Source organism: Sceloporus occidentalis, unplaced genomic scaffold (assembly GCF_023333645.1).
Source record: "Sceloporus occidentalis isolate IW3139 unplaced genomic scaffold, rSceOcc1.0.p SCAF_242, whole genome shotgun sequence".
Taxonomy (NCBI): domain Eukaryota; kingdom Metazoa; phylum Chordata; class Lepidosauria; order Squamata; family Phrynosomatidae; genus Sceloporus; species Sceloporus occidentalis.
The window spans coordinates 304621-374764 of NW_028317222.1; the positions used below are offsets into that span (position 1 = coordinate 304621).

Sequence of the window (70144 nt, forward strand, 5' to 3'; positions counted from 1 at the left end):
CTCCAGAGACTGAACCCGGAACCTCTCCGGAAACTGAACCCAGAACCTCTCTGGGAACTGAACCCGGATCGTCTCCGGAGACTGAACCTGGAACCTCTCCAGAGACTGAACCCGGAACCTCTCCGGAAACTGAACCCAGAACCTCTCTGGGAACTGAACCCGGATCGTCTCCGGAGACTGAACCTGGAACCTCTCCAGAGACTGAACCCGGAACCTCTCCGGAAACTGAACCCAGAACCTCTCTGGGAACTGAACCCGGATCCTCTCCGGAGACTGAACCCGGAACCTCTCCGGAAACTGAACCCAGAACCTCTCTATAGACTGAACCCGGAACCTCTCTATAGACTGAACCCGGAACCTCTCCATACACTGAACCCGGAACCTCTCCATACACTGAACCCGGAACCTCTCTATAGACTGAACCCGGCATCTCTCCATAAACTGAACCCAGAACCTCTCTATAGACTGAACCCGGAACCTCTCCATACACTGAACCCGGAACCTCTCTATAGACTGAACCCGGAACCTCTCTATAGACTGAACCCGGAACCTCTCTATAGACTGAACCCGGAACCTCTCCATAAACTGAACCCGGAACCTCTCTATAGACTGAACCCGGAACCTCTCCATACACTGAACCCGGAACCTCTCCATACACTGAACCCGGAACCTCTCTATAGACTGAACCCGGAACCTCTCTATAGACTGAACCCGGAACCTCTCCATACACTGAACCTGGAACCTCTCTATAGACTGAACCTGGCATCTCTCCATAAACTGAACCCAGAACCTCTCTATAGACTGAACCCGGAACCTCTCTATAGACTGAACCCGGAACCTCTCTATAGACTGAACCTGGAACCTCTCTATAGACTGGACCCGGCATCTCTCCATAAACTGAACCCAGAATCTCTCTATAGACTGAACCTGGAACCTCTCTATAGACTGAACCCAGAACCTCTCTATAGACTGAACCTGGAACCTCTCTATAGACTGGACCCGGCATCTCTCCATAAACTGAACCCAGAATCTCTCTATAGACTGAACCTGGAACCTCTCTATAGACTGAACCCAGAACCTCTCTATAGACTGAACCCGGAACCTCTCTATAGACCGAACACGACATCTTGTAATGGACTAAACATGGCTGCTGTTTTTGGACCGAACCCGGCAGCTCTTTTTGGACTGCAGCTAGCCGTGCGTTGAATGCTGGACGCTGCAGCTCCCCATGGAATGAGTTCCGAAATCAGCAGGGTGTCAGCAGCCGAGGGGTCTCCCCGCTTGGGGTCCGGTGATTAAATCCCCATATGTGGAGTATAAGCCCCGGCTCGGATAACTGCCCCCCCCCCACTGCTCCTTCAAGCAGGACTTGGATCTCTCCCCGGCACAATTTGCCCGCACATCTGTTTAACATTATTCCTCCCCCTCTGCTTCACACTCTGTGGCCGCACTACCGCTCATGTGCTCCTCACTCACCCCTTCCCCCTCTGCCTGTACACACATATAACATATAACACAGGTCCGTACACACGCATGCCGCATCTACACATACATTGCTTACCTGTGACAGGCCAGACCCCTTTCCCCAGCAGCTCACGCACTCCATGCGCACACTCGACCACGCGCACACACTCATCCACGCACACTCATCCACGCGCACAGTCACACACACACCCCCACTAACAGTCCCAGCCGTTCGCACGCAGTCTCTCCGACACATCATGGGCTGCACGCGCTTCCTCGTCCTCTGTCTGTATTTGGGGGTCTCCTGGGGGCAAAACCCTGACCCCCAAACTAACTACACCAGGTAAGTGTCTTAAGAGTGTGCGTGAGCTTTACATGTATGTCATAAGACTCATATGTGTACGCGTGTGATCTGCAGCCCCGTGTATGCCTGTGTATAGATCAAAGGGTCTCGCAAACTACCTACGGAAGGAGAGGTTTGATCCGTCTGTCTGTCCATCACCGGCCCCAGACACTTTAATTACTAGTTAACAAATAATTGCAGTTTTCCGCCGCTCGAGTTGAATGGGTTAATTTTAGTTAATTATCAGTCTTATTAGTTGTTGCTCCCCAGCGGTGGACGTCCGACGCCGCATCCAGGGGCAAATAGCGCCCCCCCCCCGGGTACATTTTTCACTCTGTTTATTCCGCCCCAATGTATTAGGACCCCCCCTTGTGTTTATCCCATGGGGGCAGTCATGTTAACTTCCAGTTCTCGGGATCTGCAGGATTATTCCTCCCCATTACGTTACTTCTCCCCGATTGCTAAATTGCTGATTGTTGTTGATTGGTTTAGGGGAGGAAATTAATCGGATGATGCTGGATTTGCCACAGGCTGCCACCAGTCCCTGATAACCCATTCCGGTAAAACGCCCTGTACCAAGGATAAAATATAATGTGTCCGAGCCGCGGGTCTCCGGGGACGTTTCATCTTAATGTATCCCCCTGAGTGACAATGACAGTTTGGAACGCGGTCTTATCACCACAGCAACCAGATTGGACAATACCATTAGTTGCTATGGTGATGTTTGCACCAGAATTATTATTTTTTACATGCTGTAGCTCCCAATGATCTCAGCGCTGTACCCGCAGGGCACTCTCACTGTGTACACGCGGGGGTCTCTGCGTCTCTTCCAGCTTTACTGTTAAAGGGTTAATGGGAATCGTTTGATTTGATTGGCTGCGGGCCACACGCCGGCCCTGACATTACGCTCTGCCACTGAGTAAATGTTTACATACACTTTGTTCCTTCACATCTCTGGCCCCCGTGGCATCCGATTGCCCAATTCTGCCCCCCCACTTACATTTACCCCTCAATCACCCAATAAACCCCCCTCTTCCCCGGATCTGATGTTTCCTAAACCTCCCCGGCACAGGAGGGACACGTCATACCCCTAAAACCAGACTACACGTTAGAGCGTCAGCTCTGCGATCTCAACTCTCTATATACTGTATCCTCTCTCTCTGTATATTAGAGCGTCAGCTCCGGGGGTTACTCGCCCTCCTCTCTATCTACTGTATCCTCTCTCTCTGTATATTAGAGCGTCAGCTCTGCGGGTTACTCCCCCTCCTCTCTATATACTGTATCCTCTCTCGGTATATTAGAGCGTCAGCTCTGTGGCCAAGACAGGCGTACGGCCCCCGAGTCTAAGACGAGTCCTGGAACGCCGGGCAGGTTAGACGGGGCAGATATCTGGGTTTCTGCGGGGTAAAAAAAACTCTGACTTGCAGAAGACAGAGAATCTCGTTGTTGTGTTATTTAGTAAATATGGCCCCTGTTACCGTGCCAACAACCCTCAGATGTGGAAGTGAAAACGTGCCGGGGGGGCCCGGGGCCTGTATGAAAAGCCCTGTGTGGAGGGGACACAGCCCACAGTGTGCCGATTACTTATCCACGGAAGCCGAGGGGCTCTCTGCGGAAAGACGGGGGGTCCCGGAGGGAGACGAGGGGGCAACTAACAGGGGGGGGGTTACACCAAGAGGCGCAGGAATGAGATGCCCATAGGGGGGGCGGTCAGAAGCAACGGATAAGACAAGGAGAGGTCAGGGCCCGAGGGGGTAAGCGGGGGATACGAGGGGGTGAGGGGGGGTACGAGGGGGGTGAGCGGGGCAGTAATGACTACTAGCTTTCGGGGTCTCGCTGCCTCGGGGTCTGCGTATAACATACAGGACGGGGAATTATACGGACAACCAAACCAAAACATGCCAAGAAAAAAGCAACAACAGATGTCTCATACCTACCAAGTGTCCCCGTTTCGTTTGGCCAGTCCCTCTTTCGTCCTCAGATGCCCCTCTTTTCCGATAGGTTTGATGGGTATGAGCGTCATATTCCTATCCCATGCGGGTGTACTAGCCTCTACCTCACCTGCTGGAAGGCCGTTCCGCTTCTTCCTCACCCACTCGGAGAAGAAAGATCTTGATGACGGGATTGTTTATTAACCGTTTGTTGACTGTTTGTGGTATTGCAGGCCGGTCTTTCACTGCGGAGGAGACATCGTGGGGGATTCGGGGTACATCGCCAGCGAGGGCTTCCCCAACTTCTACCCCCACAGCCAAAAATGTGTGTGGAACATAACGGTAAATACACAGCAACGACGCGTGGACGGTGGGGAGCGAGGAGGGATGAAGGGAGTGTCCACGTCGGGGGCAAGAAGGGATCGTACCCGGGAAATTACCCCGGTATATGTATTTACCCCAGTCTCGGGGCAGATTCTGGGGTCACACAGTCCGGAGACGACTCCTTTGTATTCTCCTCTGATTTAATGACATCCGAGGATCCTGATTGGCTCTTTTCTCCCTGCTACATCACAGCTGGAATCCCTGCTTGAATACAGGTGACTCCGTTCAGAATATCTTTACCTCCTGACCAGTCACGGTTTCCATAACGACCGTTATTAGAGCCATTCGGTTCCCAGCGTCAGCGAGTCACTGCGGTGGGGTCTGTGTGACGGGGTATTAAAGGGTTAATACTTGGGGGTCTTCCGGGACTGTGACGATGATCGTATTCTATGTTGTGCCAGGTCCCCGAGGGCCACGTCGTGGTGCTTACATTCCGCCTGCTTGACATCGAAGCTGACCCAGGCTGTCGCTATGACTACCTCAGCGTGTATAACGGGCTGAGCCGGGGCTCGCAGCAGCTGGCACGCGTGTGCGGGACGTTCCGCCCGGGGGCCCTCGTGTCCACGGGGCCCAATATGATGCTGGAGATGGTAACAGACGAGGAGAACGCCGGCCGTGGATTCCTGGTTTGGTACAGCGCGGCGTCCGCACAGGTCTCCGGTAAGACGCAGGGCACTGGGAGTCTGCCCCCCACGGGGTGAGGCGGGGCGCTGGGAGTCTGCCCCCTACAGGGTGACATTGGGAGTCTGCCCCCTGCGGGTGACATTGGGAGTCTGCCCCCTGCGGGTGACGGGGGGCGCTGGGAGTCTGCCCCCGCTGGGTGATACAGGGTAATGCGGGGTGACGTTGGGAGTCTGCCCCCGCGGGGTGATACGGGGTAATGCGGGGTGACGTTGGGAGTCTGCCCCCGCGGGGTGATACGGGGTAATGCGGGGTGACGTTGGGAGTCTGCCCCCGTGGGGTGATGCGGGGTGACGTTGGGAGTCTGCCCCCGCGGGGTGATACGGGGTAATGCGGGGTGACGTTGGGAGTCTGCCCCCGTGGGGTGATGCGGGGTGACGTTGGGAGTCTGCCCCCGCGGGGTGATACGGGGTAATGCGGGGTGACGTTGGGAGTCTGCCCCCGTGGGGTGATGCGGGGTGACGTTGGGAGTCTGCCCCCGCGGGGTGATACGGGGTGATGCGGGGTGACGTTGGGAGTCTGCCCCCGCTGGGTGATGCGGGGTGACGTTGGGAGTCTGCCCCCGCGGGGTATTAGCAGGCGGGGCAGTGAACGGCGTCTGTGTGTTGCAGACAGTCAGCGCTGCGGGGGGACACTGGAGAAGCCGCAGGGATCGTTCAGTTCCCCCAACTGGCCGGAGAACAACTACCCGAGCGGCATCAGCTGTTCCTGGCACATCATAGCCCCCCAGGAGAAGGTAAGGGGCGGAATAATCTCTTACCCCACCAGAGGGGGGCCCTATCGTTACAGGAATACCCCGTGTGTGTGTGTGTGTGTGTGTGTGTGTGTGTGAGACGCCCTGTTGCCCCGGTAACCGGCGTGCGCTTTGCCCCGGTAGGTGATCGAGTTGTCGTTCGGTAAGTTTGACGTGGAGGGCGACGGTTACTGCCGGTACGACTACCTGGCCGTGTTCAACGGAGGACAGACGGACAGCAACCATCTCATCGGAAAATACTGCGGGGACTCCCCCCCCAAGTGAGTGCGGCCAACCCTACTGCCCCGCCCGCGATATATCTATATATATATATATATAACAGATTGTACAGCGCTGCAGTATATGACGGCGATATATATAATAACAGATTGTACAGCGCTGTGGTATATGACGGCTATTGTACAGCGCTGCAGTATATGACGGCGATATATATAATAACAGATTGTACAGCGCTGCGGTATATGACGGCTATATATGTAATAACAGATTGTACAGTGCTGCAGTATATGACGGCGATATATATAATAACAGATTGTACAGCGCTGCGGTATATGACGCCGATATATGTAATAACAGATTGTACAGTGCTGCAGTATATGACGGCGATATATATAATAACAGATTGTACAGCGCTGCGGTATATGACGGCTATATATATAATAACAGATTGTACAGCGCTGCGGTATATGGCAGCGATATATATAATAACAGATTGTACAGCGCTGCACTATATGACGGCTATATATATAATAACAGATTGTACAGCGCTGCGGTATATGGCGGCGATATATATAATAACAGATTGTACAGCGCTGCACTATATGACGGCTATATATATATATAACAACAGATTGTACAGCGCTGCGGTATATGGCAGCGATATATATAATAACAGATTGTACAGCGCTGCGGTATATGGCGGCGATATATGTAACAACAGATTGTACAGCGCTGCGGTATATGGCGGCGATATATATATAATAACAGATTGTACAGCGCTGCGGTATATGGTGGCGATATATGTGTAATATCGTTATGTCTCGTTGGTAGGGCGATATACTCGGACTCTAACGAGATGCTGGTGCAGTTCGTGTCGGATCCCAGCGTGACGGGGGACGGATTCGAAGTCACCTACAGGATGAAGGACGCGTCTGAGGTGCCCAAAGTGCCCCCAGGAACCAAGCCCACCTCTGTCAGCGTTCCCGACTCCAAGCGCCCGCTGGGTACCCAGCAGCCCCCGAAACCAAAACTCACCCCGAAACCAAAACTCACCCAGAACTCCACCCCCAAGCCCACCACGAAAGCCACGGCCGCGCCGGCTACAGAAGCCATGGCCAAGCCCACCCGCAAACCCAAGCCAACCAGAGCGGCCACGACAGCCGCCCCCAAAGCAACAGGTACCGGGGGCCACGAGGGCCAAATCAAAGGAAGAGGGGCTCCCGGGGGTCAGCGTGCAGGCTCCGCCTTTCTCACCACCCGAATGTCGTTTTAGGCTCCGGATCCCGCGGGAAATGCCCCGAGAAATGCCGCAAGACGGGGACGCTGAGCAGCCATTACTGCGCCAACCAGTTCGGTGAGCGGCTGCCGGGCGCCACGGCAACCAGTCGTCACATTCCACCCTGGAGCAGCTTAACGAGCAGCCGTCTAATGAATATCCCACCCCCCCACTAATTATTTTCATCCACTAATTATTTCTACTCGCTAATTATTCCCGCCCACGTGCTAATTATACCCACCCACCCACTTATTATTCACATGGTGCAGTGAGACCCCAAGCGGGCACAGACGGGGTCATTGCCATCACCATGGTTACAGTCGGGGGGTAAATGTAAAAGTGACTTTGGGGCAAAGCTTTAAATTTGATCATTCTCAAGAAAGGGGTCTTATCGCCATAGCAACCCATAGAATGGTCCGATTAGCAGGTTGCTATGGCGATAACAATTATGCTTTGTACAGAAAGCTTAGCGAGGCATCCCGCAGAGCTTACAATCTAAAGTGCTTGGGGGGGCGATCTCTCCGCAGTGCTGGCGGGAACCGTGAAGTCCCTGGTGAAAGGAGACGTGGAAAAAACACTGGTGGCCACCGTGGGCATCATCCACACCTACAAAACCGGAGACCTCAGCATCCAGCAGGCCGGCAAGAGCATGAGCGTCCGGGTCATCAACGAGTGCCCCCGCTGCCCCATCCTCAAGAGAGGCGAGTGTACCCCCACCCCCGAGTATCTGTACCCGCCCCCACCCCCGCGCTGAGTATCTATACCCGCCCCCCCCGGTCTGAGTATCTATACACGCCCCCGAGCTGAGTATCTACACCCGCCCCCCGCGCTGAGTATCTATACCCGCCCCCCCGCGCTGAGTATCTATACCCGCCCCCGCGCTGTATAATGATACCGAGTATCTATATGCTGTTGCCGATATGCTGTGGCATATAGTGATGCTGAGTATATTTACCTCTAGGCCAGAATTACCTGTTCATGGGGGAGGTGGATGAGGAGGGAAGAGGCCGCATCGGCCCGGAGAGTTTTGTCATCGCTTACAAGGCAGCCCAACATCAGATTCTTTCAAACATCGCCAAGAAGCCCTGCTAAAGAACCCGGCTCCCCGCCCGGCTCCGCGGGGCCCCGTGCCTGGTCATGTGATGTCCTCGGGGCCCCGTGCCTGGTCATGTGACGTCCTCGGGCTGGAAGTCCCTCGTGAAATCCGTATTTAATCGCAGGAGAGAATAATTTGTTTCTGTAATATTTCCTCTCCTTTCTCTCACGTCCTGTAAACCGCCCTCCAGGGGCGAGACGTTTACTGCGGTGCAGGAGGCAGAAGAGTTGCACTCCCCACCCCTTTACCGCCATTCCCCACCCCTTTACCACCACTCCCCACCCCGCTACCGCCATTCCCCACCCCTTTACCACCATTCCCCACCCCTTTACCGCCATTACCAACATCTTAACCGCCATCCCCACCCCTTTACTGCCATTCCCCACCCTTTTATCGCCATCCCCACCCCTTTACCGCCTTCCCCATCCCGTCCCTGCCCCACTTCCTGTCCGTTTCCTCTTTTTTTATGTAATAAATATTTTGACCCCCCGCCTGTGTCTCCTCTTTGGATTGGACGGTGGTGTGACCTTGGATTGGACGGTGGCGTGATTGGCATACCTAATAACTCTCTGGGTCTGACCTGAAGTCTCTGGGTGAAGCTCTGCTTCCCCGGGTCTCTGAGCTCTTTCATCAGGATGTGGGAGCCATGTTTAGCCACGCCTCTTCCTGCCCTACTCCCCTCCCACACAAGGTTACCCGGATCTGGCAGATGGGCACAGGCAGCCCAGTACAGGGCATTATGGGAAGTTTTGTGGAGTTACGAGTCCCCTCCCAGATCCCGCCCATGCAGAGGCAACCTAAAGTCTGTACAGAAGCTCGCAAGGACCAAAACCCCTCGGGAGAGCAGTACCCGGCTCAGCCCCCCCTCACTGGTCTCCAAGACCCGACCATGCCATCTCCCGCCCACTGGCTGCGTTACATACCCCCAGCAAGTGGGTCCTGGCCCTGGTGTGTAGGGGCAAAATCAGCCAGCACCCCCCCAGACGTGTCTCTGTGCCAGACCGGTCCTCTATGACTCGCTTTAGCATTACCAGCCTGCCCTCTGGCCACGTTACCGGGGCTACCGGGGTAGATATCATTTAAATTACTGCCCCTGTATAACCGGGCTGTAACCGAGTAAGTGATCCGGATCTGCCCTCTCTGACATGGCAACAGGAGAAGCAGACCAATGAGGAATGAGACGCGTGAATTACATTTCATCCTATTATTCGAGACCCATATGTGTTTTAGGGGTGTGGTTAGAGGCGTGACTGGGCTATTTGTGGGCGAATGGGGCATTTAGAAGAAGAATAATGGATTTTACCTTGGCAGGTATAGTATAGTTCTCGGCTAGGAAATGTATTGGCCGAATTTCTTTCTGTGTGACGTAACATCCTGCCCCGGGGTAAATAAATACCCCTCCGCTCAGTACCTCAAGGGCGGCAGCTGCGTGACGGGATACGAGAGAAAAAAAAATTGCGTTCGACGAATGACTGGCAACACAGACAGCCAATCAGCGATCAAAGGGAGCGTGTACCCATTCCCCTTGTTGCTCTGTGTATGACAGCTCATACGCGAAACCTTGGCAAATCGGGTTAAGGAAGAGGCGCGCCTCCTAAGAAAATCCCACTTTCATTGGTTAATTCTCGCCGAATCAGCATACAAGCTACCTGACGGACGCGAGCTCCGACCAATCAGATCGTGTATGCAGCGGGTATGTCAGGGAAGCAGCTGCTGATGATGGCGGAAGCTGCAGGTAAGGGGTCCGGGCCGCTGGCCGGGCGAGATGGGGTTACAAAGTGAGGCCTCGCTCCCCCAGTTACCCACCCCTGCTGCAGGGCAACACGATATATCGCGACTGCACCAAGCTATGATGTCACGGCTGGTCACATGAACCCTGGCGGTGACGTGGAGGGGTGTGTGATTGCACCTTAGGTTTCTGGCGTCACTGATGATGTCACTTTCCTCAGAATTAAGCGATTAGCAGGTTTGTTCATGGTGTGTGGGTACCATGTCACCTGTATAAAGGTGGCCCCCAGGGGCCAACCCGCAGCACCGCACTGTGCAGTGATGTCATTTATGGCGCCAATGTTACAACCCTAGGGCCGTTCAACCCTCGGGGTAACGCTGTACATTCTGCCCCCGGATATCGGGGTAAAGCTGTACATTCTGCCCCGGGTATCGAGGTAACGCTGTACATTCTGCCCCCGGATATCGGGGTAACGCTGTACATTCTGCCCCCGGATATCGGGGTAACGCTGTACATTCTGCCCCCGGGTATCGGGGTAACGCTGTACATTCTGCTCCCGGATATCGGGGTAACGCTGTACATTCTGCCCCCGGATATCGGGGTAACGCTGTACATTCTGCCCCCGGGTATCAGGGTAACGCTGTACATTCTGCCCCCGGGTATCGGGGTAACGCTGTACATTCACATTCTGCCCCCGGGTATCGGGGTAACGCTGTACATTCTGCCCCCGGGTATCGGGGTAAGGCTGTACATTCTGCCCCCGGGTATCGGGGTAACGCTGTACATTCACATTCTGCCCCCGGGTATCGGGGTAACGCTGTACATTCTGCCCCCGGGTATCGGGGTAACGCTGTACATTCACATTCTGCCCCCGGGTATCGGGGTAACGCTGTACATTCTGCCCCCGGGTATCGGGGTAACACTGTACATTCTGCCCCTGGGTATCGGGGTAACGCTGTACTTTCTGTCTCTGTGGCTCTCGCAGGCTTCTAGATGTGGCCGGTGAAGGCTGTGCCCGTCATGCCCGCTGATGCCCCCCGCACGTAGCGGTCATGCAGAGGGGGGTCCCCGGCCGGGCGGAGGATGAGAAGAGAGGCAGCGCGGGGCTCCCCCTGCCCTCCGCCTCCCGCTCCCCGCTCCCCGTCTTCGTCTTTCCTCCCGCGTTGGACTTCTTTGCCGACGACCAGAGCAGCCACAAGCAGGTCCTCACCATCTACAACCCGTTCCCGCGTGTGCTGCGGTACAAAGGTAAGCCGTGTCCAAACCGGCCCCCAGGGGCCACGACGAGCCAGCCGCAGGGCCAGGACTTCCAAGCGGTAAGAGACTGGGGTGCAGACGGCCCCGCCGAAGGGTACTAAGTGGTGTTTAGTAGACATGCCTTTTTTCCCCCCTCTCTTCCAGTCCTTTCCACGGCCCCCTCCCGTTACGTGGTAACCGATGCCGACGGCGCCGTCCGACCAAACTCCTGCATCGACATGTGAGTCCCGGCCCCCGGTCCGGTCCGCTTTCCCCGCCCACTTCCACCCTCATCCCCTATTATTGTGTCCCCTCCCCCCACAGAGTCATTCGGCACAGGGATGCCCACCCTCGCCACTGCGGGACCACCGATAAGTTCCGGGTGGAGGTCTGGGAGGAGGGTGCAGGCCGGGGCCCCGCCGGGAGGAAGGATATCGCTGCCGCTCTGCACCGCACCAAACCGCAAGCACGAGAAAGGGGAGCACGGGATCCGGGGCTCTGGTGTCCGCCCTCGCGCATGTTCCCCACGCGGCAGGGTAAGGGAGGCGCTTGACCCGACTGTACACTTCGTATGGGTGTAGAGATATTTGGCGCTGTACATATACTCGTTGTCACCGCACAGGGTTCCCGCGGTCGCTCTCTCCGGGCCTCTTCGGCCTCTACGTCCTGGTCGGTCTGGCGTCCCTGCTGGTTCTCATGCTCCCGTTACACGGAGACCCGCGGAGCGTGCTACACGAGAACCTCCACGTGTCTGTCGTGCAGAAGCTGGTGGCGGCCTACGTGTTGGGTAAGGCTCACCGTGACGCGGAAAATTTCCAATTTGTCCATAAACGATGAGGGCCCCCAAAGAATCAAAAACAAATCTAAGCTTCGCACACACACGCACTCTCACGCACTCTCGATGTCTCCCCCCCTTCTCTGTCTCTTTCTTGTTCTCATATTTCCCTTTTCTGCTCCCTCCCCCGAGGAGCCGCTCCGGCCTCACAGAGCACTTTTGCCTCAGGGCCGAGCCTCGGCGCACACAGCGGGAACAACCCCCGCCCGATGCGAAGCGCTCCGGGAGGCCGCACCGGGATCTCCCGGGGAGAAAGAAGGTGCGGAGAACAAGAAGCGGAGCTGAGAAGGAAAAGAGACATGGGGGACGGGGGGAGCGAAAGAGAGCGACGGCGTGAGTGTGACCCGGAAGTGCAGGAAACCAGATTGACTAGAAACACGCTATAGTCCGATAAGTAAACCTGATTAGATTGTTTACGCTGAAGGTTAAATTGTAGATATGGCAACATCCTATCAGTGACTGCTTTTGGGTCACATGACAAGCATTCCCTGAATAATTATAAGAAAAAAAAGTCCATCGTGTATTTATTTTGTGTATTGAATGGCAGACAGAGGGTTAATTAGCGAAGGGTCAGCCCCCAGAGTTGGTCTTTTCCGGTGCAAATAAGTAGCAGGTGCATAGCCAACCCAGTGTGCCAGAGCTCATTCCTCCCCTTTCTGCCCCGCACCCGCTCATTCCTCCCCACTCTGCCCCGCACCCGCTCATTCCTCCCCTCTCTGCCCCGCACCCGCTCATTCCTCCCCACTCTGCCCCGCACACGCTCATTCCTCCCCACTCTGCCCCGCACCCGCTCATTCCTCCCCTCTCTGCCCCGCACCCGCTCATTCCTCCCCACTCTGCCCCGCACCCGCTCATTCCTCCCCTCTCTGCCCCGCACACGCTCATTCCTCCCCTCTCTGCCCCGCACACGCTCATTCCTCCCCTCTCTGCCCCGCTCATTCCGTCCCCCTCATCCCGCCTTTCTATGCCCCGCACTCGCTCATTCTGCCCCTCTTTCCTGCACAGGTCTCCTCACCATGGTGTTCCTGCAGGGGTGACAGGAGAGCGGCCCCCTCCCCCACACTTCAGCCAGGTCACGTGAGGCCGTCTTCAGACATGCGTGTTCATGGAACAGGCTGGATGACTCTATATGATATTGTAGCGTGTATCTATGACACATGTATTCCTGTGTATATGGACACGCGACGTACTCATCTCCACGTATTATACATACATGGTAGCTCCGAGGGCGAGCGTGAGTATGAGTATGAGTACGGACGCTCCCGCAGAACGGGCTAAATGTTAAAAATATCGTAAAGCATTGAATTTTGTAAAAATAAAATATACCGGACCAGCGATGCCTGCGGGTGCTTTATAACAGGAACGGGGCCGATTCGGGGCCCCGGCCGTGGGGGTGGGTAGGTGTGTGCCCCCCCCCCCGGCAGTGTGTGGCCCCCAGCACAGTATAATAAGCATGTACATTTTGTCGTGTGAACAGGTGACAGAGGACAGTCCATGCAGTCAGACATGATTTATTGCATCATTGGGGCAGATGAACACGGCACTCAGTATACAGCCCCCTCCCCCGTTCCGTCACGCGCAGGCCTCAGGAACCCTGGGGTCCGGGGCAGAAGACCATTAACACACATTAAAACAAACATGGCCGTCCGCCAGACACAGAATGAAAAGAGAGTTTGAGTGTCCGCGAGGGCCGGCGGCAGAAGCTGTCGGGCAGTAAAGTGCGGCCGTAGTGTTTAGAAGAGGCGGAGCTCGGGGTGGCTCCAGGGGGCCAATAATCCATAAACAATGTCCGGCGGGGGTCCTGGTTCCGAGGGACACCTCAACACCAACGTCTCCTCTCCGGGCGGCAAAACTTCATTTTGGAAGCCGCTTTACGGCCGGGGGCGCTCGGCCCAAAACCACCCCACGTAGCAGCAGACAGGCAATCAGAGTGGGGGAAGGGCCACAATAACAACCCCCCCCCCCAAACATCTGCCTGGCCGGGGCAACCCCAAAACCACTACCGACCATCTATGTCTGTGTGTGCCACATATATGTTCCCCCCCTACATATACATACATCGATATCACGCACACAGACTGACATATATACGTGCATGTCTATATATAATCCCATATACATATACACACATATGTACACACATCACATACGTGTTCCTTACATAGTGTCACGGAGGCTGTCGGAGGGACGCTCGGCCCTCCATCCGCAAAGCAGCACAGAGGCGTCTGATTGGCCGAGGCCCTCATCGTGCACGGTGAAGAAAAAAAAAAAAATAATAATAATAATAATAATAATCCGCTGCTTTCATAGAAACAAAGATCTCCGAATCTCCACCGGGCTGCAGTAACAAGAGACGGATCCAAGGCCAAGTTCTTCAGCGGGGGTCAGTAGCGGGGGGGGAGGGGGGTCAGCAGGACCTAATGACTTAAAACACCGGAAGTTTCTCTAAAAATCGGTAAAAACCCTGAAAATCAATGTTTCTATAAAAGCAGCGATGGGTTCTGAGGCGCGGCCTCCCAGCAGGGGCGGGCATTGGCTCGATTAAGGCCGCAAAGCGAGTGGTTTAACGAGTCGGACGCCCCCTGGGATAGCAGCTTTTTAAGGATCATCGTCTGAGCCCCAAAAGTTAATAAAATTAAAAACCCACTCAAAACAAGAAAAATGTAAAAAAAAAAAAAAAAAAAAAAAAGAACACTTCCCGGATTATACTTCTGTGCGTCGCGCTAAAAACATTCCCCCGCCTCTCACCGCGTCGTCTACTTCCTAGTCCACGCTCGTTGGAGATCACCTCGCTTGTCTCCGATCCGGCCGCTCCTCTCCTTCGTTTCCCTTTCTCTGACCATCCGCGACATACTTTCGTAGCCGTTCTCCGCTCACACGGGGGTCTCCTCGTCGCGCAGGTCTGGGGCCGAGTTCTGCCTGCGCATCCTGGGGGGTGCTGTGTACGGGTGGTATTTGTAGAGCCTGTCCTGCTGGGACGATGGCTGCCGCGGCTGCCGGCCCCCTCTGTTTTCGCCCTCCCTCTCCTGACCTCCCTTTCCGTTTTGGTGGAATTCCTCCCCGTTTGGTCGATTCTGGCGCTGCGGGGGCCGCCTGCCTCTGTTCGATCCGCCATCCAGCGAGTTCCTCCGGTGCGGCTGATGCTCGCCGTCTGCTTGCCATTTCGGTCGCCGTCCGTTCCGCTTCTCGTTTTCTTCCTCCCCACCGGCCCTCTTCTCGTCGGGCCAACCTCCGCAGGGCACGTCCTCCACCACAAACGTGGCCCCCGGCGCCCACGAGAAACGGTGCTGGGGGTTGCTCTTGAACGGGAAGCGGAGCTTGCAATCGAGCGGGGGGATAAACTTGCCGGTGCCCGGGGGCCGGCGGAGCGCGCGCATGATCTGCTGGTGCTGCATGCTCTGCAGCCGGCTCTGCTCCTGCTTCACCCAGCGCATTCTCCCGCGCCGAAAAGACGGGTCCTCGTCCATCAGCTTGGTGACGCGGTGCTCCCGGGGGGACCGGTCGGGGGAGCCGTCGCTGCGGGACTCGGGGTCGTCGTTGGAACCCCACGCCGGGTACGGCGGGCCATCCGCACCGTCCTCTGCCCACTCGTCCTGACGGAAAGGAAGGAAAAGAAACTCGGTTAGGAGGCATCGCCCGCGCTTCTGCTTAAAGACCCCCTGATGCGCTCCCCGTCCTCACCTGCGTGACGGGCATCACTCTCTCCATCTTCACCATGCGGTCTCTCAGGGCCCGGATCTCCTCGTCCTTCATGTTGTTCTGCAGCTTCACCTCCTGCAGGATGTCGGTCAGCTTGTCTATGTGCGCCTTCAGATCCTGCACCCCGCCGCCGCCGCCAGCCCCGCCTCTCTTGTCGCCGTCGTCCTCTCCCACCCCGACCGTGTCCCACACGTCGCGGGCGACCGCCTTCCACCACTCCTTCTCGTTGGCGTCCCTCTTGCCGTAGGTGCGACAGAGCTCCTTCATCTTGATGACCGCCATGGCCTCGATCTCCTGCTTGCTGTGCTTGAAGTCGCCGAGGGCCACCTCGTAGCAGATCTCCTTCACCGCCTGCATCTTCAGGTCCGCCAGGGTGAGCCAGCGCGGGTCCTTGGCCAGCCGCCTCCGCTGGGGTATCTGGTAGACCCGGATGGGCTCGCGCTTCTTGCCGCTGCTGGGGAGGCCGCAGCGCCGGACTATGCTCTGCACGCGGCCCGCGGGGACCTTCTCCCTCAGCGAGGCGATGAGTCTCCAGCTCTCCTCGCAGGAGCGCTTGTCCGAGTCGTCGCCGCTGTCCGAGTCGCCGTACTGCGTGACACACAAGACGGAGGGGGTCACTAAAGGGTTAAAGGTCACCTTCTTTCATCATCAGATAGATTATAAAATTTTTTTATAAATTGATGTTTTGATAATTTGTTAGCGATGGGTTTAGTATGGCGCCGTCAGATGCCGTAGCGTCGTACAAAGGGATCGCCAGCCTTCAGGAAAAACATTGAGAGGCTTTGCTATAAACTGGTGTGTAAGATTATGAGGCACGGGACACATGACTGACTGGAAGCCCCGCCCACAAGCCCAAGAAGTAATTTACATGTATAGCGGTCTGAGCGGCCCCATCCGGCCCCCGTCTGCTGTAAAGACTCTGTAGGTCTCGTCTTAGATTCAGGAGCCGGATGTCTATCCCATGCATGTTTAATCCCCTCACTGTATTACCCTCTACCGCTTCTGCTGGGAGGCTCTTCCACTTCCCCACCCCGGATACGTACCAGTCTCTGCTGCTCCAGGCTGAGGTCGGCCTCTTCTTTCTCTCTCTTGTACTGACATTCCAGATCCTGCAGCCTAATAATGCAGCCAGGGAATAAAGGGGTATCAGTGGGGGGCCGGACGCCTCGGTTGTACCCCAGTGTGCGGGTGCAGCACGGGTTTAGTAGATCGGGACCCCGTTAACCCTCTCACCGCTTCTCCATCTCCAGTTTGATGTCTATCCCCTGCTTTTCCAGCAGCTCCCGCTGAGCGAAGTTCCAGTCGACCGCCTCTGCCTGGCTCTCCAGCGCCGCGCTGCTCTTCTCCCGCTCCAGACGCGCCTGTTCAGGGTGGTTAAACCGGAACACGTGGTTCTTCCCCATGACGATCCTATTACCTGCAAAGGGGGCCACAAAAATACAGCGGGGGCTTACTACGAGGGGGCACCACACGCAAGCCCAGAACCTGCCGGCAGATCGGCCCCATTCGGCCCCCCCATCTAGTCTGCTGTAAAGACTCAATACACTTACATTACATTATAGCCCACGTACCGGATTTTAGCACCAAGCTCTGCGTCACCAGCTTCCCGTTGACGTAGGTCTCTGCCTCCTCGCAGGGCTCCAGGGTGACGATCACTGCGGATAAATGAGGAGAGGGTGAGTGGGCGAGGTGACAGCACCTGCCCCCCCCCCCAGGGGGCGCCACCTTGAGCTACGCACCTTCTCCGCTGGCACTGGTGTTGCAGTGAAACATGCAGTGCTGCTCTTTGATGAACTGCCCGCTTAGTTTAATGTCCACGTCCACCCGGCCCACCCTGGAGAAGAGAGAGGGTATGTTGAGCAGAGGGGGAGAGAGAGAGGGGGGGGGGGAGTGGGAGAGAGAGAGGGGGGGGAGTGGGAGAGAGAAAGAGAGAGAGAGAAAGAGAGGGGGGGAGAGAGAAAGAGAGGGGGGGGGAAAGAGAGGGGGGGAGAGAAAGAGAGGGGGGGGAGAGAAAGAGAGGGGGGAGAGAAAGAGAGGGGGGAGAGAAAGAGAGGGGGGGGGGAGAAAGAGGGGGAGAGAGAGAGGGGGAGAGAGAGAGGGGGAGAGAGAGAGGGGGAGAGAGAGAGGGGGAGAGAGAGAGGGGGAGAGAGAGAGGGGGAGAGAGGATACGTTGAGCAGCGAGAGAGAGAGGGGGTACGTTGAGCAGCGAGAGAGAAGAGGAGAGAGGGAGAAGGAAGGAGGACAGAAGGAGGAGTGTGAGTGGCAGCCGCATTACCGCGTCACTCCTTCCTTGATATGGTACAGCAGGCACTCGGACATCAGCGGATCCTCATTCAGATTCACCAGGTGAGGGATCTGAAAAAGTACGGGAAAAAGAATGAAGCCCCTCCCCATCCAGGCCACCGCCCACATGTCCCGCCAACCCCTCCCCGTTACCTTCTTTGGGGAGAAGACCCCCACCGTCCCTCCGTCTTCCCTTACAGCAACTCCCATCTCCGCCAGCAAAGCTTCCCTGCAACACAGTAACAGTTACCCTGCCGCTCCCCTCCTTTCTGCCCCCGCGGCCCCTCCCTGCGGCCCCCTCCCCCACCTCTCCATCCTCATGGCTTCCGTCTTGCGTAGTTTCTCCTCCCAGGTCTCGTTCAGCTCTGCGATAATCTTCTCCGTCTCCTGCAGCCGCTCCATGGCCTCCTCGGTGCAGATCTCCTCCTCGTCCTCCCCGAAGGCCTCGCTCTGCCCGTTCACGGTGGGGGCCGCGGGGGATTCGGGGGGTCCGGTGAGCGGCAGAGGGGAGAGTGGCGCGGGGGGGTGCCGGGGAGCAGCCGCGACGTCATCTAAAGCGATATCTGGGAGGGAGGGAAGGGGCAGAACAGAATGAAGACAGCCCTATTACCCGCTACTCACCAACACCCAGCTTCTTACCCCTCCAGGTTCCACCGCTTTGCCCAGGTCTGTTACCCTCTGGTTGTACCCTAGCTGCCCCAGCCTGTTACCCCCACGAGGCCCTAGCTGCACAGGAATCGCCCTGGCCTGTTACCCCACCACTCACCCGCCAGGCCGCAGCCTGATACCCCACGAGGCCCTGGCTGTACAGTAACTGCCCCGCCCCGTTACCCCGCCACTCACCGGCCCGTTACCCCGCCACTCACCCGCCAGGCCCCGGCCCGTTACCCCGCCACTCACCCGCCAGGCCCCGGCCCGTTACCCCGCCACTCACCCGCCAGGCCCTGGCTGCACAGTAACTGCCTCAGCCTGGCCACCTCCTCCTTGAGCTCGCGGATGAGCCGCGCGTTGGGGTCCTCGTTGATGACGGCGTTGCACTTGATCTGCTTGGCGCGGTCGGCGTACCTCAGGGTGCTCAGAGTCTCCTCGTAGTTGACGTCGGCCGGGCTGAGCGCCGCGATCATAGCCGTGCGGGAGTTTCCGCCTGACAGAGAGAAACAACCGCGTCAGAATCACTACTACATTAAAGAGGGTGGTGGATAAGTGGAGCAGCCTCCCAGCAGAGGTGGTAGAGGGTAATACAGTGAGGGTATTAAAACATGGATGGGATAGACCGACGACTGGTTAAGGGTTGAGACTTAATCAACTCCCAAAGAGTTCAAATGGAGGGATATGCAGATATAACATCTGCCCCGAGGAAAGAGCAGCAGTCCCTGCGCGGAAAGCTACACCCCCCGACTCACCCAAATTCTCCTTTAGGAGCCAGGTCAGGGCAGAGTCTCGATACGGGATGAAGTCGGACCTTTTCTTCTTGCCTTGCTGAAAGAGTCAAAAAAGTTTAGAGTGTGAGGTCATTGGCCCCGCCTCCCGTGGTATGACATCATCACATGGCGCCAGCTGGAGACACTTACCCCTGATTGGCTAGAGACATCTGCAGCGTTAGGAGGAGATATAAGAGACACAGCGTTACAGCTCTTTCCGTGGCCCCCCACATTTGGGGGGCAGGGGAACTGAAACACAGAGGCGTCCTGCCTCTAGGGGGGCATTTGGCGCTCTCATAGTTAAACTCACTGCCCCCGAGGGTACTTACCATATCAGCCAGGGCAGAGATCACTTTCCCCAGGGTGGTCAGCGACTTGTTTATATTGGCTCCTTCCTGGGGGGGTGAGACGGGGTGTGATTCGGGGGTCAAGTAACCCTTTATCACCCAGGGGGGCAAATCCAGTCCCGCCACGTACCTTTAATCTGGTTCCTTTTGCCCCCGACGAGTCTGCCCTTTCACTGCCAGCCAAATCCACGAGGCTTATTTTACTGACCTATCAGAGAAAAGCACAGAGCTGCCCTGTTACCCCATCAGAAGGGGGGGGGGGTCACTGACCCTATAACTTATAGGAATAACCCCTACACGTGAGCTGCCCTGTTACCCCATCAGAAGGGGGGGGGTATCACTGACCCGATAACTAATAGGAATAACTCCAGCATGTGATGCCCTGTTACCCCGTTAGAGGGTATCCCTGACCCTACAGTTACCCCATTAGACGGTATCCCTGACCCTATAGTTACCCCGTTAGAGGGGGTACGGAGCATCTATATACCCCGTCAGATGCCCCGGCTCCTCTCTCACCTTCTCCGTGTCCAGACCGGTCATTTCGTCGTGTCTCTTCTGCGTGAAGACGATGGTGAACACGGCGTGCGACCGGCTGCTCGTCTCGTTCATGTTGGTGGCAGCGACCGTCCTATAAGAAGAGCAGACGGCGAGACTGACCAATGGGGAGGAATCACTGCACTGAGAGGGCACTAAGCCTGGTTTAACACATTACATCATCAGCATGCACGGCGACATCACGTACGGGTAACTCCTAGCCCGCAGGACTCCTCATCTCTGTGTCACGCGTCAGATGCTGCTGTACAGCGCTGTGCTCAGCAAAGCGAGAGCACATCCGCCACCCAGCGGTGGGCATCTCGCGACCCGGTATTGGATCACGACCCAAAGTCCAAAGAACCCCAACGTACCATCACTGGTATCTACCTGGTGCCGCAAAGGGCCACGTTCCCCGGCATAGCTTATAAGCCTGAACCAATCAGCATCTTAATGGGGAGGAATAACCGCATAGATCCATGGGATACAGCATTAGATGGGTTTCTGCCAGCGCAGATCCCGGGTCGGCTTCCTCTTACCGAGCCTTGTTGCCACAGTCCATGAGGTCCGCGATGTCGGGGTAAGAGGTCACCGCCAGCTTGGACAAGTCCTCCACGTAGGGCCCCATTATGGGGTGCTCCCGGACGCGCAGGTTCCCTTTACTTTTGGGGCTCAGCAGATCCCGGACTCTCTCGCAGTAAATCTCCATGTAGCTCACCTGATGATTCAGCACACGGGACGGGGTAATGGGGGGGTAAGAGGCAATAAAATACTGTGCGGGGCAGGATACAGGGGGGTAAGAGGGAAAGTCAGATACCGTGCGGGGCAGGATACCGGGGGTAAGAGGCAGATACCATGCGGGGCAGGATACCGGGGGTAAGAGGCAGATACCATGCAGGGCAGGATAGAGGGGGTAAGAGGCAGATACCATGCGGGGCAGGATACAGGGGGTGAGGAGCAGTCAGATACCCCGCGGGGCATTAGTATGTGTTAGGGGCATTAGGGTATCACGCAGAACACACGGCTTTCTCACCTCCACAGAGAAGGCCAGGTCCGGGCTCTGATTATTACCAACGCGAGCAAATAAATCCTCGCAGAGCTGCGGAGAACACGGAAAACACGGCCTTGTTAAAGGGGCAGTAACAGCTTGTGCATGCGCGGCATTAATAAACCAGACTGCGTGTCTGTAACTGAGCGCCAATTTATCTAATGGACCTCCCTATTCCACCACTATACATGGTATAATCCGGTGCCATTCACAACTATCCCATCAGTGCCATTTAAGCCCCCTGCGCTGGTACCTGTGGTATGATCCCGTGCCGCTCACCTCTATCCCGCCAGTACTTATAATAGGATGATCCCAGGCCCGGCTCCCCCCGCGCTGGTACCTGTGGTATGATCCCGTGCCGCTCACCTCTATCCCGCCAGTACTTATAATAGGATGATCCCAGGCCCGGCTCCCCCCGCGCTGGTACCTGTGGTATGATCCCGTGCCGCTCACCTCTATCCCGCCAGTACTTATAATAGGATGATCCCAGGCCCGGCTCCCCCCGCGCTGGTACCTGTGGTATGATCCCGTGCCGCTCACCTCTATCCCGCCAGTACTTATAATAGGATGATCCCAGGCCCGGCTCCCCCCGCGCTGGTACCTGTGGTATGATCCCGTGCCGCTCACCTCTATCCCGCCAGTACTTATAATAGGATGATCCCAGGCCCGGCTCCCCCCGCGCTGGTACCTGTGGTATGATCCCGTGCCGCTCACCTCTATCCCGCCAGTACTTATAATAGGATGATCCCAGGCCCGGCTCCCCCCGCGCTGGTACCTGTGGTATGATCCCGTGCTGGTCGGGGCTCGGGCTTTCCCATCATGCTGTAGGACTTGCCGGCCCCGGTCTGGCCGTAGGCGAATATGCAGACGTTGTAGCCCTCGAAGGCGTGCAGCAGCATCTCCTCCCCGATGTCCTTGTACACCTGCTGCTGGGACGCAAAGTTTGGATCCTCTTTCTGGAGAGAGAGAGAAAACAACGTGTGAGACACAGAACGGGCCCCCCCGGGGAACGGGCCCCCCCCCTCCGGGGCCACAGCCGCCCGTAGTGCGAAGTGCCCTTACCGTAGTGTGGGACCAGTAAGAATAATCAAATGTGAAGTTCTTGGGGGCGTCCTTGGGCTGCTTGGGGTTGGAGATACCTGAGGACAGCAGAGACACAAGGGCTGGGTTACCATCACACAAACACCAGGCCGGGTAACCACTACTATTCCCTGATACACAGGACACTCACTCCCATCACCAGCAGAACAAATTAACACACGTTACGGCATACTGGTGCTGGAGGAGAAGGGGGTCCCTGTGCCTGGGAGCTTACAATCTATTGGGGGGTAATAAACACAGTTTAACAGTCAAATCAGATTTGGGCTCCACCTCTGCTTAACGGTTTTTTAGCGTAATGTATGGATCAATATTAATACACTTCCCCCCCCGGCACTCACTCACCCCCCCACACACACCGGCACTCACTCACCCCCCCACACACACACCGGCACTCACCACCACCCCCCGGCACTCACTCACCCCCCCACACACACACCGGCACTCACTCACCCCCCCACACACACACCGGCACTCACCACCACCCCCCGGCACTCACTCACCCCCCCACACACACACCGGCACTCACTCACCCCCCCACACACACACCGGCACTCACTCACCCCCCCACACACACACCGGCACTCACTCACCCCCCCACACACACACCGGCACTCACCACCACCCCCCGGCACTCACTCACCCCCCACACACACACCGGCACTCACTTACCCCCACCCCCCGGCACTCACTCACCCCCCCACACACACACACCGGCACTCACTTACCCCCACCCCCCGGCACTCACTCACCCCCCACACACACACACCGGCACTCACTCACCCCCCCCCACACACACACCGGCACTCACTTACCCCCACCCCCCGGCACTCACTCACCCCCCACACACACACACCGGCACTCACTCACCCCCCCACACACCCACACCGGCACTCACTTACCCCCACCCCCCGGCACTCACCCCCCCACACACACACACCGGCACTCACTCACCCCCCCACACACACACACCGGCACTCACTTACCCCCACCCCCCGGCACTCACTCACCCCCACACACACACACACCGGCACTCACTTACCCCCACCCCCCGGCACTCACTCACCCCCCCACACACACACCGGCACTCACTCACCCCCCCACACACACACCGGCACTCACTTACCCCCACCCCCCGGCACTCACTCACCCCCCACACACACCACACCGGCACTCACTTACCCCCACCCCCCGGCACTCACTCACCCCCCCACACACACACCGGCACTCACTTACCCCCACCCCCCGGCACTCACTCACCCCCCCCACACACACCGGCACTCACCACCACCCCCCGGCACTCACTCACCCCCCACACACACCGGCACTCACTCACCCCCCCCACACACACACCGGCACTCACCACCACCCCCCGGCACTCACTCACCCCCCTTCCACACACACCGGCACTCACTCACCCCCCACACACACACACACACCGGCACTCACTCACCCCCCCACACACACACACCGGCACTCACTCACCCCCCCACACACACCGGCACTCACCACCACCCCCCGGCACTCACTCACCCCCCCACACACACCGGCACTCACTTACCACCACCGCCCGGCACTCACTTACCACCACCCCTGGCACTCACTCACCCCCACACACACACCGGCACTCACTTACCACCACCGCCCGGCACTCACACCCCCACACCGGCACTCACTCACCCCCCCACACACACACACCGGCACTCACTTACCCCCACCCCCCGGCACTCACTCACCCACACCGGCACTCACTTACCACCCCCACACACTCACTTACCCCCCCCACCCACACACACCGGCACTCACTCACCCCCCCACACACACACCGGCACTCACTTACCACCACCCCCCGGCACTCACTCCCCCACACACACCGGCACTCACTTACCACCACCCCCCGGCACTCACTCACCCCCCCCACTCACTCGCCGGCACTCACTCACTTACCACCACCACCCAGCACTCACTCACCCCCCTACACACACACACACCGGCACTCACTCACCCCCCCACACACACACCGGCACTCACTTACCCCCCCACCCACACACACCGGCACTCACTTACCACCCTCCACCAGCACTCACCGGCACTCACTTACCACCCTCCACCAGCACTCACATGTAGTGTTTCCCTGCATCTGGATAACGCATTTGGCATCTAGTGTCGTCTCCCGAGTGTTGAAGGGCCGAACGCGGACAGCAACCTTCACCGAGGCCCCGGCCATCTTCAGGCGGATTATTCACACGGAGTCACCTGAGTGACAGACAGACAGACAGACAGAGCCGTCAACAAGCTGCAGCTTCTCAGCTACAACTCCCGTGAGTCTGAGTAAACCGGAGGATGAATGATCACATCAGATTCAGGAGCCGTATGTCTATCCCATGCATGTATAAATACTCTCTACCACCTCTGCTGGGCTGCCTTTCTGCATTCAGTCCAGTTGGGTGATTAAGACTGAGCCGTTCTATTGTTCCCCACAGGCAGTAGGATAAGGATTAAGAGTGAGAATCACACAAATGGCTGAAACCTTCACATTCTGGGGTAAATGTTCGTAATAAAGTGTCTGGAGTCCCTTTACAGCAGACGGGGATCCGCCGCCCGGCCTCTGCTCCACGGCTGCCAGCGGCTGGGTCTTTTCAGATGCCCTGGTGGTAGACCCCGGGGGGGGGGGGGGCCAGGGGTTAATGCCCTGCAGAGGCGGACGGGGCAGCTGGCCAAACCCCCCCCCCCCCCCCCAATACACAAACATCCCAGGAATGCGCTTCCCTTTAATCTCCTCGCACTCCGTCTTCTCACAAAGGGTTAATCCAGCATCAGCCTCCCTCCTTTGCTGGGCCTCCGCTCCTCTCTGCCGGAGCTAAATATACCCCAGGAGGGGGGGGGGGGGCGACGGCATGCGACACAGACAGGAGTGACAGCGCGACAGACACGTGGGCTCGGCCCGGGACAGCTACAATACGGCAAGCCCGGGGCCCCCCTCCATACCGCCCCGCGGGGGGGGTATAAAACGTATATCCACGGCTTAGTATAACCCAGGAACTCAGAACCACTTATTCCGCCCCACACACCCTGTCCTCTTAGTCAGCATCATTAAAACTCCTATCAGTGGATTAAAAACCCTTAAAGGGACAGCAGCCAAACAACAATTTAACAACAGGGGAGAGAACAATGGGGAGGAATAATCGTGCAGATCCGGAGAACAGGACGTAAAGATGATGTATGACACACATAAGGGGGTTATATATATATATATATATATATCATGCAATACAACATATATACATTTTCCGAGTCCCGCCGGCCCTTTAAGGACGGGCCGGGCCAGGGAGCGCGTGTTCATCTGCCGATAAGCAGGGTGAGGGTCAGCGGACGAGTTACAGCACAATCCCCAGCGGCCCCCGGGGCCCAATCATCCAGAAACATTCCTTCCCGGCCTCTAACACACAATACGGCCCCCTCGGCCCTCAAACCTTAATCAGTCACTGGTCTCGTCTTAGATTCAGGGGCCGTATGTCTATCCCATGCATGTTTACATTACCCTCTACCACTTCTGCTGGGAGGCTGTTCCACTTATCCACCCCCTCTCAGTAAAGTAAAACTCCCTCACATTCCATCTACAATGAAAGGAAGTTAAGAAGAATTCAATCTGAAAGGCGAGACCGTATCGAGACGCGAGAAACGCCCCAGGATCGGGGAGGATTAAGTAAATCAGCCGCGGGTATCAGACTAACACTTCCTATCCGTGTTTTCGGACGGGTTATGAGTCACGCGGCGTCTGGCGGCGTCACACGCCTGTCGTGTCAGCATGTGACAGGTGTCAGGGTGACTCGCCGGGGCTGGCATCTTCTTTAACGCCTTTCCAGATACAAACACCCGCAGACGTTTCCTCCTCAACACAAGAGAGGGTGGTGGCTAAGTGGAACGGCCTCCCAACAGAAGCGGTAGAGGGTAATACAGTGAGGGTATTAAACACGCACGGGATAGACGTACGGCTCCTGAATCGGTCCAACGTATGATTAAGGTTTGAACGGTAGAATAGACGGGCCGAGTGGGCCGATCAGTGGGGAGGTTCTGGGTCCGTATGTGCGCCATGGCATACGAGAGCGATATAGAATAATAAACTGTACTGTGAGCCCATTGGCCGTAATATTACATTTTCGATTTGGGGGGGGGGGTTACCTATAGAGTCTATAGCATGTATACGGACACGTTATAGATCACGTCCCGCGAGCCCCTTTTACCTGTCACTCTGCAACACAACTGTCCGGCGTGGGAGCCCCGGGGGCCGGAAGTTTCGTGGCTCCTGTAGAAATCTATTGGGGGGGGGGGTCTCTGTATCAGGGGCCGCGGGCGATCATCTCCATTCAGTCGCGCAGACAGCAGGAATCCCGACACTTGTTTGGCCGTGCGAGTGGAGGTCACCGTATATTCCACGCCTACCGCATGCTTCATACGTGTGCCGCCGTCCGGGGGGCGATCCGCTCAATGCAGTGAAACTCCCGCAACGTACATCTCCAACGTGCGCGACATTATCCTCGCCCTTAATTCATGCTCCCCTCGGCCACAGGCGAGGGGGGGGTAGGGGTGTCTCTGTCACAGGCGGGGGGGGGGTCACACGTCCTGAGACCCTCCGCGTTCGCACGCTCCTTCTCCCCGCCCCAGAGGAACCGAGCGACCTTCTTAGATGAGATACAATCTGTCAGGGGAGAAAGCGTCTGTTAGCGTAAGAGAGGACATGCGCTGATCTAACAGCGAGAGCTCGGCCGAGCACCTGCCGCTAGGGCCCTCGGAAGGGCCGTACGGACACACTGGTTATACGGGATATACCTGGCAGTACTCGCTTCACACGCGTGGATTATATATGTACCAATTACACGCCCGTCCTAACCCGAGGGAAGAGACGCGTCACTGACCGCTGGCACCGGAGCGTGGGGCGTGCGTGTGCATATATATGTGTGCGTATATATATATGTGTGCGTATATATATATATGTGTGTGTGTGCGTATATATGTGTGCGTGTGCGTATATATGTGTGCGTGTGCGTATATATGTGTGCGTATATATATATGTGTGCGTGTGCGTATATATGTGTGCGTATATATGTGTGCGTGTGCGTATATATGTGTGCGTGTGCGTATATATGTGTGCGTGTGCGTATATGTGCGTGTGCGTATATGTGCGTGTGCGTATATGTGCGTGCGTGTGCGTATATGTGTGTGCGTATATGTGTGTGCGTGTGCGTATATGTGTGTGCGTGTGCGTATATGTGTGTGCGTGTGCGTATATGTGTGTGCGTGTGCGTATATGTGTGTGCGTGTGCGTATATGTGTGTGCGTGTGCGTATATGTGTGTGCGTGTGCGTATATGTGTGTGCGTGTGCGTATATGTGTGTGCGTGTGCGTATATGTGTGTGCGTGTGCGTATATGTGTGTGCGTGTGCGTATATGTGTGTGCGTGTGCGTATATATGTGTGCGTGTGCGTATATATGTGTGCGTGTGCGTATATATGTGTGCGTGTGCGTATATATGTGTGCGTGTGCGTATATATGTGTGCGTGTGCGTATATATGTGTGCGTGTGCGTATATATGTGTGCGTGTGCGTATATATGTGTGCGTGTGCGTATATATGTGTGCGTGTGCGTATATATGTGTGCGTGTGCGTATATATGTGTGCGTGTGCGTATATATGTGTGCGTGTGCGTATATATGTGTGCGTGTGCGTATATATGTGTGCGTGTGCGTATATATGTGTGCGTGTGCGTATATATGTGTGCGTGTGCGTATATATGTGTGCGTGTGCGTATATATGTGTGCGTGTGCGTATATATGTGTGCGTGTGCGTATATATGTGTGCGTGTGCGTATATATGTGTGCGTGTGCGTATATATGTGTGCGTGTGCGTATATATGTGTGCGTGTGCGTATATATGTGTGCGTGTGCGTATATATGTGTGCGTGTGCGTATATATGTGTGCGTGTGCGTATATGTGTGTGCGTGTGCGTATATATGTGTGCGTGTGCGTATATGTGTGTGCGTGTGCGTATATATGTGTGCGTGTGCGTATATATGTGTGCGTGTGCGTATATATGTGTGCGTGTGCGTATATGTGTGTGCGTGTGCGTATATATGTGTGCGTGTGCTGTAATGGTTTTAAGTTCATTCTTAGACCAGAGCGTCTCTCACAGGTAAATTAAGAAATTACAACGGTGTAAATATGAGTAGAAATCCTAATTATAATGGGTAAAACCCACCGTTATGATTGGAGAATTCCTACCAAAAGGTGGAGGCTATGATAATGAGCCCTGTCTTTAAAAGCTGATGTCTTTAATAATAAAAAAAAAAAAAAAAAAGCTTGCACCCTGAAACGGACAGACCCTGACGGACTTATTCACCAAATTTACCCCAGAGAATTGGAATCTTAAGATCCTGGCACCATATTTCACTCTTGGAGTTACTTTGAGTTCTAACCTATATAATTTGTAGAAAGTTATATTCTTTCCCACTTAATTTCTTGACAATAAATCTGGATTAATTTCTACAAGGACCAGTTGGACCACAGCAACAAGTGGTGGTAAATATAATTGTTTTATTCTGAATAGAGGTGAATTTTGTCTTCTTCGTATAGAATTCCCTGTTTCTGGGAAGTACTATATTGCATTATTGTATATGGCGGCTTGTGAGACTGCAGCTTATAACCCGTGATAATAACAATAATGAAAAGGTATTTTTACCTGTAGATGAAGTTTGACATTATTTACATCTATTAGGAACTTCACTAATACTCTTAGACACAAACAAATTATTTTTAATGTCATATTAGTTAAACTAATATAAGAGAGATAGTGATATCTTTATTACTGCCCTGATTATTATCAATTTTTGGTTGCTGAGTGGACTGGAAATTAATTGTGTGTTAGACTCATAAAATAACAATTCATATTGATAACTATCGATAATATACTGTATTTGAATTGATTTATTTTTTACATGTTTTAAGAATTTTGTGTTTTATATCATGCACTGTGTGACTCATATATATATTTTATAAATTGTATTTACAATAAATAATATGTTTTATTGACTATCGTGGCGATATCTATCTAATTTGAATAATAATTTTCGGCGATCTGAAAGGATTTAGGATCGGAGATAAAATATAGGGTATCTCCTTAACTTAATATTGTGGATGTGGTCCTACAATATTTGGTAGCGTCGTTATTTTGTGTGTGTGACGAAATATTGGTTTTGTCTATTTTGTCTCATTAATATCCCTAACAGTGCGTGTGCGTATATATATATATATGTGCGTGTGCGTATATATATATATATGTGCGTGTGCGTATATATATATATATGTGCGTGTGCGTATATATATATATGTGCGTGTGCGTATATATATATATGTGCGTGTGCGTATATATATATATGTGCGTGTGCGTATATATATATATATGTGCGTGTGCGTATATATATATATATGTGCGTGTGCGTATATATATATATATGTGCGTGTGCGTATATATATATATGTGCGTGTGCGTATATATATATATGTGCGTGTGCGTATATATATATATGTGCGTGTGCGTATATATATATGTGCGTGTGCGTATATATATATGTGCGTGTGCGTATATATATATATGTGCGTGTGCGTATATATATATATGTGCGTGTGCGTATATATATATGTGCGTGTGCGTATATATATATGTGCGTGTGCGTATATATATATGTGCGTGTGCGTATATATATATATGTGCGTGTGCGTATATATATATATGTGCGTGTGCGTATATATATATATATGTGCGTGTGCGTATATATATATATGTGCGTGTGCGTATATATATATATGTGCGTGTGCGTATATATATATATGTGCGTGTGCGTATATATATATATATGTGCGTGTGCGTATATATATATATATGTGCGTGTGCGTATATATATATATGTGCGTGTGCGTATATATATATATATGTGCGTGTGCGTATATATATATATGTGCGTGTGCGTATATATATATGTGCGTGTGCGTATATATATATGTGCGTGTGCGTATATATATATATGTGCGTGTGCGTATATATATATATGTGCGTGTGCGTATATATATATATGTGCGTGTGCGTATATATATATGTGCGTGTGCGTATATATATATGTGCGTGTGCGTATATATATATATGTGCGTGTGCGTATATATATATATGTGCGTGTGCGTATATATATATGTGCGTGTGCGTATATATATATATGTGCGTGTGCGTATATATATATATATGTGCGTGTGCGTATATATATATATATGTGCGTGTGCGTATATATATATATATGTGCGTGTGCGTATATATATATATGTGCGTGTGCGTATATATATATATGTGCGTGTGCGTATATATATATATGTGCGTGTGCGTATATATATATGTGCGTGTGCGTATATATATATGTGCGTGTGCGTATATATATATATGTGCGTGTGCGTATATATATATATGTGCGTGTGCGTATATATATATGTGCGTGTGCGTATATATATATGTGCGTGTGCGTATATATATATGTGCGTGTGCGTATATATATATATGTGCGTGTGCGTATATATATATATGTGCGTGTGCGTATATATATATGTGCGTGTGCGTATATATATATGTGCGTGTGCGTATATATATATGTGCGTGTGCGTATATATATATATGTGCGTGTGCGTATATATATATATGTGCGTGTGCGTATATATATATATATGTGCGTGTGCGTATATATATATGTGCGTGTGCGTATATATATATATGTGCGTGTGCGTATATATATATATGTGCGTGTGCGTATATATATATATGTGCGTGTGCGTATATATATATGTGCGTGTGCGTATATATATATGTGCGTGTGCGCGCGTGTATATGCTTCAAGCTGTATGGAGTATGTAGGGGACAGACTGTATCTAAAGCACTTGCCTTGGGTATTACATGGAGTACATACGATATATTCTCCCTATCTATACACACTATATATACACTATATACCATATATATTTTATATACATACACATCGCCATCCCAAGTGTATTTTCACTATACAAAGAGCATATAGGCCCCAAACCATTTATACCGTCCAAAAGCCTGGGTGTATACATTATATATATATGTTCCATGTGTATACAGGCTACAAGCTGTGTCCATTTAAAGGTGTGTATACATTGTCTGGGCAGTATATTGGCTATAAGAGGAAGAATATACGTTACAAGCTGTATATACAGTCCATATCTCTGAGTGTATACATTATATACAAGGTATAGATGTATACATGATGATCAGTGCATATACACTGTATATAGAATATATATAGGGCCCATAACAAGTGTGTATGGACAATATAGACCGCAAGCTGTATATACAATCCATATGGCAGATGTAATTCCCATATACAGTATACGGGCTGTACGTAGTTCCCGTATAATAGGCTCGTATACAGTATACGGGCTGTACGTAGTTCCCGTATAATAGGCTCGTATACAGTATAAGGGCTGTATGTAGCTCCGGTATAATAGGCGCGTATACAGTATAAAGGATGTATGTAGTTCACGTATAAAGTATACGGGCTGTATGTAGTTCCCGTATATAGTATAAGGGCTGTATGTAGTGCCCGCATAATAGGCGCGTACACAGTATACAGGCTGTATGTAGTGCCCGTATAATAGGCGCGTACACAGTATACAGGCTGTATGTAGTGCCCGTATAATAGGCGCGTACACAGTATACAGGCTGTATGTAGTGCCCGTATAATAGGCGCGTATACAGTATACGGGCTGTATGTAGTGCCCGTATAATAGGCGCGTATACAGTATACGGGCTGTATGTAGTGCCCGTATAATAGGCGCATATACAGTATAAGGGATGTATGTAGTTCCCGTATAATAGGCGCATATACAGTATAAGGGATGTATGTAGTTCCCGTATAATAGGCGCGTATACAGTATACGGGCTAAATGTAGTTGCCATTTAGCGTATAGCAGGTCACACATTGTCCAGGCGGTATATACAGTGTCTCGCTGTATACAGAGGATATATAACAGGCTTCTATAGGGTGTATAGGGAATGTATAGGTTAAACACTATAAATAGGATGAGTTTAACAGGTGTGTATACATACTATATGCAGCATATAGGCTACGACCTGTATACACGGCTCGTTTTACGGCTGTACACGTACCGTATGAGCCACATACGCTGTATACGCCCGGTACCCGGTCCGTGCCCGGTAAGAGTAAATGCCCCTGTCACACCGGAAGCAGCTGTGTGTGCCGGATGTGCCCCCACCCAGCGGATACGCGCCCTCCCGCCCGGGGAGCGAGCTGAAACTGATACTCACCAGGGGACACGAACCCTCCGTTCCAGGGCGGCTCCTTCTCGTCCTCTCAGCAGCTTCACCCGGCGGGAGCCGCCATCACCGGCTCGGGAACCCCACCCACCGCCTGACGTCAGCACGCCTCCACCAAACACCTCCTACTGCGTGCCAGCCGTGCGTCATCAAACTGCCCCGCCCCTCAGTCTACATTGGCAGGTGTCAATCGTACCAAACCACGCCCGTGCTCTGAGTCCCCCAGATTCATCGAGCACGAAACACAAGAGACTCGCTCCGAGATGCAATACATTCTCAGGCGCCAACGCGCGCGCGTAATAAAACCAGCTACTTTAGGTCTTTTGCGTTTAGCGCCCAGCTCTGGGAAGCGTTCCGAGGGAGTCGGAAACCCCGCCCGTGCGCGTGACGTTGGCAGTGGCTCTGAGCGGGAAAGTGCTGCTCCTGACAGGAAAAGGGGAACACGAAGTGGATGTGGGAGTGGGCTGTGTCTACTGAGTGGGTTTGGGGGGGTGTAGGCAGTGTCTACACACCACACATATGTACCGTACTTATCGCTTTGAAGTAAAGACCTTGATTGAAATACGACTTCAGAATAACAGCTGAACTGTGCAGTTTCTTTAATATTACACCCTGCTGCCAATATATATATAAATATTAGCCCCTGCTGCCGATATATATTAATATTACCCCCTGCTGCTGATATATATATATATATTAATATTACCCCCTGCTGCTAATATATATATATTAATATTACACCCTGCTGCCGATATATATTAATATTACCCCCTGCTGCTGATATATATATATATTAATATTACACCCTGGTGATATATATATATTAATATTACCCCCTGCTGCTGATATATATATATATATATTAATATTACACCCTGCTGCCGATATATATATATATATATTAATATTACACCCTGCTGCTGATATATATATATATTAATATTAGACCCTGCTGTCAATATATATAAATATTAGCCCCTGCTGCCGATATATATTAATATTACCCCCTGCTGCTGATATATATATATATATTAATATTACCCCCTGCTGTCGATATATATAACTATTACCCCCTGCTGCCAATATATATATAAATATAAGACCCTGCTGAAAATATATATAAATATTAGACCTTGCTGGCAATACATTTTATATTAAAAAAAAATTTGACTCTACACAAGCATTTCCTTGCAATCCCTCCCTCCGCCCCCGCACCACAAAATAGGTATAGATCAAATAAACCACACATAAAACAGCACTTGCATGTATAGATCAACTGAAGAAGACATCCAAACCTACACAACTACATACATTAATAATGTATGGAAACATAGCATAGCAGGGATAGATGGGGCCTGACTCAGGGTCTCTGCTGAATGCCAGCATATGATGTCATACCATGTCACTCCACCTCTTAATGATGACACAGCACCCCGCGTTTGTTTCCATACATTATTATTGTATACCTGCAAATACAGGATTTGTTTGTCTGATTCTACGCCTTCAGCGCTCATTGCACTGCATTGTTTCATTGGTGTTCATTCCTCTGCTTCTCCTCAGACACGTAAGGCCTGGGACGATGGACGATCGCTACGGCAACGAGGACCCAATTCCTTTCGCAAAGTACGTAGAGTAACTTAATGTTATGAATTAGTCTGCACCCGGGGCCACAGGCCGGCCCGAATTCAGGGATTTCCCTGCTTAGCCGCAGGCAGCTCACTCAGGCTGGTTGTGATTGGTAAATATACAGAACACCTGGTCTGTGTGTAGCAACTTTGCTTTAGGGGGCGTGGTTAGAGATGTGACTAGGGCATACCTCCCTCCAGTCCCAGGTTTTCATGGGTCAGTCCTGATTTTTTAGTCGGTGTCTGTCATTCATATTGCTTGCTTTGACATGGCCTCGGTATGTGCGTGGCACTGAGTGCATGCGCGGCGGTGTTATGTTAGTAGGCTGGCTGCATGACTCTCTTGCCCTTGGAGAGGGTCCCTGGGCTTCTATTCCAGGCCTTTTTTGTAAATTGATTATTGATGTTTTATGCTGCAGGCGGCTCGGTGGCAAATGAGTTTAAATACCCCGTTTGCCCAGGACGCAGTGGATATCCGGCATTCCCTGCATATCGTGCCGGTTGGTGGGTGTTACTGCTGGTGGGACAGCAGGTTGTTACAGGGAGCTGTCAGAGCTGGGCCTTTAATACATCTCTGCTCTGCCGCCGGATGATATACAGATGACAAGTACCCGTCCCACTAATCCCAGCCGCCACGCCATGTGTTCCCTGTCCGCATGCAATGTCACGCGAAGCTCATGGCAATACTATGGCTGTGGATACTTACTGAGAGGGTGGTAGATAAGTGGAGCAGCCTCCCAGCACAAGTGGTAGAGGGTAATACAGTGAGGGGATTAAACATGCATGGGATATGCGTACGGATCGTGTTTCTGGGGTTCTCTTACAGTGCTTGTGTTTCTGGGGGTCTCTTACAGCGCTCATGTTTCTGGGGGTCTCTTACAGTGCTTGTGTTTCAGGCGGTCTCGCAGCGTGCACAGATTGCTGCCGGATCCCTTCCTCTCGCACCGAGCCTCTCACTCACCCCCAGAGGAGCGCTACGGCCCGGCGTTCTGGGACAGACTCATCAGGCAGCCGAGGTGCGGTGAGCCTGGTATCTCCCTCGCCCCGGCATCCCCCAACCTCATCCCCCGGCACTCTCTCCGGCATCCCCCAACCTCATCCCCCGGCACTCTCACCGGCATCCCCCAACCTCATCCCCCGGCACTCTCACCGGCATCCCCCAACCTCATCCCCCGGCACTCTCTCCGGCATCCCCCAGCACTCTCTCCGGCATCCCCCGGCACTCTCTCCGGCATCCCCCAACCTCATCCCCCGGCACTCTCTCCGGCATCCCCCAACCTCATCCCCCGGCACTCTCTCCGGCATCCCCCTCGCCCCGGCATCCCCCAACCTCATCCTCCGGCATCCCCCAACACTCTCTCCAGCATCCCCCTCGCCCCGGCATCCCCCAACCTCATCCCCCAGCACTCTCTCCGGCATCCCCCAACCTCATCCCCCGGCACTCTCTCCGGCATCCCCCAGCACTCTCTCCGGCATCCCCCAACCTCATCCCCCGGCACTCTCTCCGGCATCCCCCAACCTCATCCCCCGGCACTCTCTCCGGCATCCCCCTCGCCCCGGCATCCCCCAACCTCATCCTCCGGCATCCCCCAACACTCTCTCCAGCATCCCCCTCGCCCCGGCATCCCCCAACCTCATCCCCCGGCACTCTCTCCGGCATCCCCCTCACTCTGGCACTCTCTCCGACATCCCCCTCGTCTGGTCTCTGCCTCGTCTCCTCCTGTATTACCTACTTTATGGCTGTCACTCTCTGTCCTTCGCTGCGACGTCTCATCCTCCCCCCCCCCGTTATAACGGCTGTAACCGTTTCCATTTCAGTGTCCCTGTTATGAGAGAAATAAATGAACCTTCAGGCCTGGTACGTTTAACCCGGACACAACGCAGGGGTATAGCCCACGGGGGCAACAGGGGAGGAGAGAGATACAGGGGCATCAGGGGAGGAGAGAGAGGGGGGGCATCAGGGGAGGAAAGAGAGGGGGGGCATCAGGGGAATAGAGGGGCATCAGGGGAGGAGAGAGGGGCACTGGACAGGAAAAGGGATCAGAGAGGCGCACCAAGACATTTATTAACAAGCCGTGAAAGGAAAGCTCCAAGTCGGGAAGGTTTCTTAGGACTTTTTCCTTTCTTGTTCCATTATTTTTCCTCCCCAGATGTGCAGTTACCCCGCGTGCAGGTCAGACACAGACTGGGGCAGTTTACCTGCCCCCAGCTTAGACATCCTTCCCTCCCCTTCTGAATTATGCAGAAGACGAAAGAGAAGGAATAAAAGTTGTGGCGGCAGCGAGAGAAGAGTGCTGTCCGTCTGTCACCATCTCCAGGAGCTGAGGAGCAAGCAGAGCCACATCGAGCAGTCAGTAGCTGCTCCCTTACATCATATGACATCATAACGTACACTTCTTAGCCCCTCCCAGCACGTCACGGCCACATCACAAACAGTAATTAGACTGCAACCCTATGGACTCCCCCCATCTGTAAAAAAAAAAAAAAAAAGGAGGGGGAGGCACAGGGAGGTGCGGTAAGCAGGTCAATGAGAGGGCCAAGGGTATGGCTGGGGTGAAACAAGAAGCGGGGGTCTCACGGGGAAGGCATAGCGTTGGCAGAGTCCGTGGCACCGGAGCATTTTCTAGGGCGGTTTGGCCGCTGGTTGCCCTCCGTGTTGCCCCCGCGCTCTGTGTGTGTGCAGCCCGTGTTACATGTATGTAATTAGCTGAGGGAAGAGGAGCCCGTAATGTTTTCATGGAGTCTCGGCACGAGGGGCCACAGCTAACATGGCTGTCCTCAAAGCCCCCCAGCCTGACTACGCCTGTAACCTGCCGCCCGCGTGATAACCATCTTACCGCACCGCAGGCTCAAGGCTGCCAGGTGGGGCGGATGTGAGAAGCCGGAGCCCGGAGCGGAGATACGCAGTCCGCACATTGAGGGCCGCCAGACGGAGGTGGCCACGGCCAGCGGAGGAGACCACGGCGTGAGCATCCTCTACAGCTCTCCCACATGCAGCACGGAGCGGGTAAGGACTCCACCCCCTCATCACCTGTGTACTAACGCTTTACAACAACCACTCCTACAGGTGTGTCCCCCCATCCTCCCTTTCTCTCTCCCCCCATCCTCCCTTTCTCTCCCCCCCATCCTCCCTTTCTCTCCCCCCATCCTCCCTTTCTCTCTCCCCCATCCTCCCTTTCTCTCTCCCCCCCCATATCCTCCCTTTCTCTCTCCCCCCCATATCCTCCCTTTCTCTCTCCCCCCCCATATCCTCCCTTTCTCTCCCCCCCCATATCCTCCCTTTCTCTCTCCCCCCCCATATCCTCCCTTTCTCTCTCCCCCATCCTCCCTTTCTCTCTCCCCCCCCATATCCTCCCTTTCTCTCTCCCCCCCATATCCTCCCTTTCTCTCTCCCCCCCATATCCTCCCTTTCTCTCTCCCCCCCCATATCCTCCCTTTCTCTCTCCCCCCCCATATCCTCCCTTTCTCTCTCCCCCCCCATATCCTCCCTTTCTCTCCCCCCCCCCATATCCTCCCTTTCTCTCTCCCCCCCCATATCCTCCCTTTCTCTCTCCCCCCCATATCCTCCCTTTCTCTCTCCCCCCCATATCCTCCCTTTCTCTCTCCCCCCCATATCCTCCCTTTCTCTCTCCCCCCCATATCCTCCCTTTCTCTCTCCCCCCCATATCCTCCCTTTCTCTCTCCCCCCCCATATCCTCCCTTTCTCTCTCCCCCCCATATCCTCCCTTTCTCTCTCCCCCCCATATCCTCCCTTTCTCTCTCCCCCCCATATCCTCCCTTTCTCTCTCCCCCCCATATCCTCCCTTTCTCTCTCCCCCCCATATCCTCCCTTTCTCTCTCCCCCCATATCCTCCCTTTCTCTCTCCCCCCCATATCCTCCCTTTCTCTCTCCCCCCCATATCCTCCCTTTCTCTCCCCCCCCCCCATATCCTCCCTTTCTCTCTCCCCCCCCCATATCCTCCCTTTCTCTCTCCCCCCCCCATATCCTCCCTTTCTCTCTCCCCCCCCATATCCTCCCTTTCTCTCTCCCCCCCATATCCTCCCTTTCTCTCTCCCCCCCATATCCTCCCTTTCTCTCTCCCCCCCATATCCTCCCTTTCTCTCTCCCCCCCATATCCTCCCTTTCTCTCTCCCCCCATATCCTCCCTTTCTCTCTCCCCCCATATCCTCCCTTTCTCTCTCCCCCCCATATCCTCCCTTTCTCTCTCCCCCCCATATCCTCCCTTTCTCTCCCCCCCCATATCCTCCCTTTCTCTCCACCCCCCCCATATCCTCCCTTTCTCTCCACCGGGCGGCAGTGCAGATGCTCGGCACCGATATATTTCTCTGCTGTGTGCAGGATGTGTTTCCGTGGCTGCGTCGCGCCGAGGGATCTCCGTCCTACAGCTTCGCGAGCCCCGCAGCGGACCGGCACGAGGACAGGGAGACGGACGCTCCTTGGCTTTTCGAGTTTCTGCAGGAGGAATAGTCTGGGGGCCCCAGTCCGCTCCCCCTCCGTGAGGTACGCGGGGGCCCCAGTCTGCTCCCCCTCCGTGAGGTACGCGGGGGCCCCAGTCCGCTCCCCCTCCGTGAGGTACGCGGCTCACACGTTCACGCGAGTTCCACGCCGACTGTAAACACGTTAATAAATGTCTCCTCTCACCCCACTCTGATAGCGGATGCTTTTCAGTTATTACGCTGCATTAGCCTCTACCGCTACTGCCAGGAAGCTGTTCCACCTATCCACCTCCCTCCTAGAAAACTTTAGAGAGTGGTGAATAGGTGGAACAGCCTCCCAGCAGAAGTGGTGAATCCAGTGAGGGGAATTTAACACCAGTGGGATAGGCACATGGCTGCTGAATCTAATACGAGACCAACGACTGATTGATACACGCTGTGCACAGGGCAGGGTTTCAATGATCACTAAGAGTGTTCGCCCTGCAGAAGCCCCGCCCCCGCAGAGCAAGAAACACGTCACAGGCTGAGTGCAAGGAATTGAAGATGCGTTACAACCGCCACTCACCCCCCGACACCGGTCAGGTCCGCGGCTGCTGGGAGTTATAGTCTGAGAGTTACCGTCCGCGGCCGCTGGGTGTTAAGGTCCCCTGCTGCTGGGAGTTACGGTCTGGGAGATACCGCCCGCGGCTGCTGGGAGTTACGGTCTGGGAGTTAAAGTCCGCGGCTGCTGGGAGTTACGGTCTGAGGGTTAAAGTCCGCGGCTGCTGGGAGTTACGGTCTGGGAGTTAAAGTCCGCGGCTGCTGGGAGTTACGGTCTGGGGGTTAAAGTCCGCGGCTGCTGGGAGTTACGGTCCGCGTGGACTCCCAATAACCCTTAGTGTGCCGGGCTCTGGCTGAGCGCGAGGCACATGCCGCTGCTCTGCCCCACTTCCGGTTTCGCCGTGCGCGCTGACGCCACTCTAGGCAGCCCCCGCACGCTGTGCGCGCTGACGTCACCTGCCGGAGGTGTGAGGAGGGGGGCTCGGTGATAAGATGGCGGCAGGAGGGTCCTGGGGAGGTGAGTGGGTGCGGGGTACATAACGGGTATATTGACAGAGCGGTGCCGTGTATATAGGATGGGTGTTGTGTTCCAAGGGCCTCGTGTATACAGAGCTGTGTATGCCGGCCGAATAGGTTTTGTGTGTACAGTGCTGTCTACATGTTACATGGGTGCACTGTGTGTAAAGTGCTGTCTACAGGCTGGGTGCTATGCACATTGGTGCAGTGCTGTGTATACCGACTGGGTAGGTTCTATGTGGGTACAGTGCTGTGTATACCTGCTGGATAGGTTCTATGTGGTACAGTACTGTGTACACCTGCTGGATAGGTTCTATGTGGGTACAGTGCTGTGTGTGTCTGTATGTACAGTGCTGTGTATACGGTATTTGGATCGGTGCTTGGTATGTCACTGTATATGCAGGCTGGATGGGTGCCATGTGTACATGCTCTGTGCGTGGGTTCAGCGCTGGGCACATAGGCTGCATGTGCGGGTACAGTGCCGGGTACACAGGCTGGATGGGTGTTGTGTGTGTGTGTGGGTACAGCGCCGGGTACACAGGCTGGATGGGTGCTGTGTGTGTGTGTGGGTACAGCGCCGGGTACACAGGCTGGATGGGTGCTGTGTGCATGTGTGGGTACAGTGCCGGGTACACAGGCTGGATGGGTGCTGTGTGCATGTGTGGGTACAGCGCCGGGTACACAGGCTGGATGGGTGCTGTGTGCATGTGTGGGTACAGCTCCGGGTACACAGGCTGGATGGGTGCTGTGTGCATGTGTGGGTACAGCGCTGGGTACACAGGCTGGATGGGTGCTGTGTGCATGCGTGGGTACAGCACCGGGTACACAGGCTGGATGGGTGCTGTGTGCGTGGGTACAGCACCGGGTACACCGGTTGGATGGGTGCTGTGTGTGTGGGTACAGTGCCGAGTACACAGGTGGTGTGTGTGTGGGAACAGCGCTGGGTACATGGGCTGGATGGGTGCTGTGTGTGTGTGGGTACAGCGCCAGGTACACAGGCTGGACAGGGGTTCCTTAACTTCCACCAGAAATGATTTGCCCAAAAATTCCCCTCCTGCTGTATCCGTGGCGACCGCACTGGCCCCGCCCACTCAGTGCGATTCCATCGTCATTGGGAAGTCTGCTTTTAGCTTTTTCCTCCCCGTTATTAACAGAATAAAGAATAAACCCCCGCCTCCATTACCCCCTTTTACTTCCTGTTGGGGGTCCATTTTTTGTTTTTGTTTAGCTCCTCCCCTGGCTGCTGCCAGGGATTACAGGAAGTAGTTGTGCGAACACTTCCTGCGCATGCTCAGGAACACGGCCACAAGGATTTAATCCAATCACTTGTCTGTTAAACATGCGTGTGATTGGCTGCTGCTAGTCCTGCGGCTTGTAGTTGAGGTATACTTCCTGCTTCCAGTAGAGGCCGCAGGGGGGGGAGCCAGAGGACACAGAAGTCTCATTCTGTGCAGTGAAACGCGAGTCCAGTGCGAGGAGAATGCGCCCGGGGCCCTCGATTGGATAAAGCTGCCTGCCGCCTGCGCTTCACTGTATGGAGGAGGCGGGGTCATCCCGGCAAACCCCACCCACCCAACAATGCTGTGCATCCCTGTAAAACGGGCCGCGGCACCAGCCAATGAGAGACCAGCTTTCATTTAACACCCCATGGCATTTATTATATATCGCCGTCATACTCCGCAGCGCTGTACAATGTGTGTTATTATTATTTATATATCGCCGTCATACTCCGCAGCGCTGTACAATGTGTGTTATTATTATTATTTATATATCGCCGTCATACTCCGCAGCGCTGTACAATGTGTGTTATTATTATTTATATATCGCCATCATACTCCGCAGCGCTGTACAATGTGTGTTATTATTATTTATATATCGCCATCATACTCCGCAGCGCTGTACAATGTGTGTTATTATTATTTATATATCGCCGTCATACTCCGCAGCGCTGTACAATGTGTGTTATTATTATTATTTATATATCGCCATCATACTCCGCAGCGCTGTACAATGTGTTATTATTATTTATATATCGCCGTCATACTCCGCAGCGCTGTACAGTGTGTGTTATTATTTATATATCGCCGTCATACTCCGCAGCGCTGTACAATGTGTGTTATTATTTATATATCGCCATCATACTCCGCAGCGCTGTACAATGTGTTATTATTTATATATCGCCGTCATACTCCGCAGCGCTGTACAATGTGTGTTATTATTTATATATCGCCGTCATACTCCGCAGCGCTGTACAATGTGTGTTATTATTATTTATATATCGCCATCATACTCCGCAGCGCTGTACAATGTGTGTTATTATTTATATATCGCCATCATACTCCGCAGCGCTGTACAATGTGTTATTATTTATATATCGCCGTCATACTCCGCAGCGCTGTACAATGTGTGTTATTATTTATATATCGCCGTCATACTCCGCAGCGCTGTACAATGTGTGTTATTATTATTATTCATATATCACCGTCATACTCCGCAGCGCTGTACAATGTGTATTATTATTATTTATATATCGCCGTCATACTCCGCAGCGCTGTACAATGTGTTATTATTATTTATATATCGCCGTCATACTCCGCAGCGCTGTACAATGTGTTATTATTATTTATATATCGCCGTCATACTCCGCAGCGCTGTACAATGTGTGTTATTATTTATATATCGCCGTCATACTCCGCAGCGTTGTACAATGTGTGTTGTTATTATTATTTATATATCGCCGTCATACTCCGCAGCGCTGTACAATGTGTTATTATTATTTATATATCGCCGTCATACTCCGCAGCGCTGTACAATGTGTGTTATTATTTATATATCGCCGTCATACTCCGCGGCGCTGTACAATGTGTGTTATTATTATTATTCATATATCGCCGTCATACTCCGCAGCGCTGTACAATGTGTGTTATTATTATTTATATATCGCCGTCATACTCCGCGGCGCTGTACAATGTGTGTTATTATTATTATTTATATATCGCCGTCATACTCCGCAGCGCTGTACAATGTGTGTTATTATTATTTATATATCGCCGTCATACTCCGCGGCGCTGTACAATGTGTGTTATTATTATTTATATATCGCCGTCATACTCCGCAGCGCTGTACAATGTGTGTTATTATTATTTATATATCGCCGTCATACTCCGCAGCGCTGTACAATGTGTGTTATTATTTATATATCAGGATGATGGGAGTTTTGCTCATCATCAGGCTGGGCTGATGGGGGGCAGCGTGTGCGCATGCTTCGGGGTATTGGAGCTGCGTGTTGTTTGCGTTGCGGTCTCCGGCTAATCATCGTTTACTAATGACATTCTCCCCCGTCTTCTCCCCCCTCTCCCTCCGCACTCGCCCCGCTCCCCCCCTCTCTCCGCACTCGCCCCGCTCTCTCCGCACTCTCTCCGCACTCGCCCCGCTCTCTCCGCACTCGCCCCGCTCTCTCCGCACTCGCCCCGCTCCCCCCTCTCTCCGCACTCGCCCCCGCTCCCCCCTCTCTCCGCACTCGCCCCGCTCCCCCCTCTCTCCGCACTCGCCCCGCTCCCCCCCTCTCTCTGCACTCGCCCCGCTCCCCCCCTCTCTGCACTCGCCCCGCTCCCCCCCTCTCTCTGCACTCGCCCCGCTCCCCCCCTCTCTCTGCACTCGCCCCGCTCCCCCCTCTCTCTGCACTCGCCCCGCTCCCCCCCTCTCTCTGCACTCGCCCCGCTCCCCCCTCTCTCTGCACTCGCCCCGCTCCCCCCTCTCTCTGCACTCGCCCCCGCTCCCCCCTCTCTCCGCACTCGCCCCGCTCCCCCCTCTCTCTGCACTCGCCCCGCTCCCCCCCTCTCTCCGCACTCGCCCCGCTCCCCCCTCTCTCCGCACTCGCCCCGCTCCCCCCTCTTCCCTCTCCCCCATGTTCCAGGTCACCGTGGTTCCAGACAGGCTTCGGTGTAACGCATCTCCTCGCCTCCCAGAGATGTTAAGCCGTTTACAATGAATACTAAAGAGTGTGCGGAGGTCTCAGGTGAGTAAGGGGTTAAGTAAGGGGCGCGCCATCATTTTCCGCAGCGCAGTACAATTATCTTTACTAGAACGTTAGCGAGGGCCGGGTTTGGACTGACGAGGTCCTGTCACGTTTGGGTGACTTTCCCGGCTCTGTCACCGCACTGAGCGGATGCTTTATGGCAATGCTAATGAAGTCCTTCTCTCCATAGACTTAGTCAGAGAGTCCTGCCGGGGGATTAAGACTGAGTCATTCTATTGTCGTGCTGTATATGATAAGAAGTCGGGGGTCAGATAACAGAGCGAGAATCATACAAACTTCTGAAAGCTTTATATTCCGGGGCAAAAAAACTACAGCTGGGGTAAAAAGGAGAAGCGAGCGATGTTCCCGGGAACGATCATTAAATGCCGGTGTTGTGAGGTCCGCCGTTTATAACGCTCCCCTCCGTTTCCTTCCCCCAGAAAACACTCACCATATCAAAGTGTTCCTCCCCAAGAAGCTGCTGGAATGTTTACCCAAGTGCCCCGTCCTGCCCAAAGAGAGGCATCGCTGGAACACCAACGAGGTGCGGAACCCTAAAACGTGGCTGCCGTCCGGCCCCCGGGGGTCTCCAGAACCCCTCCCCCAATACTCCGAGATCTGCCCCCCAATACTCCGAGATTGCACCAGATCTGTGGAGGAGCAAAACCTCCTCCCTTCTTCTGCTACGAGTTCTCCTCTGTATACCCCCAGCACCCTGCTTCCTTTTTCCTCCCCTTTTTTTTTTTATTGTCTGCTTACCTTTAAGTCATCAGTAATATAGTAAATACCCCCAAGTGCCTTCTCCTGACCGCCCAGGGGCCCCAATTCTTTATTCTGCACTGGGGGGGGTTCATCCCAAGTGCATTATTTTACATTTATGAACATTAAACTGCAGCCGCCGCGCTCTCCCCCATTTCTCTAACATTAAACTGCAGCCGCCGCTCTCCCCCATTCTTCTAACATTAAACTGCAGCCGCCGCGCTCTCCCCCATTCCTCTAACATTAAACTGCAGCCGCCGCGCTCTCCCCCATTCCTCTAACATTAAACTGCAGCCGCCGCGCTCTCCCCCATTTCTCTAACATTAAACTGCAGCCGCCGCGCTCTCCCCCATTCCTCTAACATTAAACTGCAGCCGCCGCTCTCTCCCCCATTCCTCTAACATGAAACTGCAGCCGCCGCGCTCTCCCCCATTTCTCTAACATTAAACTGCAGCCGCCGCGCTCTCCCCCATTCTCCTAACATTAAACTGCAGCCGCCGCTCTCTCCCCCATTCCTCTAACATGAAACTGCAGCCGCGCTCTCCCCCATTCTACTAACATTAAACTGCAGCCGCCGCGCTCTCCCCCATTCCTCTAACATTAAACTGCAGCCGCCGCGCTCTCCCCCATTCTACTAACATTAAACTGCAGCCGCCGCGCTCTCCCCCATTCCTCTAACATTAAACTGCAGCCGCCGCGCTCTCCCCATTCTTCTAACATTAAACTGCAGCCGCCGCGCTCTCCCCCATTTCTCTAACATTAAACTGCAGCCGCCGCGCTCTCCCCATTCCTCTAACATTAAACTGCAGCCGCCACGCTCTCCCCCATTCCTCTAACATTAAACTGCAGCCGCCGCGCTCTCCCCCATTCTTCTAACATTAAACTGCAGCCGCCGCGCTCTCCCCCATTCTTCTAACATTAAACTGCAGCCGCCGCGCTCTCCCCCATTCTACTAACATTAAACTGCAGCCGCCGCGCTCTCCCCCATTCTTCTAACATTAAACTGCAGCCGCCGTGCTCTCCCCCATTCCTCTAACATTAAACTGCAGCCGCCGCGCTCTCCCCCATTCCTCTAACATTAAACTGCAGCCGCCGCGCTCTCCCCCATTCCTCTAACATTAAACTGCAGCCGCCGCGCTCTCCCCCATTCCTCTAACATTAAACTGCAGACGCCGCGCTCTCCCCCATTCCTCTAACATTAAACTGCAGACGCCGCGCTCTCCCCCATTCCTCTAACATTAAACTGCAGCCGCCGCGCTCTCCCCCATTCCTCTAACATTAAACTGCAGCCGCCGCGCTCTCCCCATTCTTCTAACATTAACCTGCAGCCGCCGCGCTCTCCCATTTTTGTGATTAATGTGTGAAGTATGTGTGATTAATGGAATGAATGAGTATTTAAATGTTTGTGAATGAGTGTGTGTGTGATAGCATGGATGTGTAAGGGGGTGGTGGTGGTATCATGGCATAGGGAGGCTGTAATCACACTACTATCATCCCCAGGTTCCAGCATGTACTGGCTGCCTTAGCTTGATAGGAGTGTGATTGCTGTTAGCAGTTAATATATATACCTCCAGAAATGCATTTTAACCCCCTATATGCCACTCAGCCCCATTATATGCCTTTTAACCCGCTATATGCCAGAGTGGCATATAGGGGTATAAGGCATATCATGGGGCAGAGGGGCATATAGGGGGTTAAAAGGCCTATCATGGGGCACAGTGGCATATAGGGGGTATAAGGCATTTCTGGGGCAGATGTGCATAACTGGGGGACAGGTTGGAAAATAAAAGGAAATAAAAACAAAATATTTTTCTCAATCATAGCTTTTATTAAAAAAAGTAGTTTACATGAAGTAACATTTACTGGTAAAACTTTTCTCCTATAGGGTCGTCTTATATTCAGGCTTTTTGTTTTTTTCCTAAATTAATATTCAGATTTGGGGGGGGGGTCGTCTTATAATCGAGCAAATACGGTATTAAAACCATTTGGTGTATTACATCATGAGATCATGACATCATCAGCTGACCTGGCTCGTGATCTAACTCTGTAAGGTGGAGCGTTTGCCAAAAATGCATCCGATTGGTCATTTTTACACAGTGGGGCGCGGCAAAAAATGCCCCGTAAATTCAGGGCAATTAACCCAACGTGACCCGGTGGATTATACTCCGCCCCGCTGTACAGCGCAGCTTCAAGTAATCCCCGTTCTCTCCTGCAGGAAATCGCCTCTTACCTGATCACGTTTGAGAAACACGATGAATGGCTGTCTTCTGCCCCCAAAACCAGGTACCGGGGTTTGCTTGCGTGTTACGGGGTCCCTGTCCGCCTGTCTGCCTGCCTCTCTGTCTGTCTGCCTCTCTGTCTGCCTGCCTCTCTGTCTGTCTGCCTCTCTGTCTGCCTGCCTCTCTGTCTGCCTGCCTCTCTGTCTGCCTGCCTCTCTGTCTGCCTGCCTGCCTCTCTGTCTGCCTGCCTGCCTCTCTGTCTGCCTGCCTCTTTGTCTGTCTGCCTCTCTGTCTGTCTGCCTGCCTCCCTGCCTCTCCGTCTGTCCGCCTCTCCGTCTGTCCGCCTCTCCGTCTGTCCGCCTCTCCGTCTGTCCGCCTCTCCGTCTGCCCGCCTCTCCGTCTGCCCTCCTCTCCGTCTGCCCGCCTCTCCGTCTGCCCGCCTCTCCGTCTGCCCGCCTCTCCGTCTGCCCGCCTCTCCGTCTGCCCGCCTCTCCGTCTGCCCGCCTCTCTGTCTGCCTGCCTCTCTGTCCGCCTCTCTGTCTGTCTGCCTGTCTGTCTGCGGACCCTTTTTTCCGGTCCCTGACCGTCTCCCGTTGTCTCCCAGACCCCAGAACGGCTCCATCATTCTGTACAACCGCAAAAAGGTGAAGTACCGGAAGGACGGATACTGCTGGAAGAAGAGGAAAGACGGCAAGACCACTCGGGAGGACCACATGAAGCTGAAGGTCCAAGGAATGGAGGTGAGAGCGCGGGGCGGGGGACGCGGACGCGCCTGTGTGCCTTGTAATCTGACAGCGATGGGTTAAAGGGCTGCTGGCGCCTGTAACGCGCCCTCTCTTTATTTCCAGTGTCTGTACGGTTGTTACGTGCATTCTTCCATCGTTCCCACCTTCCACCGCCGCTGCTACTGGCTTCTGCAGGTGAGTCGCGGGGGCCACGGTCATTTAACCTGCGGCCCCCAAACCAGTCTAACCGGATCTCACGTTCCTCTTCTCTTTCTTGGCATCCGTCGGTGAGGGGGGTAAATGAGGTGGGGTAAATGAGGGGCTCCAGGGGGGGGGATGGAGACAGTTCTCCTCTGGACTGTGGCGGAGTTGTGCTGAGCCTGCAGTTTGCCAACTGACCACAAGATGTCACCACTGAGCTGTCTAGTGTGCGCCGTCTCTGGGGGGGAAAGGGGCATTTACCCAACCAGGAGGGCAGGCAGGGAGGCTTGAGGGGCAACTGTGAACGACGAGCCCCGTGTGTTTTGTTTCAGAACCCGGACATTGTGCTCGTCCATTACCTGAATGTTCCGGCCATCGAGGATTGTGGGAAAATCTGTGGCCCCATCCTGTGCTCCACCAACAGCGACCGCAAGGAGTGGATGAAGTGGAGCAAAGAGGATCTCATCAACCAGCTGAGACCGATGTGTATGGGCAGGGGGGAGAGGAGGGCAGGGAGTAGAGGCGGAGGAGATGGTATCCGTCTGGGAGAGGAGGGCAGGGGTAGAGGTGGCGGTGGGGGGGAGGAGGGCAGGAGGTAGAGGTGGCAGGGAATGCTGGAGGGTATTGGGCAGGGGGTGATGTGGGGCATGGATTCAGGATTCATTAACCCTTTCTTTTTCTTTCAGTTCACGGCATTAAATGGTCCTGCAGTAACGGGAACGGGACCAGCGAGTTCTCCATAGAGCAGCTCGTGCAACAGATTCTGGACACGCACCAGGCGAAGCCTCCTCCGCGCACGCACGCCTGTCTCTGCAGCACCAACCTGGGTCAGTGCCACCCCTGAACTCGCAACCCGCCTCCCACCCACCCCCTGCGTTTGGGGGTTACCTCTGCCCTCTCGCCCCGTACTTCTTGTACAGCTCTACGGAATGTGTTTGCGCTGTATGAATTTTCCCCTTATGTTTCAGGGTCTTCCGGCGGCGTCCCCCACAAATGCAGCAGCACCAAGCACCGCATCATCTCTCCGAAGGTGGAGCCGCGGCTCTGCTCGTTTCCCGCTCTCACCGAGGTCCAGAATATCTCTTCCTCCTCTGCGGAGCCGGACCATGGGAAAGAACGCCGAGGGGGTCACAAAGGTAGCCGCACCCCCACAGGAAGTGACCCCGGCTCCTCGCGCTCCTTCCCCGATCTCCCGGACTCCACGCAGGCGTCTCCGCCGCTCGCCCTCACCAACGGATTCTACGCGGAGCGAGAGCTCACGGGCGTTACCATAACAACCACCCCGGGGGTTCCCGGCATCAGCGCCGTGCTGGTAATGACTGGCATTCCTGAGAAGCCCCTGGCGCTGACCCCCAGCCAACACCTGATGCCGGCGGAGGCAGGAAGTCAGCCGACGGCTGTGCCGGTTGGCATTTCCCTCCTGCCCTCTCCTGTCGAGGGTTTGCTGCTTTCCTCGTCTCAGAGCTTAGAGGTGACCATGGAGGCGGCGGCCGGCAGCACGGGGGCATTCGATCCGGACTCCTTCCTCAACAGCCCCAAGGAGGGGCAGACCTACGGAGGCGCGGCAGGAAGGAGGGAGTTTAAGACCGAGACGGCGGAAGGTGGGACCGTGGAGCTGGTTGCGCAGGCAGGTGGAGCGGCAGGGTCGGGAGAGTTGGCACCGTGCGCCGAGGAGGAAAACCCGAGCACGTCACGACCGGGAGACGACGAGGTGAAGGAAGAAGGCGGCCCAGGATCCGAGGTGGGCATGGACACCAGGGAAGAGGCGGCTGCCGGGAAGCCGGAGGCCGAGGTGGTATCTACAGCCGACGCGCAGGAGGAAGCGGAGACTCCGGCCACCCACATGAGCGACCTCTACTCCATCATCCAGAGCGACCTGAGCTCCTCCGTCATGCGGAGCGACCTGAGCTCCTCCGTCATGCGGAGCGACCTGAGCTCCTCCGTCATGCGGAGCGACCTGAGCTCCTCGTCGGGGGCTTCCAGCGTCCACATGGAGCTCTCCACCGAAAACTTCAACATCTCCTTCGACAGCCACTTCCCGGACCTGATCTCCGACCTGATGACGGAGGAGAGCGCGCCGACCGCCTACGAGCCGTACGGAGAGCCGCAGGCCCGCTCCTCGCCGGCCGACGCGGGGTATCTGCAGCAGCCCGTCCAGCCAATGGGAGCGCCCGCCACGTTCACCGACGCCGGGGACGCCTCTGTTCCGCTTGTCGGAATCACTGACTTCTCCCCTGAGTGGTCCTACCCTGAGGTGAGGCATTCTGGGTAATTCCCTAATAGAAGGGCAACAATCGTCTGATGAGAACGGCTACAAACAGAAATACTTTTTCCGTGGCTGTTTTTATAGTTTTCATTGTCGTAGTTATTACCTGTGATTCAATATTAAGATTAAATAATATATTTAACTGTCCAATCTGACTAAGAGACCTCTGAGGTCTTTAAAGCAGTAGTCCAGACCCTTGCGTTGGGTTTCTTTGTCACTAGGTGGCAGTATTGCACAAAAAAGCAATTGATCTGGCTGCATGGTCCTCGCTGTAATCACCCGGGACGGGCAGATCTTTAGATATAATAATATGGAAGCGGCCGTCTTCCTGCTCTCGGGATCTGCTGGATTATTCCTCCCCATTAGGTTGTTCCTCCCCTATTACTAAGGTATTGATTGGTTCAGTGATCTCGGGTAGTTTTATTAAGAACATTTAGTGGCATCAAGGAGACTCCCAAGTATCTCGTGTTGGGATTTTGGCTTTTGTGATTTTTTTTTTAATTATTTTTTTATTTTATTTACATAAACGTTTTGCTTTTGTAATCTATTTTTTTTTTATATATATATATATTTATATATAAATTTTTTTTAATTTTTGTTTTTATATTTTTATTGTTGGGATTGTTTAACTTTTTGGGTTTGTGATCTTTTTATTTTTGTTTCTTTTTGTGTGATTTATTTATTTTTTACATTTTACATTTTTTTTTTTAAGAAAAATGTTAGCCGTGACCCAGACGTCACTTTGGTGCTAAATATGAGTTTGTTCATGCTCCCCCCTTTTTTTTTTTTTTTTTTTTTTACTATTGTACTTTTTTTATTTGTTTTTATCAGGAATATTTTTTATTATATGGAAAAGTTCCTTTTCCTGACATGTTTCTCTATTATATAAAGTATTTATTATACTTGTACACTAATATATTATATTACACTAATATAATATTTTTACACCAATATAATATTATTATTATTACACCAATATAATATCATTATTTGTATTATATCAATATATTATTATTATTACACCAATATAATATTATTTTTATTATACCAATATATTTTTATTATACCAATATAATATTATTATTACACCAATATAATATTATTATTACACCAATGTAATATTGTTATTATTATTACACTAATATTATTATTATTATTACACTAATATAATATGTTTTTTTTGTTTGTTTTTTTTTTGTTAAAAGCCTCCAGGGAGGGGCAGTAATTTTTACTAAAGTGTCTTTTCCTCCCCACAGGGCGGCGTCAAGATCCTGATTACGGGGCCCTGGGTGGAGGATATGGACTCCTATTCCTGCGTGTTTGATCATGTGACCGTACCGGCCTCTCTCATCCAATCAGGAGTCCTCCGCTGTTATTGCCCAGGTGAGGACGCGGTCCGTGTCGGCCGTGTGTTTCGGTGCTCGCGTGGCGTGTTTGTGGCGTGTCCGCTTAACGGTGGTGCGTGTCCGTTGCAGCACACGAGGCCGGGCTGGTCACGCTGCAGGTCGTCCAGCACCAGCAGATCATCTCGCACTCCGTGATCTTCGAGTACCGAGCCCGGAACTTCCTGTCTCTGCCCAGCACCCAACTGGACTGGCTGTCCCTGGACGGTAAGAGGCGGGGCCCCGGGGGGATGGATTTAACCCTTTCGGTTTGTTCGGTTGGGGGGGTGCTCTCTGGACCACGTTCGTCCCCCGATCTCTGGTGTGTGATTTAACCGGCCGCAGTGGGGTCGGGGCTTTTATGTTCTGGATGGGGGTAGAACAGGGACTCTATGTCTGCCCCACCCAGGGGCAATTATTAGCGGCAATGAGGGTACGGTTTCCAAGAGGCTTCTTCCCGGCTGTGTCTCTTGAGCTTAGAGCGACCGCCCCGCAGAGACCGCTTCTCAGGCTCTGCTTACGTATGGCCCAAAATCCCGGCCATCGAGGACCTCGAGGTCCCCGTCACTCCCAGGTGATGTTTGGGGGTCCTTTATCTCCATCGAGGCCTCCCTGAACCTTCAGCGTTCCCACGAGTCTTGCTGTGGCCCCTCTTACTAAACGTAGCGCCCCGTGTCTGAAGGGCCCCTCGTGCCAGCCGCATGACTCGTGGCCGACGTCGGGCTTTGTGTTTGGACCGTGGAGGACCGTGTTCTTGTTTGACGTCGGCAACTTATTCCACAGGGAGCGAGACGTGCGTGGGGAAGTCCGTGCTTCTGGCCACCTCCCGCGGTGGCCTCTCGCTCCCCCTGCCGGCCCGCGGTGGCCTCTCGCTCCCCCTGATGGCTGCGGTGGTCTCTCGCCTCTCGCTCCCCCTGATGGCCGCGGTGGTCTCTCGCCTCTCGCTCCCCCCTGCCGGCCGCGGTGGTCTCTGGTTCCCCCTGCCGGCCGCGGGGGGGCTCTGGCCCCCCTGCCAGCTCTCCTCCAGCGTGAGCCCCTGCTGGCGTCGGTGGAATCCCTCCTTTCTATTTCCGTCCCTCGTCTTTCAGCAGCCGCCAGCAACTCGAATCCCACCTGGGACTATTTTCCTGGCTGTGGAAGGACACGGTGACGCCGGCCACATGCCTTTCATTCCCGGGAGCAGAGCAGCGAGAGGGGGGAGAGCGGCCGAGACCCTTTATAGAAAGTCCACAGTGTCCTCTGTCACCGACTTAACTCCATCTAGGCCACCGCTGCACCCTTATACTCAGCCGTCTGTGCCGCCCCGCAGGGGGAGGGGCAGACGCCCCGCAGGGGGAGGGTCAGGCGCCCCGCAGGAGGAGGGGCATACTGCCAGATGAGTGGAATAGTAAATGTTTTAATAGATCAGATTACAGCCGTATTAACGCTTTGTTTCCTGCTCTGTATTTACGTGTAATCCCCGCGTTATAAATACCCCGCTTCGTCTCAGAAGGGTATTAATATCTCATCTGGGGGTTTTCCCATGAAAACGTTATTCACGCGTAGAAATATACAAACCCGAACTCTGCCCCGATCAGCCCCGCTCCCCCCCGTCTAGTCGATCAGTCGCTGGTCTCGCCTTAGATCCAGGAGCCGTATGTCTATCCCATGCGTGTTTAATCCCCTCACTGCGTTACCCTCTGCTGGGAGGCTGATCCACTTATCTACCCCCTCTCCAGTAAAGCAAGCCTTCTTCCTATTCCATCTGCACCTCCGGCCCCCTGTTTTTCATTCACATTCTATCCCCCCCTCTCCCGGGGCACGGTGCCATGTACTCTGCACACCTTCCCCCCCCCCCCCCCGCCGGCTGTCTGATCTCCCCGGTAAATCCGATCTTCTTATACGATTGAGAGATTTAGAGAGTGCGAGAGTGCGGCGGGTGGAAGGTCCTCGTTACTGGGACAATTACAACCGTGTGTCACGGCCCCCCCCGTTAACCCTTCCAACATCGGCTGTCCCACCGGGGTGGGGGGCAACAGACGGACCGTGAGCCGAGGTGAGAGACGCCGTGGAGTCGGGTGTCCGGAGAGACCCGGAATATTCCACTCCCGCGGGGGGGGGGGAGGCTATTTTAGTAGGGTGAGGATTATAACAGAGACTCCTCCGTCTGCCGAGGGGGACGGCGCGGCCCGATGGCGGCACTCGCCGGCGTGGAGCACAGCAGCTGAAGGTAGGGGAGAGGGGCTGGGGTACGGCGGACCCCCACATCACCCCCATCCGGGATAACGGGAGATCCACAGCCCTGTTTATGACGATTTTAATGATAACGTTGCCCCCCCCCGGTAACTGTCTACGCAGGTGGGGGCGCGGGGGCCTCGTGGGCTCTCCTAGGTAGCGATCGATGCCGGAATCTTTGTTTCGGAGGCCGGACCGGAGACCGGGCGGGGGGTCCGTATCTAGCGTCTGTTTCTGCCCCCGGGCCGACGCGGTGGTGTCAGAGCGCTCTGCGGCGGGGGTCTCGCTCTGTATATTGTGCTTGCCGGTTACTGTGGGCCGAGCATCGGGGGGGGGGGGCGAATCTTTAAAATCAGAATCGTGGAAATGTTATCATTGGTAAAAGTATCGGTGGGCGCGTGGAATAGCCTCCCGGCAGGGGTGGGGTCTGGTGTCGGGGTATGTCTAACGCTGTCCCCTCCGCAGACAATCAGTTCAGGATGTCTATTCTGGAGCGTCTGGAGCAGATGGAGCGGCGCATGGCGGATATGAGCTCGTCCCACCTGCAGACCGCGCAGCCCCCGCAGAGCACGTACCGGGGGTCCGAGACCACGCAGGTGAGTGTCTGTCCGCGGCCCTCAGTGTATTCCTCCCCGGGCCGGCTCTGTGAGACGTCACCAGGGATTTGCTAAGTGGATTAGATGCTTCTTAAATTACCAAGTAGATTTTTCCACCCCGTCTGTTGACCCCCGCAGTGCCAGGCTGCTGTCTCTTTTCTTGCTCCTGTTATGATGTTTGGCCTTTTTTCCTCCCCTCCAGACGTCTTCAGGAGACAGCTTCGAGTCCCGATTGGTCGCCATTTGTGAGAAGATGATGTCACAGACCTGCTGGGTGACATCAGACCTCTTGGCGCACGAGATGAGTTTCCGTGGCATGACTCTGCTCCATCTGGCGGCCGCGCAGGGGTACGCCCGGCTCATAGAGACCCTGATACAGTGGAGGTGAGGGGCGTATCGGGGGGCAGGGGTCGTATCGGGGGCCGGGTTGTCCAAAAACGACCCTGACATGTGATTGGCTGTCCCGCAGGAGCCTGCACTCCCAGAGCCTGGCCGTGGAGCTGGAGGTGGACCCCCTGAACGTGGATCACTTCTCCTGCACCCCCCTGGTGAGAAAGCGTCCCCTCCTGTGCGTTAACACTTTGTGTTCTGCCGCGCGTGCCCCGCCCCCTTCTCACAGCTCATCTCTGATTGCTCCTCTCAGATGTGGGCGTGCGCCCTTGGCCACACCGAGGCCGCCTCTCTCCTTTTCCGCTGGGACTGCAGAGCGCTCTCCATCCCGGACTCCCTCGGCCGTTTCCCCCTGGGGGTGGCTCGGTCCCGGGGCCACGTCAAGCTGGCGGCCACCCTCGAGGAACTGCAGCGACAGGAGTCTGTGGCCGGCAACTACACTGACCTGCACGGGGCTAGCTGGCACTCGCTGCTCGGCAACCACGACACCAGTAGAGGGCTCTCCCCCCTCTCCACCAGCGCAGACACCGGTAACAAGCCTGACTGATTCCACTGTTACAGAGATACCCCGAAAACAGGAGGGGTGGGCATCTGCCCCTCCCCCTGCGGGGTGACACACGGGAGCTGGGCGTCTGCCCCTTGTGGGGTAATCTTTTATGTTGTCTTCCCCAGGTCTCAGCAGTCTCCCGTCTCCTTCGGACGTGTCGGATGGCTCGGTGTCGGTCACCTCCGCGTACTCGAGCAGCTCGGCCCTGCGCGGTTCCCCAGACTTCAGCCCCGAAAGCAGCCAGGATGCCCCGGCGGAGACGCCCCCCAGCCCCCCGATTCTGGGGACCTCCTCCTGGGATCTGGGGGACGCTGAAGGAGCCGCCCTTTTCCTGGACTCCCCCGGCATGGAGGCGGATTATGGAGAAGACGCGGCCCTCCTGGAGTACAGAGAGGACACGGAGAACCAGCGCTACCTGCAGGTGGGAGCAGGGAGGCCCCTTCCGGCCCCCGTCTGTAAAGACTCAACCCTTAATCAGTCGTTGTCTTAGATTCAGGAGCCGTATGTCTATCCCATGCATGTTTAATACCCTCACCGTATTACCCTCTACCACTTCTGCAGGGAGGCTGCTCCACTTACCTACTACCCTCTCACTAAAATAAACCTTCCTTCCGCTCCATCTGTGTATCTTTACGCCGGATGTATGTATGTGACCCACATGCGGCCCCCTCTTCCCTCTCAGGTTGATATGGTGACCCTTGCCGAGCAGATCATCGAGGCCACGCCGGAGCGCATAAAGAAGGAAGACTTCGCCGCGTCCGATTCCGGCCCCCTCCGCGAACGGCCCAGTAACCTGAGCAAGACGATGGCGTGGCTGGCGAGCTACCTGGACACCGCCGACAAAATGCCCGGCCTGCCCCCTCACGGGTCAGTCTTACAGTGCGTGTATCCGTGGTGTCGCGTGTTGCCGTGGCGGCACGGTGGTGTCGTGTGTTGCCGCGGTGTCGTGTGTTGCCATGGCGACGGGTGACTCTGCTCTCGTCCTCGCAGTGAGGGGATCCGTGCCGCCCGTGCCTTGGCGCGTTTCGCCCAGATGAGCCCCGGAGATGACGGATCCAGTCACGGGTGTCACCCCCGACACAGGGCCGTTCGTGCAGCGAAGCAAGAGGGGGAGCCGGCGTTGTACGGAGAACCTGCGCGTGAAAGTGACCCGGTAGGGGTGGCTGTGATGGGGTCGGGCTGTTGTTACCCCCGCTGGGCGCACGTTACTGTGCAGTGAGGTCACGTGATCTCCTTTGATCTCTAGGTCCGAGGCTCCGCCCTCCACCCCGCCCCCTCTGGGGGAGATCTCCTTCGAGCGGTTTGAGCCCCCAGGTGCGGCTCGTTGGTCGGAGTTCCTCAGCGCATCCAGCAGCGGGCGCATGGAGAGCGAGTTTGCGCTCCTCACCCTCTCCGACCACGAGCAGCGGGAGCTCTACGAGGCGGCGCGGGTCATCCAAACGGCTTTCCGCAAGTATAAGGTGAGCCCCCCACCACAACGTAAACAATGATATAAGGGGCATCAGGAGCCATTTCTATGCCTTTCCTCCCCTCTGTCTCTCGTCATTCTCTCGCTCCCCTCCGTCTCTCGTCATTCTCTCGCTCCCCTCCGTCTCTCGTCATTCTCTCGCTCCCCTCCGTCTCTCGCTCCCCTCCGTCTCTCGTCATTCTCTCGCTCCCCTCCGTCTCTCGCTCCCCTCCGTCTCTCGCTCCCCTCCGTCTCTCGTCATTCTCTCGCTCCCCTCCGTCTCTCGTCATTCTCTCGCTCCCCTCCGTCTCTCGTCATTCTCTCGCTCCCCTCCGTCTCTCGTCATTCTCTCGCTCCCCTCCGTCTCTCGTCATTCTCTCGCTCCCCTCCGTCTCTCGTCATTCTCTCGCTCCCCTCCGTCTCTCGTCATTCTCTCGCTCCCCTCCGTCTCTCGTCATTCTCTCGCTCCCCTCCGTCTCTCGTCATTCTCTCGCTCCCCTCCGTCTCTCGTCATTCTCTCGCTCCCCTCCGTCTCTCGTCATTCTCTCGCTCCCCTCCGTCTCTCGTCATTCTCTCGCTCCCCTCCGTCTCTCGTCATTCTCTCGCTCCCCTCCGTCTCTCGTCATTCTCTCTCTGCTGCTAGCTGCATAAATGAAGAAGCATTAAGGGACTGTTGATGTTTTCTTGTGCTGTCCGCAGGGCCGGCGGTTAAAGGAGCAGCAAGATTTGGCTGCCGCGGTTATTCAGCGCTGCTACCGGAAATACAAACAGGTACTGAGAGTGCTGTATCCCGGCCCTCACCCTACCCCCGCGTCTCCTGACACCGGCCCTCACCCTACCCCCGCATCTCCTGACCCCGGCCCTCACCCTACCCCCGCGTCTCCCGACACCGGCCCTCACCCTACCCCCGCTTCTCCTGACACCGGCCCTTACCCTACCCCCGAGTCTCCTAACACCGGCCTTCACCCTAACCGCGTATTGTATATTGCGGCCCCGTGTATCCCCGCTCCGGCCCTGTGTTACACTCACTGTAACCCCCCGTGTATCTCTGCCCCGTTACCCCCCCCCCCCCCCCGTGTAGTCCAGTTCTGTTTGGTTTGGCCCCTTGCTGTAAAGCGAATGTTTGGGGCTCTCATGTTTTTTCTCCACTAACCCGTCCGTCTTCTCTCGCTAGCTGACGTGGATTGCTCTAAAGGTAATTAGGCTGGAAACGCCCTCCCTGTGTTTCTTACCCCTGGGGAACCCGTACTTGCCCCTGGGGGGCGTTCCCACCGTCTGACTGTCTCTCCCCCTTACCCCCTCAGTACGCCCTGTACAAGAAGATGACGCAGGCGGCCATCCTCATCCAGTCCAAGTTCCGCAGTTACTACGAACAGAAGCGTTTCCAGCAGAGCCGCCGGGCAGCTGTCCTCATCCAGCAGTGTTACCGGAGCTACCGGGAGGGGGCCCGCGGGGGCCTGCAGCACCGCATCAAGTGCGTAACACTCCCTGCCGCGCGGGACCATTGTCCTGGGGGGGCCGGTTTCCTCTTGTGGCCCCCGCGGGGTATTAAGTAAAGGGGTAACGTTATGTGTGTTTTCTCTGCCGCTCCACAGGGGCTCCTTCTTGACAAAGAAACAGGACCAGGCCGCCCGTAAAATCATGCGCTTCCTGCGACGCTGCCGCCACAGGTAACGCCCCGGGTGCCCGCCCAACTGCCCGCCCACCGCTAACTGCCCACCACTACCTGCCCAACTGCCCGCCCACCGCCACCCGCCCAACTGCCCCCCACTACACCATTGGCTGTTATACACCACAGCCAATGGTGTATAACCTAACACACATCATCCTCCGCATTCTCTCCTCCCCTCTCTTTGTCATTCTCTCTTTGCCTCTCTCCTCTCTCGTTGCCATTTTCTTCTTGTCTCTCCTCCTCTCTCTTTGCCACTCTCTCTTTGCCTCTCTCCTCTCTCGTTGCCATTTTCTTCTTGTCTCTCCTCCTCTCTCTTTGCCACTCTCTCCTTGTCTCTCCTCCTCTCTCTTTGCCTTTTCCTCCTCGCCATTCTCTCCACTCTCTCTCATCTTTGGTTTTTCTCTCCCCTCAGGATGAAGGAGCTGAAGCAGACGCAGGATCTGGAGTGTTTACAGAAGAGGGGACTGACCAATTAACCCCCAACTCCTGCGCGAGACGTGTCCCCAATCCCCCCCTCCTCCGTCACTGACTGTCCCGAGCCGCGCATGCCGCCGGACACGCCGTGTATCTCTGTATACTGCCCGCTATGGGGAGCAGGCAGGATCCCACGGAGTATGACTGGACTATGTGTGTGTGCGTGCATGTCTGTAGAACACGTATGTTCTTTGTGTGTGTGTATTCTCTGCCTGGGGATCCCCGTGTCAGACTGTAGTGTGGGGGGGATTGTCCAGGGGGCCATTGTGCTATCACTCATACCTCTTAACTACCTGCTCTTCACATGTACTCGAGTGTGCATCTACACGCGAATGGATGTGTGCAAAGCCGTTCATGTATGTATGTATGCATGTATTTAATTCCTTACTGTATATTATTCTGATGTGCACACGCGTGCTCACATACATGTGTCACTTGAAATACTTACGCGCATGTACTGATATAATCGTGTGCGTGTGAATCAGGGACACGTGTAGTGCGTATGAAGATGGCTGTATATAGCTGACTGCGTCTGTGTCTAAGCGTGTGCTTAGGTTGGTCTCTCTGAGCTTGCGTGTACTGAACACGCATACACGCACAGACTGTGTGTACATATTCTGTATATTTGTGGCGGGCGTCACGCGCATCACACGTCGGCAGCTGAATAACTTATTTATTTCACTGGTAACATTTCATGCACTTTGTAATTCATCCTATAAACCAATAATTTAATTTTTATTTTTTTTTATCCTCAAAAAAAACCTTTTCTGTTGATTATTTTGTTGTCTCTTTAATTTTTTTATATGTTTTTTTTGTAAAGCTTTTCGTTACGCGTCATTGTGAATAAAATATGACATGGGGGGGGAGTAAATAATATTCTCCACCTATAGATATATCTATACGGTCGGATATATCAATAGATCATAGTATTTATCGAGGCGTCGACAACGGAACACTACAAGTATTGGGGAGGAAAAACTGCATTTTGCTACGACGACGTCAAACGATGGAGGAGAAGAAGAAAAAGTACTAAAGATGCCCGAAATAAAATATGTATAAAGAAAAAAATATATATATATTTAAAAAAAAAATATTTTAAACAATGGCAACAAAGAAAATATATGAAAATATACATTTCCTTCCGTTTATTTTTTTTATTGTTATTAGTATGAATTTATTAGTCCTGGAGACCAATATTTTTCATTTCAATCTAAACTTTTTTTTTTTGCTTTTAAATTATTTCAACAATTTTTTTGGTTTACATACATTTTACGTTTATACTTCTGGTTTTTGTTTTTTTTTTTTATATATTTTTTTAATTTATTTTAGAACTTACACCTGGGGAAAAAAAATAAAAAAAAATGTACATTTCTGAAAACTGCCTGAGATAAAAAAAAAAAAAAACACAACTGAAAAAATACGGGGACGATGGGTAATCCACCAATGTAATTTTAAAGAAATATATATATATTTTACAGTGAAAATGTTAAAAAAAATATATAGGAGAGGAAAAAATAAAGGTTGCTTTTAAAAAATCGTGAAAACACGGAGAATAAACCCAAGCGGAAGCGTTCTCGTCCGGCCGCGGAAATTGTTTTTTTGCATGGAAAAAAAAAATGTAAATATTGTATTATAAAATTTTCTGAAAAATGTAGAATTTGCCTGCTTCCCGCGAAGAGATTAACGGGCGCCTGAGGAGCCGCTCCTCGCTCCGTTTCTTTTTACGTTTTCCGGTGTGTTCTGCGAATTTCTACTTTTTTTTTTTTGCATGAATTTGTATCCATTTGCATTAAAGATTCTGCGCTGGCCGGAAAAATCCAATAAATTATATTAAAAAAAAAAAAAAAGGATTTGAAGTTTTTTTATTTTTAGAAATCGAGTGATATAAATCAGTGACCGGCCCCTGTATAATGTATAGATAAATCAGTGACCGGCCCCCTGTATAATGTATAGATAAATCAGTGACCGGCCCCTGTATAATGTATAGATAAATCAGTGACCGGCCCCTGTATAATGTATAGATAAATCAGTGACCGGCCCCCTGTATAATGTATAGATAAATCAGTGACCGGCCCCTGTATAATGTATAGATAAATCAGTGACCGGCCCCTGTATAATGTATAGATAAATCAGTGACCGGCCCCCTGTATAATGTATAGATAAATCAGTGACCGGCCCCTGTATAATGTATAGATAAATCAGTGACCGGCCCCTGTATAATGTATAGATAAATCAGTGACCGGGCCCCTGTATAATGTATAGATAAATCAGTGACCGGACCCCTGTATAATGTATAGATAAATCAGTGACCGGCCCTCTGTATAATGTATAGATAAATCAGTGACCGGCCCCTGTATAATGTATAGATAAATCAGTGACCGGCCCCTGTATAATGTATAGATAAATCAGTGACCGGCCCCCTGTATAATGTATAGATAAATCAGTGACCGGCCCCTGTATAATGTATAGATAAATCAGTGACCGGCCCCTGTATAATGTATAGATAAATCAGTGACCGGCCCCCTGTATAATGTATAGATAAATCAGTGACCGGCCCCTGTATAATGTATAGATAAATCGGTGACCGGCCCCCTGTATAATGTATAGATAAATCAGTGACCGGCCCCCTGTATAATGTATAGATAAATCAGTGACCGGCCCCCTGTATAATGTATAGATAAATCAGTGACCGGCCCCCTGTATAATGTATAGATAAATCAGTGACCGGCCCCCTGTATAATGTATAGATAAATCAGTGACCGGCCCCTGTATAATGAATAAATAAATCAGTGACCGGCCCCCTGTATAATGTATAGATAAATCAGTGACCGGCCCCCTGTATAATGTATAGATAAATCAGTGACCGGCCCCTGTATAATGTATAGATAAATCAGTGACCGGCCCCCTGTAGAATGTATAGATAAATCAGTGACCGGCCCCCTGTATAATGTATAGATAAATCAGTGACCGGCCCCCTGTATAATGTATAGATAAATCAGTGACCGGCCCCTGTATAATGAATAAATAAATCAGTGACCGGCCCCCTGTATAATGTATAGATAAATCAGTGACCGGACCCCTGTATAATGTATAGATAAATCAGTGACCGGCCCTCTGTATAATGTATAGATAAATCAGTGACCGGCCCCTGTATAATGTATAGATAAATCAGTGACCGGCCCCCTGTAGAATGTATAGATAAATCAGTGACCGGCCCCCTGTATAATGTATAGATAAATCAGTGAGCCGGCCCCTGTATAATGTATAGATAAATCAGTGACCGGCCCCTGTATAATGAATAAATAAATCAGTGACCGGCCCCCTGTATAATGTATAGATAAATCAGTGACCGGCCCTCTGTATAATGTATAGATAAATCAGTGACCGGCCCCTGTATAATGTATAGATAAATCAGTGACCGGCCCTCTGTATAATGTATAGATAAATCAGTGACCGGCCCCTGTATAATGTATAGATAAATCAGTGACCAGCCCCCTGTAGAATGTATAGATAAATCAGTGACCGGCCCCCTGTATAATGTATAGATAAATCAGTGAGCCGGCCCCTGTATAATGTATAGATAAATCAGTGACCGGCCCCCTGTATAACGTATAGATAAATCAGTGACCGGGACCCTGTATAACGTATAGATAAATCAGTGACCGGCCCCCTGTATAATGTATAGATAAATCAGTGACCGTCCCCCTGTATAACGTATAGATAAATCAGTAACCGGCCCCTGTATAACGTATAGATAAATCAGTGACCGGCCCCCTGTATAATGTATAGATAAATCAGTGACCGGCCCTCTGTATAATGTATAGATAAATCAGTGACCGGCCCTCTGTATAATGTATAGATAAATCAGTGACCGGCCCTCTGTATAATGTATAGATAAATCAGTGACCGGCCCCTGTATAATGTATAGATAAATCAATGACCGGCCCCTGTAGAATGTATAGAAAATCAGTGACCGGCCCCTGTATAATGTATAGATAAATCAGTGACCGGCCCCTGTATAATGTATAGATAAATCAGTGACCTGCCCCTGTATAATGTATAGATAAATCAGTGACCGGACCCTGTATAATGTGTAGATAAATCAGTGACCAGCCCCTGTAGAATGTATAGATAAATCAGTGACCGGCCCCTGTATAATGTATAGATAAATCAGTGACCACATCCCTGTATAACGTATAGATAAATCAGTGACCGGGATCCTGTATAACGTATAGATAAATCAGTGACCGGCCCCCTGTATAATGTATAGATAAATCAGTGACCGGCCCCCAGTATAATGTATAGATAAATCAGTGACCGGCCCTCTGTATAATGTATAGATAAATCAGTGACCGGCCCCTGTATAATGTATAGATAAATCAGTGACCGGCCCCCTGTAGAATGTATAGATAAATCAGTGACCGGCCCCCTGTAGAATGTATAGATAAATCAGTGAGCCGGCCCCTGTAGAATGTATAGATAAATCAGTGACCGGCCCCCTGTATAATGTATAGATAAATCAGTGACCGGGACCCTGTATAACGTATAGATAAATCAGTGAGCCGGCCCCCTGTATAACGTATAGATAAATCAGTGACCGGCCCCCTGTATAATGTATAGATAAATCAGTGACCGGCCCTCTGTATAATGTATAGATAAATCAGTGACCGGCCCCTGTAGAATGTATAGATAAATCAGTGACCGGCCCCCTGTATAATGTAGAGATAAATCAGTGACCGGCCCCTGTAGAATGTATAGAAAATCAGTGACCGGCCCCTGTATAATGTATAGATAAATCAGTGACCGGCCCCTGTATAATGTATAGATAAATCAGTGACCGGCCCCTGTATAATGTATAGATAAATCAGTGACCGGACCCTGTATAATGTGTAGATAAATCAGTGACCAGCCCCTGTAGAATGTATAGATAAATCAGTGACCACATCCCTGTATAATGTATAGATAAATCAGTGACCGGGATCCTGTATAACGTATAGATAAATCAGTGACCGGCCCCCTGTATAATGTATAGATAAATCAGTGACCGGCCCCTGTATAATGTATAGATAAATCAGTGACCGGCCCCCTGTATAATGTATAGATAAATCAGTGACCGGCCCCCTGTATAATGTATAGATAAATCAGTGACCGGCCCCTGTATAACGTATAGATAAATCAGTGACCGGCCCCCTGTATAATGTATAGATAAATCAGTGAGCCGGCCCCCTGTATACTGTATAGATAAATCAGTGAGCCGGCCCCCTGTATACTGTATAGATAAATCAGTGAGCCGGCCCCCTGTATACTGTATAGATAAATCAGTGAGCCGGCCCCCTGTATAATGTATAGATAAATCAGTGACCACATCCCTGTATAATGTATAGATAAATCAGTGACCGGCCCCCTGTATAATCTATAGATAAATCAGTGAGCCGGCCCCTGTATAGATAAATCAGGTGTGGGCAAACAGCTGGAGTATGCCACTGGTTTCTATAGAGACTGCGCCGGGCACTACGGGTTTAAGAGAGGTGGGCCCCACCGCGGTCACCGCTTTAAGCACAGCTCTTTGGCACGCGCTGGGCGCGCTCCCGCTGTCTCAGTCCAAGATGGCGGACCTACTCGGTTCTATCCTCAGCTCCATGGAGCGGCCGCCTCAGGTCGGTGACCAGGAGTCCCGGCGCAAAGCTAGAGGTGAGTGGGGCGCGGGGTCCGCTGTGGGGATGGCGGAAAGGCGGCAGGAGGTGAGCGGCGGACGTTGGGCCGGCTCCGGCGCCATCGTTGTTTATCTTCTGAAATGTGGTAACCTGCTCGTACCTAGCGTTCTGATAGGATAGTATTGCCGCCACTCATTTATCATTTTTCCAATCAGCACTTGGGTTTGTGGAAGCGCTGTTTTTGATTGGCTAACTGTTTGTAAAGCGCCCGCCGACCCTGGGGCTCTTGAGGACTGCGAATTCCTGCAGCTCTTTGATTGGTCGGGATCGGCTGCTCTCGTTGTTCGTAGTGTTACTTAGAAAGAACGCGATAGGCTCAAAAACCTTGTCCTTTCCTCCTATTGGAGGGTTTATCTCAGCTTAATAGTTTGTTATCCCACCAGTGATTGGTTTATTCTCTTGCTGTTTTCATTTGTTTGTTTAAAGGAACAGACATGTGGGGGAATAAAGTAAATATATACCCCCCAAAAAAAATTTATAGCCTGCCTTGTGCCCTGACACTGCCCGCAAATAATGCAAAGAACGCCTTGTTAATAATTATACAGGGAACATATAATTGTCATGTGATACAAACCCAGGCACTGATTGGCTGTTGCGTTTATGCTGTGTTTCAGGTACTGGGGGTTATTTTCTTCAGATACCCGCGAGGGAGAGTGTTCGGTGTATGTGGGGGTAACCAGGGCATTTCCTGACGAATGTTACCCGTGTTTCTGTCACCCAGCATAGTCATGCTAGAGACGTCTCGGGGTCTTTTACCCTGGTCTCGGGGTGAATGGGTGGGGTCTTGGGCTCTTTTACCCTGGTCTTAGGGTGAATGGGCGGGGTCTTGGGGTCCTTTACCCCAGTCTCGGGGCAGAGTCTTGGTCTTTTACCCCGGTCTTGGGCCGAATGGGTGGAGTCTCTGGGTCCTGTACCCTGGTCTCGGGGTGAGTGGGCGGATTCAAATGAATAAATGGTGTCAGGAAGGAATTGGTGAACTGTGCGCGGTTTGCCCTCCCATCGTGGGAATGGATTCCACCTCCTTGCCCCGCCCCCAGGGGTAGTTACTGTTTTTTTGTTCTTTTGTATAATTGCCCCGTGGTGAGTAATGCTAACGCTGGTGATCCCACAGAGCAAGCGGCCCGGCTGAAGAAGATGCAGGAGCAGGAGAAGAGACAGAAGCTGGAGTTCAGGAAGCGGGTGAGAGCCTCCGACAGACGGGGCGTGACTTTTCCGGCTCAAACACCGCACTGAGCTGATGCTTTATTACAATGCTAATGAAGTCCGTTCCCTATAGACTTTCATTAGTCAGAGAGTCCGGTTTGGTGATTAAGATTGAGTCTTTCTATCGTTCCCCCAGGCAGGATGGTTAAGGGTGGGGGGGGGGGGGTGAGAATCATACAAATAGCTGATATGCTAAAAACTACAACTGGGGAACCCCCCCCACAAAAAAAAAACAAATTTATGGGAATTATTTTTTTTAATCAGATCCAAATGATAAAATCCTCTTTAATGGAAATTTTCACCCAAAAATAATTGGCACCACCCTGTTCCCATTTCCTAAATCATAGTTACCAACTGTCCTGTCTCTTTTCCCCTTCAGATGGAGAAGGAAGTCTCTGATTTTATCCAGGACACCACCCAGACTAAGAGAAAATTCCAGCCAATGGGAAAGATCGAGCGCAGCATTCTGTAAGAGAACCCCTCCCCTAGCCCCTCCCACAGCCCCTCCCCCAGCCCGTTCAGAGTCCCCTCTGATGCGTCTCCCTGTCCTCTTGCAGCCACGACGTGGTGGAGGTGGCCGGGTTGACGTCCTTCTCGTTTGGCGAGGATGAGGAAAGCCGATACGTCATGATCTTCAAAAAGGTGAGACCCTCGTGTTTACATTCCCTTCCTGGGTCAGCCTCTACCACCTCTGCTGGGAGGCTGTTCCATTTGTCTACCCCCACCTCTCATTAAAGTAAAACTTCCTTATGGAGTCCCGTAATAAAAGCTTCTCTGATTTGTCAGGAGTTTGCCCCGTCGGATGAGGAGCTGGAGGCGTACCGCAGGGGCGAGGAGTGGGACCCGGCCAAAGCCGAGGAGAAGAGAAAGCTGAAGGTATTTGCTGAGGTCGCGGCGTGGGTTCGAATGATTGACCCGCCGTCCGCCTGTGGCCCCCGGGGGTCGGTGTATAGGTTATTGCGTTGACTCACTGTCTTCGGACTCCCGGTAGGAATTGGCCCAGAAAGAGGCGGAAGAAGATGCCTTAAGGGGTCCGTCAACCGTCAACCCGGCAACGGACTACAAAGATAAATACAGCCACCTGATCGGGAAAGTCGCCGCCAAGGACGCCGCGCACACGCTGCAGGCCAACAAGGCGTACGGCTGCGGTGAGTCCCCACGCGGCCCTCGGTAACCTCCCGTTACCTGCAGCCGCCATTGCGCTCAGTCATGTGATCTTTGGGTGACTTTCCTGGCTCAAACACCGCACTGAGCTGATGCTTTATGGCAATGCTAATGAAGTCCGTCCCCCATAGACTTTCATTAGTGAAGGAGTCCTGCAGGGTGATTAAGACTGAGACGTTCTGTTGTTTCCTACAGGCAGTATGATAAGGAATAGGAATCTCCATCGTTCTAATTTGTAATTTTTCCTCCCCTGCATACAGTTCCCGTGGCCAATAAACGTGACACTCGTTCCATCGAGGAGGCGATGAATGAGATCCGTGCCAAAAAGCGACTGAAAGCAGAAGATGGCGACCCGGCTGGTGCGAGATCCTAAATCCATGACCCGGACCCGGCTCTCCCCAGCTGACCGGCCCGTGGTGATTAGAGGACGCAGCCCGCGTCTCACCTTGACGGACATTTTTTTTTTTTTATCTTAAGCTTTTAAATTATTACGGATTTGCCGGCTGTCCGCGTGATCGTAGCGGGGGGGGGGGGGGGTGACGGACGTCGCCTGCCGCCATCCGCAGATCCGGGGATAACGTTCTTCTCGCGCCGACTTTCCGGCCTCCGGTTTTGTGGCTTTTTTATATATATATATATATATGAGTCCTAAAGCTCCAGAGCGGATGCCCCGCCGCCGCCACCTGTCCGGCCTCCGCTTAGATTTCCATTTTTATTTTTTGTTGTCTGACGCGTTTTTAGAGATTCCTCTGTGGAACGGACTCTTCGTCCGCGTGAAGCCTCGAGGGCCGCTCCGGATGAACCCCGCGGCTCTATTAACCCTCCGGGTTCCGGCTTTTATTTCTGTACATAGATCCCGTCTGCCGGATTCTTTTAACCTCCCGTGTTTTAAGCTACCTCTTTCCATTAAAGTGATTGTATCCGTGGAAACCGCTGTGCTTTTTATACGCTCACAAGGGGTGGGGGAACACGTTGGGTAACTGTACATGCGCAGGCAAAGGCTGCCTGGACCAATCGGCATCCAACTAGGATTTTTGGTAGTGTCGGCATTTCAATGCAAATATTCTTCTGTTTCCCATAGCGCAGCGAGTGTATCAGAATCTTTCTGTAAGCCGCTTCCTGTTCTCTCCGTCCTGTCAGCCCGAGCAGGAAGTTGGAAGCCGCTTCCTTTTCTCTTCCTCCGGCAGCCCGAGCAGGAAGTTGGAAGCCGCTTCCTTTTCTCTTCCTCCGGCAGCCCGAGCAGGAAGTTGGAAGCCACTTCCTGTTTTCTCCCCCCATTGTTTTAGCAGACAGCGCATGAGGCAGCGATTTATACCCTGTGACGGGGCAGCAAGAGGGCGGCTCCCAAATTCAATAATAGAGAGAAATACTGAAGGGGAAGATGAAGTTTGGAGCTGGCGAGACGGCCCTCGGCCGGAGGGGAGTCTTGATGAGAGTTGCTTCCTGTAAGCACCCATTCACGTTATAATCAGCAGGTTTTGGGGGTTTTCTTCTCCAAATGCATAACTTTACGTTGTTGATGTTGAACTGTCTGGGCGAGGAGGTCCATGTCCTCTTCTGATTTATTTACCTTCTATAACCGTGTGTCCCGGGCCGGCCCCTGCAGTGCTGCGCTCAAACTTTTAATCAAACTCTCCGAATCCAATGTGTTTTCATCCATATATTAACCCATTGTGTGCCACGGCACAGCCCGCATCCACAGCATCTCTGAGGGCCACGCCGCGACTTACACCTTACAGAGAGAAACTTCCTGGATGGCATCATCAACACCCCTGCTACGGGGGTCACAGGGGGGAGCTGCCACCTTCTGGTCCTGGGGGCAAGTAAGGCCTCATCAGCCCTTTCACATCCTCCCAGTAAATAACGCACACATACTCACTCATACTAACACACGTGCATACTTATACTCACTGTAACAAACATGCGCACTCATACTAACACACACTTACACATACACTTGCATGCTAGCACACACGCCTTCACATACTCTGACTCTAACACACACTCCCTCCGTTACTCTCTTTCACTCGCTCCCTCCCTTTACTTGTCGCAGATCTTCATCGCTTTTAACATGGGGTCACGCAACATCACCTTACTCGACCCTGCTGAGTCCCACGTTTTTTTTATTTTGTTTTTTCCCCCCCTCATATAAATTTATTTTTGGAACCAGCAGGTATCTCTAAAAAAATATTCCGGAAGCTTTCATTCTCTCACCCCCCCCCTCCCCCCAATATATAAAATTATTTTATTTCATTAATTCAGGAACGAGGTATTTTAAACATTCTTTGCAAGCTGTATCTGGTTCCGCTCGGAATTCTTTTCCGTTTATTTGGAATTCTGTGCTCGTAGCGTGTGGCAGGACACATGTATGTAACCATGTTCTACGCAGGGTATACGGTAATAAACACTAAACCCCCAATTCCGAAAGATGCTCAGTTTAGAGATTTATTCCAAAAACGTGTCCGTGATTTTTTTTCTCGATACGCAGGAAGGATTCGGCGAGCCCAAGACACATGCGTGTGCGAATTAAAGGGACGCGTGGCTTTCGTGGCACTTTATAAAGGCTCGGGGTGGTCTTGGTGTTTTGAGCTCTGCAGGGAGTCTCGTTGGTGTGAGTGTTGCAAAGGATTCTGGGCGACGGCTGCTTTACTTAGCCCGGGGGTTTCTGAAGTTACGACCGGCAAATTTAGCCTTATCGCCGAGCTCTTCCTCGATCCTGCGGGACAAGAATGGCGTGAGATATGATGCTATGTAACACAGTGGTGGGCATATGCCGCGTTATATAACACAGTGGTGGGCATATGCCGCGTTATATAACACAGTGGTGGGCATATGCCGCGTTATATAACACAGTGGTGGGCATATGCCGCGTTATATAACACAGTGGTGGGCATATGCCGCGTTATATGGCAGTGGTGGGCATATGCCGCGTTATATAACACAGTGCTTGGTGCGTCTCTCACCTCATCAGCTGGTTGTATTTGGAGAGTCTCTCTGATCGGCACGGGGCCCCTGTCTTAATCTGTTGAGAGGAAATGGGGTAAGGTCACCATCTTGCCCGGTACTTGGCTGCTGAGTCCATGCCCTGCCCCAGAAACTGCCCCTTAACACTCTCATTCATCTCACTCCCTCTTCCTGTCACTCCCTCCATCATCTGCCCTAGTGCCGCTCCCACCCCTCCACACCCTCACCTGTCCGGTGCACAGTCCCACCACCAGGTCAGCGATGAAGGCGTCTTCAGTCTCTCCGGAGCGGTGACTCACCA

General features: G+C 53.1%; 6 protein-coding genes across 7 annotated transcripts in view; 4 read left to right on the forward strand and 2 right to left on the reverse strand.

Annotated features, from left to right (window-relative positions):
- Positions 1–1721: 1721 nt before the first annotated feature.
- LOC149276300 (procollagen C-endopeptidase enhancer 2-like) lies at positions 1722–8144 on the forward strand. The gene is made up of 9 exons (XM_089503705.1): positions 1722–1807; positions 3972–4080; positions 4524–4782; positions 5415–5539; positions 5681–5817; positions 6608–6963; positions 7050–7130; positions 7580–7753; positions 8014–8144. Exons 1-9 carry the CDS (start codon positions 1722–1724, stop codon positions 8142–8144), a joined length of 1458 nt encoding a protein of 485 aa, XP_089359831.1.
- A 2785-nt stretch (positions 8145–10929) lies between these two features.
- Positions 10930–12985, forward strand: LOC149276301 (motile sperm domain-containing protein 1-like). Its single transcript, XM_089503706.1, has 5 exons — positions 10930–11125; positions 11279–11354; positions 11438–11649; positions 11736–11900; positions 12954–12985. The coding sequence occupies exons 1-5, from the start codon at positions 10930–10932 to the stop codon at positions 12983–12985; spliced, it is 681 nt and encodes a 226-aa protein (XP_089359832.1).
- A 1836-nt stretch (positions 12986–14821) lies between these two features.
- On the reverse strand, positions 14822–24602 carry LOC149276302 (kinesin-like protein KIF1C). The gene is given in 20 exon segments (XM_089503707.1): positions 14822–15541; positions 15630–16235; positions 16691–16763; positions 16881–17064; positions 17219–17302; positions 17387–17481; positions 17923–18002; positions 18084–18159; positions 18238–18493; positions 18865–19074; positions 19334–19409; positions 19681–19746; positions 19829–19906; positions 20215–20326; positions 20769–20947; positions 21263–21328; positions 22053–22079; positions 22081–22233; positions 22340–22416; positions 24497–24602. Coding segments are annotated over 20 exon segments (3324 nt in total).
- Positions 24603–43875: 19273 nt separating this feature from the next.
- Positions 43876–58800, forward strand: LOC149276303 (calmodulin-binding transcription activator 2-like). Its single transcript, XM_089503708.1, is given in 22 exon segments — positions 43876–43906; positions 44347–44450; positions 46881–46948; positions 47489–47624; positions 47733–47804; positions 48143–48296; positions 48497–48637; positions 48779–50064; positions 51333–51459; positions 51552–51686; positions 54138–54268; positions 54471–54652; positions 54738–54816; positions 54912–55188; positions 55331–55626; positions 55888–56076; positions 56426–56665; positions 57352–57423; positions 57827–57847; positions 57957–58126; positions 58248–58322; positions 58737–58800. Coding segments are annotated over 22 exon segments (4050 nt in total).
- Positions 58801–64404: 5604 nt separating this feature from the next.
- LOC149276304 (sperm-associated antigen 7-like) lies at positions 64405–67252 on the forward strand. The gene is made up of 7 exons (XM_089503709.1): positions 64405–64489; positions 65624–65691; positions 66095–66183; positions 66273–66357; positions 66502–66591; positions 66707–66863; positions 67140–67252. The coding sequence occupies exons 1-7, from the start codon at positions 64405–64407 to the stop codon at positions 67250–67252; spliced, it is 687 nt and encodes a 228-aa protein (XP_089359835.1).
- A 2273-nt stretch (positions 67253–69525) lies between these two features.
- Positions 69526–70144, reverse strand: part of LOC149276305 (beta-enolase) — a 3046-nt gene continuing 2427 nt past the window's right edge. For both annotated transcript variants that reach the window (XM_089503687.1, XM_089503686.1), the window contains 3 exons: positions 70071–70144; positions 69843–69901; positions 69526–69595 (listed from right to left, as the gene is read on the reverse strand). The exon at positions 70071–70144 is cut by the window's right edge and continues 35 nt beyond it. In XM_089503687.1, coding sequence (XP_089359813.1) covers positions 69526–69595; positions 69843–69901; positions 70071–70144 — 203 coding nt within the window. The remainder of the gene's footprint in view (positions 69596–69842; positions 69902–70070) is intronic.

Coding starts and splice junctions, on each gene's coding strand:
- LOC149276300 (XM_089503705.1), top strand. CDS start 1,722: ATGGGCTGCACGCGCTTCCTCGTCCTCTGTCTGTATTTGGGGGTCTCC. Junction 5,540..5,680: donor TCATAGCCCCCCAGGAGAAG/GTAAGGGGCGGA, acceptor TTGCCCCGGTAG/GTGATCGAGTTGTCGTTCGG. Junction 7,754..8,013: donor CTGCCCCATCCTCAAGAGAG/GCGAGTGTACCC, acceptor ATTTACCTCTAG/GCCAGAATTACCTGTTCATG.
- LOC149276301 (XM_089503706.1), top strand. CDS start 10,930: ATGCAGAGGGGGGTCCCCGGCCGGGCGGAGGATGAGAAGAGAGGCAGC. Junction 11,355..11,437: donor CCAAACTCCTGCATCGACAT/GTGAGTCCCGGC, acceptor CTCCCCCCACAG/AGTCATTCGGCACAGGGATG. Junction 11,650..11,735: donor CATGTTCCCCACGCGGCAGG/GTAAGGGAGGCG, acceptor GTCACCGCACAG/GGTTCCCGCGGTCGCTCTCT.
- LOC149276304 (XM_089503709.1), top strand. CDS start 64,405: ATGGCGGACCTACTCGGTTCTATCCTCAGCTCCATGGAGCGGCCGCCT. Junction 65,692..66,094: donor AGCTGGAGTTCAGGAAGCGG/GTGAGAGCCTCC, acceptor TTTCCCCTTCAG/ATGGAGAAGGAAGTCTCTGA. Junction 66,358..66,501: donor ACGTCATGATCTTCAAAAAG/GTGAGACCCTCG, acceptor CTGATTTGTCAG/GAGTTTGCCCCGTCGGATGA.